Source organism: the organism of the source record quoted next, unplaced genomic scaffold (genome assembly GCF_019419815.1).
Source record: "Pyrus x bretschneideri cultivar Hongxiangsu unplaced genomic scaffold, Pyrus_bretschneideri_v1 Contig45, whole genome shotgun sequence".
NCBI classification, from domain to species: domain Eukaryota; kingdom Viridiplantae; phylum Streptophyta; class Magnoliopsida; order Rosales; family Rosaceae; genus Pyrus; species Pyrus x bretschneideri.
The window spans coordinates 222,972-295,060 of record NW_025999779.1 but is presented as its reverse complement, the minus strand read 5'-3'; the positions used below and the strand labels follow the sequence as shown (position 1 = coordinate 295,060).

General features: G+C 39.1%; 5 protein-coding genes and 1 pseudogene across 6 annotated transcripts; 3 read left to right on the top strand and 3 right to left on the bottom strand.

The window, feature by feature from the left end:
• The first annotated feature begins 5,704 nt into the window (after positions 1-5,704).
• On the top strand, positions 5,705-6,747 carry LOC103927669 (protein MIZU-KUSSEI 1). Its single transcript, XM_009336612.3, has one exon. It carries the CDS (start codon positions 5,812-5,814, stop codon positions 6,568-6,570), a length of 759 nt encoding a protein of 252 aa, XP_009334887.2. The 5' UTR covers positions 5,705-5,811; the 3' UTR covers positions 6,571-6,747.
• Positions 6,748-16,651: 9,904 nt separating this feature from the next.
• On the top strand, positions 16,652-32,541 carry LOC103927665 (disease resistance RPP13-like protein 4). The gene is made up of 4 exons (XM_048567539.1): positions 16,652-17,345; positions 17,652-17,954; positions 29,686-31,432; positions 31,734-32,541. The coding sequence occupies exons 1-4, from the start codon at positions 16,652-16,654 to the stop codon at positions 32,539-32,541; spliced, it is 3,552 nt and encodes a 1,183-aa protein (XP_048423496.1).
• Positions 32,542-32,827: 286 nt separating this feature from the next.
• On the bottom strand, positions 32,828-37,286 carry LOC103927666 (tonoplast dicarboxylate transporter). 2 transcript variants are annotated; one of them, XM_048567583.1, is made up of 6 exons: positions 36,716-37,286; positions 34,484-34,976; positions 33,953-33,996; positions 33,776-33,871; positions 33,153-33,666; positions 32,828-33,035 (listed from the first exon to the last, which is right to left on the bottom strand). In XM_048567583.1, the coding sequence occupies exons 1-6, from the start codon at positions 37,136-37,138 to the stop codon at positions 32,998-33,000; spliced, it is 1,608 nt and encodes a 535-aa protein (XP_048423540.1). In that variant the 5' UTR covers positions 37,139-37,286; the 3' UTR covers positions 32,828-32,997. The 2 variants fall into 2 exon arrangements, with proteins under 2 accessions (XP_048423540.1, XP_048423541.1); XM_048567584.1 differs by having other exon boundaries at positions 34,484-34,961; positions 36,716-37,284.
• A 3,483-nt stretch (positions 37,287-40,769) lies between these two features.
• On the bottom strand, positions 40,770-42,993 carry LOC103927667 (annotated as a pseudogene).
• Positions 42,994-51,620: 8,627 nt separating this feature from the next.
• On the bottom strand, positions 51,621-56,225 carry LOC125467961 (F-box protein PP2-A15-like). Its single transcript, XM_048567588.1, has 3 exons — positions 55,602-56,225; positions 55,348-55,466; positions 51,621-52,404 (listed from the first exon to the last, which is right to left on the bottom strand). The coding sequence occupies exons 1-3, from the start codon at positions 55,911-55,913 to the stop codon at positions 51,945-51,947; spliced, it is 891 nt and encodes a 296-aa protein (XP_048423545.1). The 5' UTR covers positions 55,914-56,225; the 3' UTR covers positions 51,621-51,944.
• A 12,177-nt stretch (positions 56,226-68,402) lies between these two features.
• Positions 68,403-70,770, top strand: LOC125469806. Its single transcript, XM_048567705.1, has 2 exons — positions 68,403-68,756; positions 69,010-70,770. The coding sequence occupies exon 2, from the start codon at positions 69,038-69,040 to the stop codon at positions 70,460-70,462; it is 1,425 nt and encodes a 474-aa protein (XP_048423662.1). The 5' UTR covers positions 68,403-68,756; positions 69,010-69,037; the 3' UTR covers positions 70,463-70,770.
• The last annotated feature ends 1,319 nt before the right edge of the window (positions 70,771-72,089 follow it).

The window sequence follows — 72,089 nt, the reverse complement described above, 5'->3', positions numbered from 1 at the left end:
GTCTATAGAACCCGAATGTTCTACATTGTATGCCTATGGATTCCCATATGACTAACTATGTTTTGTTGTATCCTTTGTTTAGGGACATGTCAAACTTGAACAAGCTCGATTTCACCGCTCTAGAAGTCTATGGAAGAAACTATCTAAAATGGGTTCAAGACGTGAAGCTCCATCTTACTGCAAAGAGTCTTACTATCAAGGAACTCATCGACGATGAACCCGCTGACAAATCTATGAATAAATTCAACTCTGAAGTTCGTAGAATCCGATCACTGCTTAAGTTCTGTAAAGAGGACTTAACTGAACGGGATCTCCTGGAGAAGACCTATTCGACCTTCAATGCCACCAATATTGTTCGGCAGCAAGAATATAGGGCACAGAAGTTCACTAAATTTTTGGATTTGATTTTTGTTCTACTTCTCACTGAAAAGCAAACCAGTTTTTGATGAAAAATCATCAAGCTCGACCTACTAGCTTGAACACTCTGCCTGAAGTGCATGCTACCAATTCTAGCAGCCACAATCGATGGAAACCTTGTCGTGGCCTTGGTAATGGGCAACAAGGCCTATCGTGGGTCCAAGGTCCACCGAACAGAGGCCCATCCAAGGGAGGACATTTGACCCAGAAACGCCAACCCCTTGCCCCAGAGGCCCCAAACTTCCAGAACAAGGGAAAAGTTATCGTTCAATCATATTCCACTGAAATGGACATGTGTTACCGCTGTGGATCAAATGATCATTGGTCACGCGTATACTGAGCTAACCCTAATGCTATTGTCAAGTATCATTCCTGTCAGTAGACTAACTTTGTGCATGTGGAACATCCCGAAATTGCTACTACAACTTTGGAGGTTTTGGATTTTAAGGAGGCATCCGCTTCTATGGAAGAATAAAGTTTTATTTTTCTAAAAACATGTTAGGGTGTTCTTATACCCTTAGTGGCCGAACCCCTCCTAAATTCTTAGGTTTATGGTTTAATTTTCGGATAATTTTTCTAAGTCTTTAGAATTATTTGTTTGGTTTTGGTTTGTTTTGAATTATGGATAGTTATTTTATGGATATTATTTCTTGAATTGATTAATTGAATGAATGGAATTATATTAATGCATGTGACTGATTCAATTAATTTATTTCTAGGTATGACTAATGGAGAAGTTAGTTGTCTGACTGATAATGTAACTATGCACACCATATTGCATGAGAAATACTATTTTACTAACTTCATACCTAAGAATGCACCTCTTACAACCCTCTTAGGCCTATCCAACCTGATAAAAGGATACAGAAAGACACGGATAATGTTGTCTAATGGTACTGAGTTAACCATTAAAGAGGCACTCTATTCTCCACGTTCTGGAAGAACGTTGCTGAGTTTTAAAGATATTCGAGATAATCAATATCATGTTGAAATCACCTAAGCGAATGGTTCTGAATTTCTTTGTATCACTTCTTACGAATATAGCTGGAAGTGTATTCATGAGAAGCTGGAACGTCTCCCAAGTGGGTTGTACATAACAACCATTCGAGCCATCGAGACACACCATGTGGTCCGGCCCTATGGCTGGGTTCCATGACACTCTCCTACTTTGACATGATTGAATGAGACACCCCTGACGAGATATGATACGCCATATCCTCAAAGTATCTCATGGGCATTACTTGAAATCTTATCCCAATATCTGCTTTGCAAAGCATGTTCCGTGGGGAAGTTGAACATTCAACCCTCAATTACAAACATTATTCACGATCCCCTTAAATTTCTTCAAAGGATTCAATGGGATATTTGTAGGACCTATCCAACTGACCATTTAGATACTTGTTGGTTGATGCATCGACATGATGGTCACATATCTACTTATTGTCCACATATAATGCTGCATTTGCAAAACTCCTAGCACAAATTATTAAGCTTAGGGCTCACCACCCTAATTATTCGATTAAGTCGATTCGACTAGATAATGCTGGAAAGTTTATGTCACAAACCTTTGACGATTATGCATACCTGTTGGGATTAATGTTAAACATCTTGTACCCACTGTTATCACCCAAAACATCCTGGCAGAAGCTTTCATAAAACACCTTCAAATGATAGCTCAAACTTTGGTTATGAGAACCAACTTGCCGGTATCTGTCTGGGGCCATGCAATATTGTACATATCTATGTTGGTCTGCTTGAGGCTCACCGCTACCCAACATCATTCAGCGTTACAGTTGGTTACTAGATACGAGCCTGATGTTTCACATTTACGTGTGTTTGTGTGCGCAGTCAAAATGCCAATAGCGTCCCCACTACGTAACAAAATGGGTCCTCAAAGAAAAATGGAAATTTATGTCGATTATGATTCGCCATCCATTATTTGCTACTTAGAGCCCTTGACAGAAGATCTCTTTACCGCACATTTTATGGATTGTCACTTCGATGAGATAGTTTTCCCGTCATTAGGGGAGATAAGATCACTAACATTCCTGTAGAATGCCACGAATTGTCATGGATTACTCCCTCTATGTCTCATTTAAATCCCCGCACCCCTTAGTCTAAAACTGAAGTGTGATGCATTCTAGATCTTTAGAGCATTGCTCAAAGCATACCGGATGCTTTTACTAATCTAGAAAAGGTGATGAGATTACATATACCCCTGCAAACGCACATGCAAGGATGAACATACTTAACGTACGTTGTAACACCACCTTGGAAGGCCAAACCGTCCCTGAGGGTGGGGTGGCCGCACCTCCCACACTGTAAGGTACACTAGTGGCTAGCCAATTACCTGCTCCTACCCTAAAGCATAGTAGGCTCTTGGTTCAAATGATTCATAACCCCAAAAGAGTAAACTGGCACAAACTAGTGACCCTAGCTTGAATCTGACCATTACTTACTCATCGGTTCCAACGTATGAGGTTATTCTAGATTATGGTGATATTTTAGATGAGACATACCCACCTTCCCGAGAATCGTGAGATTTCGGTCCATTACACAGTATTGGATGACGTTTGGAATCAGAGTGAGATAATTGTTGATGATGCATTCACGTATACCGTTGCTTCAGACATCATGCTTAGCGATGGCATTGAACCACATTCCGTTGATGAATGTCAACGTAGAACGAATTGGTCAAACTGGAAATAAGCAATCCAGGTCGAACTCGATTCGCTCGCGAAACAGTAAGGTATTTGGGCCTGTAGCTCCTACTCCACCACATGTGAAGCAATGGGCTACAAGTGGGTTTTCATGAGGAAGCATAATGAGAAAAATGAAATAGTGCCATACAAAGCACGCCTTGTAGCACAAAGCTTCTCTCAGTGCCTTAGGATTGGTTACGAAGAAACGTATTCCCCAGTAATGAACATCATTACATTCCACTACCTTATCAGTTTGGTAGTTTCCCAAAAACTGAATATGCAGCTTATGGACGTGGTAACTGCGTATCTCTATGCGGATCTAGATATGGAAATATACATGAAAGTTCCAAAAGGACTTCCATTGATTGGTTCAAATAGTTCTAGACCACGGAACACTCTCTCAATTAGATTGAGGAGATTACTCTACGGATTGAAGCAATCCGTACATATGTGGTATAACCATCTGAATGAATATTTGACAAGTCAGGGTTATGTGAACAATGAACTATGCCCATGTGTGTTCATTAAGAAGTCACCTTGCAGTTAATGTTGACGACATGAACCTCATCGGAACTCCCGCAGAGCTTGAGGAAATTGCCGTTCACTTGAAATCAGAAGTTGAGATGAAAGATCTTGGGAAAACTCGATATTGTCTCAGCCTGAGATCGAGCATTGTTTGGATGGAATCCTAGTACATTAATCAAACTACACCCAAAAGGTATTGCGAGGTTTTAATGAGGATAAAGTGAAGCCTTCGATTACTCTTATATTTGTTCGAACTCTAGATGCTAAACAAGATCCTTTCTGTCCAAATGAGGATGAGGAAGAGATTTTGGAGCTTGAAGTTCCATACCTAAGTGCAATTGGTGCTTTATTGTACTTGGCTCAATGCATTAGACCTGACATCTCCTTCGATGTTAATCTTTTAGCTAGATACAACAACGCACTTACACAGACACTGGAATTGTGTTAAAGACATTTTTCACTACCTCAAAGGTACGACGGATTTGGGCTTGTTCTACACCCATGAATCCTCAAAAAGAGCCACTGCCCTTCTTGATCCTCGGGTTGATTCTCATCTTGTTGGTTACGCAGATGTTGGTTATCTGTCTAACCCACATAGGGCACGTTCTCAAACAAGCTATGTCTTTACCGTTGGAGACACCACTATATCTTGGAGGTCTACCAAGCAAACGCTAGTTGCGACTTCTTCGAACCATAATGAGACTCTTGCCTTGCATGAAGCCTCGCAATAGTGTTTTTGGTTGAAAGCAACTATGGAACATATTCGAAGCACTAATGGCCTTACTTCCATCGTTAACCTTCTTACAATGATCTTTGAAGACAATGTAGCATGTATCGAGCAGTTAAAGAAGGGATACATCAAGAGAGACAACACAAAGCACATAGCACCGAAGTTCTTTTATTCTCACTAGCAACAACAGCATCAAAACATTGAAGTCAAGCAAATCCGTTCCCATGACAACCTGGCCAATCTCTTCACCAAGTCATTGCCTAAGTCTACTTTTCAGAAGCTCGTCCAAGGAATCGGTATGCATAAATTATCTGAGTTGAATTGCTTGTAGTTCTCTTATTTGGAAGTTATGTCTAACTTAGGGGGAGTATCCTAAAGCATACTCGCTACGATTAGGAGCATTTTTCCTACTGGGTTTTTGCTACCTAACGAGGTTTTGATGAGGCACCCATCCTGGGATGATCATACTCTGTTGAGTTCACTACTTTCGTCCTGTTTGACGTTTGTTTTAGACATTATGCATACTTCTCACTTTCCTCCTTAGTCTATGGGTTTTCCCTATGCCTTGGGTTTTACCATAGCAAGGTTTTGTGAGCTTTACTACCCATGCATACTTACCTTCTTATATTTGAGACTCACATTCATCTGTTGTGCCGACGACTTCATTAACAATTCTACCTCATCTGCTGAAGATCTGATGCGACGTTTTGTTTGAGTATTTACACACTCAAGGGGGAGTGTTGCAGTCCCATTGGATTTGTTTGAGTATTTACACACTCAAAGGGGAGTGTTGCAGTCCTATTGGATTAAGAATGTGATTGTGTTTATCCTAGTGTATCTAGGAGTATCTTGTATATTCCCTTTAGTAGTTTAATTCCTATTAGAGATGTAATCCTATTAGGGTAAGGATTCTACCTATTCTACTACTATAAATAAAGGGATAAGGAAGTGATACAACACACACCTCAGAATTACATATCTCTATTTTCTCTCTGTTGCCGCCAGCCCCTCTCCCCTCTCTGTCCTTTATACAGTTCAATCAAATAAGCTTACAACAGAATTATATAAAAGGAGAAGTGATAAGAATTGATCGAAGGAAGTAAAATAAAAGTAGCGTTACTCATAGATTAAATGAAACTTGATGTACACGTTTATAAGGTCCTCCTCGAGAGTATTACAAGGTATAATACCAAATAGTAAAGGCTAAATAGAGATGTGGTCAACGGCCGGAATTTAGGCTTAGCAAACACAACCAAAACCACAAATCCCATAACAACCATAATGACTAGACTCAGCCTCTCTCTCTCTACTCTCCTCACCCCCGCCCTCTCTCTCTCCTCCCCGTCTAATCTAGCTAGTACGCTTTGTTTCTCTCTCTCTTCTGTGTGCTCTCTCTCATGGCATTCTCCCATTCCTGGTTCGTCAGCAAAGCCATTAATGGGGGAGCCGAAATCTCCAATATCACAAGACGATCAGACGACGGCAGCAGCCACAACAATATCCTCGTCATCTACAGTCCCGCCACCACCGCCACTTCCCCGCCAGCAATCCTCCCTTCTCGAACCATGTCATAAAAAGAAAAGCAAAACCAAAGTCTTCCGCGTCTTTCGCTCTGTATTCCGATCCTTCCCCATCATCACCCCCACCTGCAAGATGCCATCACTCCCGATGGGCAGGCTCGACTCTAGCCGGGCCATCTCCTCCGGCACTCGGGTCAGCGGCACGCTGTTTGGGTACCGAAAGGGACGCGTGTCTCTTTCGGTACAAGAAACCCCTAGGTGTCTTCCGAGCCTTGTGGTGGAGCTGGCCATGCAGACAAATGTGCTACAGAAGGAGATGGGGTCAGGGATGGTTAGAATCGCGTTGGAATGCGAGAAGAGAGCGGACAAGGAGAAGACGAGGCTTATTGACGAGCCGGTGTGGACTATATACTGCAATGGGAAGAAGACAGGGTATGGAGTGAAGAGGGAGGCCACAGAGGAGGACTTGAACGTCATGGAACTTCTCAAGGCAGTGACTATGGGCGCAGGTGTGTTGCCCGGGAAGTCCGAGGTAGAGGGTCCGGATGGCGAAATGGTGTATATGCGGGCCCTCTTTGAGCGTGTTGTTGGCTCAAAAGACTCAGAAACTTTGTACATGTTGAGTCCTGAAGGGAATAATGGGCCTGAGCTCAGTATTTTCTTTGTAAGGATATGACGATATGATTCACCTGCATGCATGTACACTACTGGTACACTAGGGAAGAGGAGGGTAGACTTCTTGGGAAATTTCTTCTGTGAATTAGGGTAGAAACAAGAATTATTACCTGACATAAGGCGATCGATTAGATTGACGAAGTGAATATGAAGGCTGTCTTAATACAATTCTTTTCTTCATTAAGAAAGCTGCATAATTCTTAATTTGTTCGTCAATCGTTAACAATTTGCATTCTCTGCATTTCGTCTTCTGTCGGATTGAAGCACAAAATATCATCCAAGGGCGTCGTTGTGGAATTCTAAAAACCTGAAAAAGAGAATTCAGAAATCACAAATTAAACTTGCAAGCATATAAATCAATAGTAGTATAGATATACATGTAAGAATCCTATGTGGACTCAGCTAGTTGTGATAAAGTAGAAGTAATATGTTGGTAATGCAAATCATTAGAGTTTGAATACGTGTAAAACCAACATCCTATAATTGAGGTAATAGATCCCACGTGCTTCTAAAGCCACTTCATACACGATTGGGATTTGGTGCAACGGGTGAACAACCAACCCTCCACGATAGATGGAAGTTGGCTATCATTGCATCGTATAAATGAATTCCCTGCTCATAGAGAAAGTGTTCTATGTTCGGGGTCTATCACCATTAGAATATAAAGGTCTCTAAATGAGTAGTAGAGTTCTTTTACAACCACCATGTCTTCAACAGGTAAGTCTTCTACTCATATAGATTAACATGTGATTAGGGTTCATGTTAAGTTAAATTTTTGCTCCAACAATACAAGAACGAGATCGTATCCACAAGATTTATCTATATCCAAGTATCCAATATTTCAGCTTCAAGTTCTAAATTCTGTGGTCCATTTGATATGAGAAAATTGGTTCAGTGACAGTGGCTAAACTCCACTCGGTGTTTTCATGTTTTCTCATTAAAAAGGTGTTTGGAATCCTCGTGTATCTCCTTCCTCTCCCTCTTCTCATAACTGAACAAAGCAACAAGGTCTTTCGCCGTCTTTGTTTTCTTTGGTCGAGAACTCGTATAATTGGTGGCCGGAAAATTGCAAGAATAGCAATTGTACTTATTTTGTGCATGTATATCTAGCCGGAGATACAAATACAAATTAATAGGAATTTATTTCAAGTTAACATGAACCTTCTCTTTGGATACAATTCCAAGTTGTTTGATTTATTGCTTGTATTTTTTAGTATATTGGATGGAGGAGATAGTTTTTTTTTTTTTTTCTTTTTTTTTTGTCAATGGTTTGTTAAAAGAAGTCCAAATGTACGTGTTGACCCTAAAAACTACCAAGCCTACATGATGCGCAGGCCGAGTAACTAAGGAGCTAACTACGTCCTTCGGTTGATGCGGGGCGTGCCAACACGTCGGCCGAGCTTGGTCGAGGAGTACAATTTGTTGATGTTGCGTTGAGCGCATTGCTGACTTCTTGATCTTGCGATTGTGGCCAAGGAATGAACAAGTCTCAACCTTCGGGTTCTCGATCCTAACAACAAGGTTGCTAGTTCTGCGAAGTTCATGAATCGTCGGCGCCGGATTCGGTCACAATGATTATATTCATAAGAGTATAAGCACGTTGAATCGACACAAGACTATATGGACACAAGTACTCAAAGGAGATGTATGTCTTGATGGTAAATGTGGTTCGGCCGTCAGAATGCCGAACTCTGAAACTCACTTATGAGTATCCAATAATAAAATCCCTCGACGTTCAATGTGCCAAATGTTGTAACTTGTAACACTTTACCTCGCCGAGAAGGCTAATAAGATAACCTTTGCCAATAAGGATTCGGAAACCCTTCTTGACCGAGACTTGGATAGGTAACCAGTCTGCCTCGACGCAGTGTTGTTTATCCAAACTAAAGGTGCTCCTCGGTCGGCTGATTCTACAGCAACAATGTTGTTTATCCAAACTGAAGATGTTCGCCGGTTGCCTTCACAGTGCTGTTTATCTAAACTGAAGATGTGTCGGCGGAAAAAGAAAATAAAAAATCTCAAGATGTTTGAGAGGTTTGCACAAGGCAATTGTGTGTTGAATTGGAGGGGGTTTGAATGATGTACTTTGCTTTCTATTTATAGCAACAAATCCTCCTTAAGATCGAGTTGAAACCATTTTCGGACTAGGACTTCTTATTCTGATCCAACCTTATCTCGACCAATCCTACTCCTATTAGGAATTTGAACTTACCCCCCCCCTTTTTCAGGCCTTATTCATTTCTGGCCAAGAATCCTCATTGTATTAGGACCCCTTATCGTACTAGGACTTCGACCCTTCCGCTCTTATCCAAATCACTCATTCTTGCAATAGGACTCGACCACCCTAACTGAGCGGCTTAGGACCACCAAACAGCCCATAGTACATTTAAAAACACTTTGGGCAGAACACAAACCTACGCTCGGCCCAATAATATTATTTTGGGCCCAAACACATTCTTATGTTGTTAAAGAAAATTGTGACTAAATTGGAAGGCAAAATGAGAACCAACTGGTTGTAAATTGACTGAATGACTTCTTTACACAACTTTTCACATACACTCATAGACCTACGCTAGAACGTTATTTGTCAGTCAATTCCATCCAGTTTTTTTTGGTGTAGCATTTAATCACTTTACATGATTGCCTATAAGAATAAGCTAGGGCAACTGAGACAGATACATTGGAAGAAACTTGTTCCAAATCCCACCAAAAAGTCAATTGTTCAAAAAAAAAATAAAAAAATAAAAAAATCATCCAGCATGCCCTTACCACCATGGCAAGCTCAAATGTCATGTGATTCCGGACGTGATTGTGATTTTGATGATCCGTCGATAAAATTGCCAAAGCGAAGAACAAAATTTGGGCTAACTCAAGTACCGTAACTGTTTTGCAACAAAAATGCATGGAAGAATAGTCCACATTGGTTGCGTTAAACCAAAAGTTGATAAAAGCATTGTACAAATCAACCAATTGGTTCTAAAAAGAAGAGGAAGTTCTCAATCAAGTTATAGGTGACAAAGAAGCTCCAAGAAGGCTATGACTAGGCTTTCCATTATGGCTTTGAGAAATACGTTCGTTTCTCCATGGTAACAACAGGGCTGTGATTGGAACAACATTTTTCCCTCATAAGTGGATGACATCATCATAAATGGTAGTAAGTATGATGAGAACGAGCACCTAAAGGCTGTTCACAAGGCCATCCAAGATCTTTAGGATAGAACCTGCCTTCTAATTATGGTGGTCGAAGTTGTCTATTTAATTTGTACATTTTATAATCCGGCTAAGTATATTGTAATCTATTTGTTGACCCTAAAAACTACCAAGCCTACGTGGCGCGCAGGCTGAGTAATTAATAACCTAACTACGTCCTTCGGTTGTGTGCAGGGCGTGCCAACTCGTCATCCGAGCTCGACAGGGGAGTAAAATGCATTGCTGACTTCTTAGTCTTTCGACTATGGCCGAGGAAGGAACACGCCTCGGCCTTCAGGTGCTAGAGCCTGAAGACAAGGCTGCTAGTTTTGCGAAGTTCAATATTAGATTCAACTTTCAATGTGCCAAATGTAGTAACTTGGTAACACCTCACTTCGCCGAGAAGGCTGATGAGATGACATCTACCAACAAGGACTCAAAAATCATTGTCGACCGAGACTTGGATAGGTAATCAGTCGGGCGAGAAGCAGTGTTGTTTATCCAAACTGAAGGTGCTCCTTGATCGGCTGATTCTACGACTCCAGTGCTATTTATCCAAACTGAAGATGGGTCGGCGAGAAAAAGAAATAAAAATCTCAAGGTTGTTGGGAGGTTTCACGTACAACGAGAGTTTACGCAGGGAAGTTTGTGTGTTGAATTGGAAGGGGCTTTTTCTGTTGCAGAGCACTTGTATTTATAACATCATATTTTCTGCTTGGCACAGCCTGATAATTTTGTAAAGTCCAACTGTAACTCAAACTCGCAGAAAGAAAATTTATCTTTATCAGAGGGCTATCCTTCAGACTATTATCTATGCCTTCTCAAACAAAACAAAAGTCTATCAAGGCTTATCACATCATCATCAGAACTCCATCAGTAACCTTGCTTTATCCCATTAAGACTCCCAATGCGACTATAAAGCCTTCTTTTTCCATGACATATGTCCAGGTGTAGCCATACATGCAAAGGAAATTACAATTTGATTGCAATATCAGCTTATCACTCGAGATACCATCTTCCACCAAATACCACTTTGTATCAAGAGTCCTAATGATGCATGATTCACGTGGCCAAAGCAACACCACAAAAGAAAAACATATTCTCCAGTATCCTATTTTGCATGCCTACCTGATGTGCTCTAGATAACTATATAGATAATTTTAATATATCATTTAAGAGATAAATATATGTTTAAAAAAATCATAATGTTATCCTTTAAATAATAATTAAAAAATTAGCTTAGTAAATCCAACAGTTTAGAATTCGCTTATTTAACAGCCTCGATCACTCAGGCCGATTCTGTAATTTTGAGTCCAAACATTGCCCCCCCAGTTTCCTTGAACTTTGGCTCGTAAGCCGAATGGTTAAGGAAATTAATTGTTTGTTAGCTAGTAAACCTCGTTGTATCGCCGAAAAAGAAATTTTGTTTCCTAAGCAATGATACCCTTGTTCGACAATAATATTAATACCCCTGTTCTGCCATTGTGGTCTTTCTCGTCTACCAACGTTCTCTTATACAAGCTCGGCAGAAACTGAGAATCCGTAGTTTGGCCTGCCATCAATCATAAATGTTGTAATCACTTTTTCCCTCGGCCAGACAACGATTGGAGGTCTTTAACCCACTTCTCATGGCGCTTAAGGGAGATAATGGGAACACCACCATCCATGGTGAACATTAAGATCGGCACCGATGCCGCCAAATGGGTTGATGATATCGCCGAACTTGCAACATAGCCCAGCAAACCTAGAAAAGAATCGATACCGCCGAGCTCGAGTTATAGGCTGAGGTGTGCTACCATTAAGGACATTTGACATCCTCTCCAAACAATCTGGGCTGCTTCCAACTGGAAATTGGCACGCCTGCCAGGCCACAATTTTGTAAAACTAGAAGAATGTCCGAATAGGTTAGTACTGCTCGACTTGTCCTATAGTGCAACCAAGTTCGGAAATAGACTAATGCACCAAACAATTGACTAGGTGTCTTAAGCAGATTTTCGATGGACCAATCGAATTCGCAGAGACTCGGGGATTTAGTTGTCCTCTCGGTGCGGTGCTGTGTATTCTCTCTTTGAACTGCTAACTGTCGCGATGAGACCTTCTTCCTTGCCGAGCTCGGCTTACTATATGGTTAAACTCGGCAACGAATTAACACCGCCAACCAAGTCTACTCATCTTACGACGGCCGAGTATAAGATTTAAGTCAAGGGTCGGAGTTCGTCGAAATGGCAAGGTGTCGGCAGTTGTGGGATTCGGTCGAATGCAGTTTATCTAAAATTCTGAATGATCAGACCACCAATAATCGAGGATCGAGTAACCACCAAGATTGGGTCGGAAGTGAGATTCGATCGAGCTATATGGCTGAGGACAATCAAACCGAGAAATCACTGCTACTATTAGCCACCAATACAGACCACCCATATCAACTCTTTTATCGACTAAAGCCACCAATATTAACTTGGTTTTGTTTCTGGCTGTTGCTTGCGTCTATACCCAATATGCATTCCACCAGGTGTAACCAACTAAGCCACCAAAAATGGGGTAATGGTTTTAAAGCCCTTTTTACTAAAATTTGACGCCAACCGACTATTTGCTCACCGAGTACATACGTAACTCGGCAAAAACAACTCGTCAAATGAATCCTTCACTACGTTAGTAAACATGTTGTTTGTTATTCTTTTGACGCCGTCTTTCGGCATCGATATTTAATCACATGGAAGCCACTCATTATAGCTGCTGAATTCAAGTTACTCACTTGAGCTACTGTTTGGGCCCAAAATAATATTGTTGGGCCGAGTGTAGGTTTGTGCTCGGCCCAAAGCTGTGTCAAAATACTATGGGCGGCCTGATGGTCTCGAGCCATTTAGCAAGGATGGTCAAGTCCCATCGCAAAAAGGAGTAGTCCAGATAAACAAAGAGGGTCGAGGAAGTCCTGGTACAATTAGGATTCTTGACCAGCAATGAATAAAGCCCCGAAAGGGGGTGAGTTCAAAGTGAGTAAGGTTGTTTGAAGCAAAGCTGGAACGGGGCAAGGACTCCCAATCCAGATAGGGGTTTAATTCGATCTCAAAGAGCTGGTGCTATAAATAAAAGAAGTCATGCAATAATTAAGGACCTTCAATTCAACATACAATTGCCCTGCGCAAAGCTTCTCAAATACCTTAAGATTTTTCTTTTTCTTTTTCTGCCGACACACCTTTAGTTTGGATAAACAGCACTGTAAAGGCAACCAGCGAACACCTTCAGTTTGGATAAACAGCACTGTTGCCGTAGAATTAGCCGACCGAGGAACACCTTCAGTTTGGATAAACAGCACTGCGTCGAGGCCGACTGGTTACCTATCCAAGTCTCGGCCGAGAAGGGTTTTCAAATCCTTGTTGGCAGAGGTCACCTTATTAGCCATCTCGGCGTAGTAAGGTGTTACGAGTTACGTCATTCGACGTACTAGACGCCGAGTGATTTTATGATTGGATACTCACAAATGAGTTTCAGAGTTCGGCATTCTGACGGCCGAACTACATTCACCATCAAGACATACATCACATTTGAATACTTGTGTCCGTATAGTCTGGTGTCGATTCGACGTGCTTATACTCTTATGAATATAATCACAATGACTGAATCGGGCGCCGCCGATTTGTGAACTTCGCAAAACTAGCAACCTTGTCTTCAGGCTCTAGAACCCAAAGACCGAGAGTGTTCCTTCCTCGGTCGTAGTTGCAAAATAATGAAGTCAACAACGCGCTCAACGCGACATCAACGAATTTTATTCCTCGGCTGACGAGTTGGCACGCCCCGCATTCAACCGAAGGACGTAGTTAGCTTATTAGTTACTCGACCTGCGCACCTGTTTGGGCCCAAAATAATATTGTTGGGCTGAGCAGCAGGTTGTGCTTGGCCCAAGGCTGTGTCAAATGCTATGGGCCGAGTGATAAATCCCGGGCCAGTTGGTAGGGTCGGTCGAGTCCTATCCTAAGAAGTAGTCCAGATAAACAGAAAGGATCGAGGAAGTCCTGGTGAGACAAGGATTCCTGGCCGGCAAAGAATAAAGCCTCGGAAAAGGGGAAAGTTCAAAGTCCTAGTGGGAGTAGGTTTGTTCGAGATAGAGTTGAAACGGGACAAGGACTCCCAATCCAGATAAGGATGCAATTCGGTCTCAAGGAATGAGGTGCTATAAATACAAGAAATCATGCAACAAAAAAGGGACCTTCGATCCAGCATACAATTGCCCTGCGCAAAACCTCTCAACTACCTTGAGATTTTTTTCCTTTTCCTTTTCTGCCGACATAACTTCAGTTTGGATAAACAGCACTGTGGAGGCACCTGGCGAACACCTTCAGTTTGGATAAACATCACTGTTGCCGCAGAATCAGCCGACCGAGAGGCACCTTCAGTTTGGATAAGCAGTACTGTTGCCGCAGAATCAGCCGACCGAGAGGCACCTTCAGTTTGGATAAACAGCACTGCGTCGAGGCCGACCGGTTACCTATCCAAGTCTCGGCCGAGAAGGGTTTTCGAACCTTTGTTAGTAGAGGTCACCTTGCTAGTCTTCTCGACATAGTCAGGTGTTAAGAATTGTGTTATTCGGCGTACTGGACACCGAATGATTTTATGATTGGATACTCGCAAGTAAGTTTCAGAGTTCGGCATTCCGACGGCCGAACTACATTTACCATCAAGACATACATCACATTTGAGTACCTGTGTCCATATAGTTTGGTCTCGATTCGACGTGCTTATACTCTTACGAATATAATCACAGTGACCGAATCGGGCTCCAACGATTTGTGAACTTCGCAGAATTAGTAGCCTTGCCTTCAGGCTATAGAGCCCAGAGATCGAGAGGGTTCCTTCCTTGGTCGCAATCGCAAGATAGAGAAGTCAACGACGCGCTCAACACGACATCAACGAATTTTACTCCTCGGCTGAGCTCGGCCGACGAGTTGGCACGCCCCACATTCAACCGAAGGACGTAGTTAGCTTATTAGTTACTCGGCCTGTGCGCCACGTAGGTTTTGTAATTTTTAGAGTTAACATTTTGGCACGCCCGGTGGGACCATTGTGCTAAACCTTCGGAGTTCATGACCATTGAGATACGGTTTGTAAAGAAGAAAACAATCATGGGAAATCAACAGCTGACTTACCAGTGCAAGGCCTTGGGCAGGATTTGCACCCTGCAAAAAATCCGATCATTATTGCACCGCCCGAGGCCACAAGCGCGACACGCCGAGAGAATGAAATCTGCCTTGGCGGACAACCCCACAACTCAGAAGTCCCTAACCTAACAGCAGGCATGTTCGTTGAAGGAATAGTGGAAGATTGCGACGACGATGGTGGGGAGGGTTCTAATCCACCAACTAGGTCGTTTCTTCAGAGACGACTTGATGAACAGTATCGACAGGTTGAGCAGTCGATTGGTCAAAAGATGAATGATTTACTGGATGCAATACGAAGTAACAACGACACACAAACCAATCACCTTAGTAAAGCCTTCGAAGATGGCCAGGTCGGCCAGCCTCGGCAGCTTTCTACATATGTTCCAATACAAGCCGAGAAAGGGTCCGCCCGGCCACAACCAATCACCTTAGATAAAAGAGGTGGACCGGGCAATAGATCCGAGGGACCAAGCCAGGGAGAAGAAGCCGCCTCCGTAAACATGACCGAAGTCCAGAGAATGATTGACTTGGCCCTAAAGAAGGGGCCGAAGTTTCCAAAATTCATTCATCCATACCCGGCTTATGTAGAAAGGTTTGAATACCCGCGAGGTTTTAAGATCCCTAATTTCAGTCTCTTCACCGGGGAATCGTCTTTATCCTCATTAGAACATATGGCTTAGTTCACAGCACAGTGTGGAGACGTGAATAGCGACTTCTATAAATTATGGCTGTTTAATTTTTCACTAAAAGGCTCAGCTTTCGCTTGGTACATTAATCTCCCACCCAACTCCGTGCAGAGTTGCGAAGAGTTAGTCGAGAAATTCCATGAACAATTCTATCGGCTAGGGATGGAAATGTTCGTATCATCGTTGGCCAGGATGGCTCAAGCGTCCGACGAATCTCCAATGGAATACCTAAAGAGGTTTAAGTCGGCCAGGAATTGGTGCCGAGTACCTCTCCCCGAAGTGGAATTCGTCAGGATCGCCCTTAACGGATTGGACGTGGAATACAAAAAGAAGTTTCTGAGGGCAAACATTCGAGATATGTACGAACTTGCTCAACACGTTGAGCAGTATGATTATTTGCTCCGAGAATAAAAGATATCAAAGTCACCATCCCGGGGAATGTTGTATAAGAATCCCACGGTTAGCTATGCATTGGCCTAAAGCGAGGACCCTCAGTATGCTAGTGTGGACGCGGCCGAGATAGTAATAGAGAAACCTTATGTCTGCAAGGCCTTAACTCAAGTGAGTTCCAAAGACGCCAAGACCCGTTTGGTCGCCGAGGAAATGAGCAAAACATCAAAAGTATACACTTTCGATATCACCAAAGCCGATGCAATTTTTGATCAATTAATAGCAGCAAAAATCATCAAGCTTCAGCCAGGGCACGTTATCCCTAAGGCCGACGAATTGAAGGGCAAGATATACTGCAAGTATCATAATTCTAATAAGCATGCAACCAATAATTGTGTTGTATTCCGAGACACAATTCAAAGTTAGATCAAGAAAGGAAAGTTAAAATTCTCGGAGAAGCAGATGGCAGTCGACGTCAATCCCTTCCCTTCAACAACAATTGGTATGGTGGATGCTCATCTTCCTAAAAACAAAGAAAAAGGGAAGACCGAATACGTCCCGGTGCAGCATATCCGTAAACGGAATGGTCAAACAAGACTAAAGATTGATTTATTTTCAAATGCACCACCTACAGAACGCTTGGGGCCACACCATCGATGAGCCTATGACGGGGTCGACTTCCGACGAAACTCATGAATCAAGGGTTTTATGCGACCATTGTAAAACACCAGTCGAACCTGGGAAGCAGACATCTTCGACACCATCCACGGCCCCTACAACATCACCAAGGGAACTTGGTAATGGTCCCCGACGCCAAGTGTTTGAGAGACTTGGCCCACAGGTACGACCAAAAGACCAGGCCTCAGTCAGGCGGCGTCTTGACTTCGACGTACCTTTCTATAATGAGGATTATTACTCGCGTAATACCAGCAGTTTGGGCTCCCCAGCCGATCGAAAAACTTTCAAACCACCTAAGACATCGGATCAACGCTGGTATAGTTACAATTCTCCGACTGGCTTATATACGGTGTTGTCTAAATCTCAAAAACGTCGTCGCCAACAGATAGATTGCATGGCTCAACGACGAGAAGTGCAGACCAGCCATGCCAACCGGTGGCAACCAAAAAAGGATGTGGAAAGCATTAGTGAACGGCCAACCCCGACTTTCATGACCGAGTTAGTCGAAGGGAGAAAAGTAGCGGCTCCCGGCTTTGAAATCACTATTGAAGAGTCTGAGAAACGTATCAAGCTTCTTCTCCGGCCTGGGGAGATGAGAGCTCGTCTCGAGCATTTTAGACAAGAGGCCGAAAGCAAACTTTCTCCGTTACCACCGCGCAAGCCGTTCATCAAAATACGACGTAATTTACACCCTCCATTCCTCGGTGAATCCCTGGAGTACATGCGAGAGTTTCATAAGAAATATTCCGCCAATGACCTGTACGAACTACTCAGGGCGTGTCAGGAAGCCCTCGACCTAGCTCTAACTTGCCCTGATGCCGAGCAAATTATTCAGAAAACTTCCGACCCAGCAATCAAAGCTAGATTCCAACATATACGGGAGGCTCGGGTCCTTGGTTTTGAGGTCGATCCTTACACAGATATTGACGATGCCGAATTACCCTTTTCACTCGAAGACCTTCAGCATTTACGCTATCATTTTGAAGTTTTCTCGGCTGTATCTCTCTTCGGCCTCACAGCCGACGAGGAAAAAAGGATAGCACTATTGGATACATATTTAGACACGAGGAACGCCCGTATCGCCTATGAAGAACGAGCTCGTAAAACACTGGACCACAATAAATCTTCGGCAATAAACATAGTCGAGGAAAATAGCCAAAACAAACTCGACTCGGTCAACACGCCTCAGTTGCCGGTCCACACCAAGGCACTCAAAAGTTCGATTAAGGATGTTCCGCCAACTGCTACTATGGTTACTTCTGTGAAAGACGACGACCACGATCCGATGGGTCCCTCGGTCCTTGAACATATGGAGATCAGTATGGTCCACGTCCTACCAACTGAGTTCCAACCAAGTACCCACCAGTCAAATTTCTTGGACAGGGACGTGGTTGCTGAAGAAGCAACACAAGTAGATTTCGTCGCAAACGACGACGATAAGGAAGTCCGAAACGAGGACAACCTTAAGGCAGCTTTGGCCGAATTATTTCCCTGTTCCTCCTCGGTTAATCTCCAACACCTCAAGCCGTTATACGTCACGGCTCACATCGAAGGATTTCCCATTTCTAAAGTGTTTGTCGACTGTAGAGCCACAGTCAACATTATGCCGATGTCCGTCATGAAGGCTCTACGCCGTTCTGATAATGAACTCATCCCGTCAAGTATCACTATGAGCAGCTTCGTTGGTGACAAGTCTCAGACCAAATGAGTGCTCCCGTTGGAAGTCAGCATTGCGGGTCGTCACCACATGACGGCATTCTTTATAATTGACTCCAAAACCGACTATAACACATTACTTGGCCGCGATTGGATCCACCAAACCAGTTGCATTCCTTCATCACTATACCAAGTTCTCATCTTTTGGGATGGCAAATCGGTCGTAGTATACCCAGCCGATAATCAACCATTTGAAACCAACATGATTCAGGCTCGCTATTACGATGATCACGTCGACTACATCACCCTCCAAGGCCTTAACGAGGATGGGCGGCTGACGAGAATTTTGGTACAGAAAGTTATTGAGGTCGGCGCCGAGACTGTCCAACAGGATTCGGCGAGACTTGGCTTGGCAGATTTAGTCACCAATGCCGATGATTGATAACACCAAGCAAGAACGGCGTCAGGCTGTGGTTTCATCGACAATGGAACGTCTGCTGGCCCATTGGTACGCCATTACCAAGCAACCAAATTCCGGCATCAATTTAATCGAATTTTTGGCCGAAGTGGATAACGGCCCCGTTCTATCTTTTGATAAAGGTCAGGCCGCACCAGCCGAACTCGAAGACAATCGGCCCCAAGTTAAGGACCCATTAGAAGAAGTTAATGTAGGCACGGCCGATGATCCTCGAACATTGTTTATCAGCGCGTTACTCCCACCGTCTATGAAGGTCGAACTCCATAAATTACTCCAGCAATTTAGAGATTGCTTCGCGTGGAACTACCATGAAATGCCAGGCCTCGATCGAAACCTTGTAGAGCATGAGCTACGCATCAAGGATGGGTGTAAGCCTTTTCGACAACCCCCTCGCCGATTTTCGATCGAGGTACAACTTGGCATCAAAGAGGAATTAGTTCGGCTTCTAAAAATCGGGTTTATTAGGACAGCTTGGTACGTCGAATGGTTGGCCAATATCGTCCCAGTGTTAAAGAAAAACGGAGCCCTTCGCATTTGCATCGATTTCCGTAATCTAAATCTGGCCACTCCCAAGGATGAATATACAATGCCAATCTCAGACTTGCTAATTGATGCCGCAGCTAATCATGAATTGCTATCTTTTATAGACGGCCATGCGGGTTACAACCAAATTTTCATCGCCGAAGCCGACGTCCACAAGACGACTTTCCGTTGCCCGGGGGCACTCGGTACTTACGAATGGGTGATCATGCCATTCGGCCTCAAGAATGCCGGCGCCACATACCAACGAGCCATGAATATGATATTCCACGACTTAATCGGTACAATCGTCGAAGTTTATATCGATGATGTGGTGGTAAAGTCTAAACGCCGCCAAACGCACTTGGATGATCTGCGGCAAGCGTTCCTTCACATGCGCAAGAATAATCTCAAAATGAACCCGGCCAAGCGTGCCTTTGGTGTTTCGACCGGTAATTTCTTAGGATTTTTGGTGCACCATCGCGGCATTGAAGTCGATGAAAATAAAGCTCGCGCAATCATTAGCGCCCCACCTCCGACAACAAAGAAACAGCTCCAGTCATTACTCGGGCAGATAAATTTCCTTCGCCACTTCATCGCCAATTCGGCCGGTAAGATGAAGGCATTCTCTACGCTCCTTAAACTTAAGGATACCGACAAATTTAAATGGCGCGAAAAGCATCAAAATGCATTTAAGCAAATCAAGGTGGCCCTTTCCACCCCACCCGTGCTAATTCCGCCTTGTCGCGGCAAACCCCTTAAATTATACATTTCGGCAGCCGCTGAATCCATTGGTTGTCTCCTCGCGCAAGATAACAATGTAGGGCGTGAACAAGCTGTCTTTTATCTCAGCCATAATCTGAATCCACCAGAACTCAATTATTCACTTGTCGAAAAACTTTGCTTAGCTTTGTTTTTTGCCGCATCTAAGCTTCGGCACTACATGCTCCCATCAGTTACGCAGGTCATCGCCCAAACAGACGTAATTCGTTACATGCTCACTCGACCCATCGTCAAAGGTCGAATCGGGAAATGGACGCTCGCCTAATCCGAGTTCAGCCTTCAGTACGTACCCCAAAAGGCCGTCAAGGGGCAAGCCCTCGCCGACTTCTTGGCCCAACACCCTTCCCCTTATGGTTTTGGGGGAGACGACGTCGACATCGGTTTGGTCCCAACACGTGATAACCATTGGACTATGCATTTTAATGGTTCCAATACTTCGACCTCGGCGGGTGTTGGTATTGTAATTTAGTCACCCGACCACTACCGAATATGAAGCCCTCATCATCGGCCTCCACGTTTTACACGATCTACGGGCCTCCCACGTTCTCGTCCTCGGTGATTCTGAACTTATGATTAACCAACTAAATGGCATGTTTCGTTGCATGAGTTATACTTTAGCGCCCTATCACATGGTCGCCACCTACCTGGCCGAGTCGTTTGAACGAATTACATTTGAACATATTTCATGTATTCACAACACGGACGCCGACGAACTCGCCCAGATCGCCTCCGGAGCACAACTCACGGGGGGCAAGCTAGGCCGAATAGCAGCCACAAGTCTGCGGTCGTACCCAGCCTTGATCAATCGGCAAACTCTCCAGCACGCACACGTAATACGCACAAGGGTGATGTCGCTCCCATCCCTACTAGAACGAGGAGACCCCGTAGAAGTATGTGTCGTCGAGATGGAACCAGACAATTGGAGAAAGACGATGCTACGATACCTCGACAACCCCAATGGGAAACACGACCGGAGAATGAAGGTCCTCGCCATGAATTACGTGTCATACCAAAATGAATTATACCGCAAGGGTGAGGACGGGTTACTACTATTGTGCCTCGGCCCACACGAGGCTGCCCAAGCAATGGCTGAGGTACATGAAGGAATTTGTGGGGCACACCAATCTGGACGAAAGATGTGTTGGTTGCTTCGATGACACGGTTATTTTTGGCCCAGTATATTAAAGGATTGCATCGAATATGCCCGAAGATGCGTACCATGCCAAATTCATGGACCCGTGCAGAGAGCCCTGGCCGAATTACTTCACTCGGTCACTAAGCCATGGCCGTTCAAGGGATGGGCAATGGATGTAATTGGCAAAATCACACCATTGTCGGGGGTGGCAAAACACGAGTGGATAATTGTAGCGACTGACTATTTCACTAAATGGGTCGAGGCAAGATCATACGCCGAATTAACGGCCAAAGAGGTATGCAATTTCGTAGAGGAAAATATTGTGACCAGATTCGGCATGCCAGAAACGATCATAACGGACAATGGCACCATATTCACGGCCGATAGGTTTAAGGAATACGCGGCAAGTCTGAATATCCGACTTGAGCAATCTACACCGTACTACCTTCAGGCAAACGGATAGGTCGAGGCAAGCAATAAAGTGTTGATCGGCATCCTCGAAAAAACAGTAAGAGAAAGGCCTGGGTTGTGGCATTTGAAGTTAAATGAAATGTTATGGGCATACCGAACTTCACCCCGATCAGCCACTGGAACCACTCTGTACGCGTTAACTTATGGACACGACGCTATGTTACCGGTCGAGTTGAGTATAAATTCGTTACGAGTAATCGAGCAGAGTAGTTTGTTCAGTGTCGAATATAGTCAAGCGATGCGACAAGAATTAGAAGACTTGGAAGAAAATCGAATCGACGCGGGTAACTTATTGATAGCACAAAAGAAAATTGCCGAGCGAGCGTATAACCAGCGTGTAAGGTAAAAAACGTTCGGCGAAGGAGAATTAGTTTGGCAAACGGTGTTGCCCATCGGGATTAAAGACTCCCGGTTTGGTAAATGGTCGCCGAATTGGGAAGGGCCATTCATTATTCACAAAGTTCTTGGCAATGGGGCATATCATCTCAGAGATCGGACCAGTTCAATTCATAAATTGCCAATTAATGGAAAGTTTTTAAAAAAGTACTATCCAATCACATGGGAAATGCAAGAATAAAAGACCATTGTATTGATAACAAAAGAACAAATACAAAGATAATTTTCTAGGGGGTCGAGGGGAGGAAAGTCTTGAGGGCAGCTTTTAACTCCAGCCACTTCGCTTCGCTCAAAATTATCTCAGCCTGCCTCGTCTTTTTGTTGAACTGCAGTTGCTGGATGTGCCGTGTGCTAGCAGCGAAGGCCGTCAGCCGAGCCCTGTTGGCCTCAAAGTCCTTCTCAAGCTCTGAAGCGGTTGATTATGTGTCAAAATGGGTAGAAGCCAAGGCCACCCGGACTAATGATTCTAAAGTGGTTGCAGATTTTATTAGAACTAACATTTTTGCAAGGTTTGGAATGCCACGAGTGATCATTAGTGATGGAGGGTCACACTTTTGCAATCGGACCACTGAAGCGTTATTGAGGAAATACCATGTCACCCATAAGGTTTCTACACCTTACCATCCTCAAACGAATGGCCAAGCCGAGGTTTCCAACCGAGAGATCAAGCAAATACTTGAGAAGACCGTTGGGCCAACAAGGAAGGATTGGAGCTTACGGTTAGATGATGCACTTTGGGCGTATCGTACGGCGTACAAAACCCCCATTGGGATGTCCCCCTTTCGACTTGTCTATGGCAAGGCGTGCCATCTTCCCGTTGAATTAGAGCACAAAGCACTTTGGGCCATCAAGAAGTTTAACATGAACCTCGATGAAGCGGGAAGTCAAAGGAGATTGCAATTAAATGAGCTTCATGAGATAAGGCACGAGGCGTACGATAATGCAAGCATTTACAAGCAAAAGACCAAAGCTTTCCATGACAACATGATTCGTGGGAAATCATTCTCAATTGGGCAGAAAGTGTTATTATTCAATTCCCGTTTACGTTTATTTCCTGGTAAGTTACGTTCTAAGTGGATTGGACCATTTGTTATTACTAATGTTTTTGTTCATGGTGCAGTCCAAATCCAAAGCCTGAAAACAGGACACGAATTCAAGGGGAACGGGCATCGTTTGAAGCCCTATTATGACACCTTTGTGGAGCATGCCGTGGATGACATACCCTTGGAAGCCGTGGGCTCCAATCTGGAGTGATTGGGTTCTTCGTCCGGCTGCAAGACGTAAAAGAAAGCGCTACTTGGGAGGCAACCCAATACACTGAATAAAACAAAGCATGTTCATTAATTTCCGAGAAATTACAAGTGAAAAAAAAAAAATAACAAAGAGAAGATGGAGCCTTCACAAAGGTTGTTTACGTGAAGCCCCACTACGGGGCAAAACTCTCGGAGCGGGAGGCATAGGAGTGGGAGGCATCGAAGATAGATCATTCAAGGCCTCAATACTTGGTGGAATGCTAGATGACGCAGGAAACATGTGCCTCTGGAAGAAAGCCGCAAACCTTTGACGGTCACTTTGAATTCGACCTTCAGATTCTTGCAACTCATCAAGCTTCCTCTTCAAGCCTGTCGAATAATTATTTGCAAGCACGTGCAAACTTCTATTCTCGTGCTTAAGCTGTTTGATCTCTTGCTTGAGATTTTCCACCTCTGCCATCAATGATTCAACTTGACGGGATCGAGCAAGTAGGCGTTGACCCATGTTGGACACAGAGCTCGCACACTGAACATTGAGAGCTAGGGACTCTTGAACGGCCAACTCATCGGACCGTCCTGAAAGCAGCTGACTATCTTTAGGAGTGAGAAGGTTCCTAGCTACTATCGTAGCTGTTGTTGCATCCGTCATCACGGAGTCTTCACCTGTAAGAGAGCCATTAGAAGATAAGAAAGACGAGCACCATACATTACCCTGACGCGGCACAACCGGATCACTGCTGAGACTCAAATCTAAGCAAATGTTAGATGGGTTAGCCATTTTCAAAGATGTTAAAAGAGAAGGGTTGGATGGAGTAAAATCTCAAAGGGCTGGAGACGATTTTCACGAATGGGCAATATTCAAAGTGTGCATGTGAGAGGTGATCGATCACCTCTATAAAGGGAGAGACGACACAATCGCCGATTCAAATTGAAGAGACACCACTCTTCAAAGCCGGATTTTCTTGCGGAAATTTCGCCAACTCTTCAGACGCAATCCCGACTTTTCAGATAAAGCGTGCAACTTTGTCAAAAGATCTCTGACAAAGTTGAAGACGCGTGGAGGCCGAGAATGCAGCTACACACTTTTGCCGACAAGCGTGGGTGACAAAGCCGCAATCCCGACTTTTCAGATAACGCGTGCAACTTTGTCAAAAGATCTCTGACAAAGTTGAAGACGCGTGGAGGTCATTGCCGCATCCGCACTACTACTTGCCATTACAATTCCTATATACATCAACATTCATGGCAAGGCATACACCCAAAAACGCATGACTTTTCTTCTCGGCCGAGAATGTAGCTGCAACCAAACCTCTCAACATGCTCGGTTTTCTTCTTCTCTTGAGAATACCTATTCAACCATTGATGTACCCCCAAAGAAGATACCAGATGCCTGGAGTACAGATGAGGCAAGAGGAAACGGTGGATCGAAGCATGTGGAGACAAGCGCAACAAATATATGTGCTGATTCATTCGCTGCTTCTGCAAAAGCAAAAGTATCTCATATCATCAAAGGCGAAAGCAAAGGTATCTCATATCATGATCTTTCCCTGTCTTTTCCTTTGTCCTTGTTATTACTCGCATGGCAAAGTGAAGTGAGCAATCAGCCGACACTTGGAGTCAGTCTTCCGATCTGGAACCGACTACCTGGAATCTATTCCCTGGTTGCTTACCTAGCGTTGCTCTCGAGTAGTCATCTTCAAAGGTTGATACACTTCCAGAGAAGAGACCACATCTGCTTGGAGAACAGCTAAGACGAGTCACAAGGAAACATCAATCTTGTGGATAGTCAACAAACGCAACAACTGCATATGCTGAGTTATCCTCTAACCCTCTTCAATACGAATTGGAAAGATTGAACAAAGAAACAGGTCATCACCTCCACCTCGTGCTTGCCTGCCATGTGTCAGAATCCTCCAGCTCAGTTCAAGATTAGCCTGTGGAAAAACTCAAGATCAAGCCTCAATGCAATCACCAAGGAGAAGAAGGAATTTACACTCCATAACCAGATTTGCGTCCCTAAACCTCTTCTCTTTGTTATTTACATTCTGCCCTGTTTAATGAGTTTAGTTGCTGTTTTGTGTTTGCTTGTGTTTAGTGTGGTTTTTAAGCTTAAAACATTGAGGACAATGTTTGATTGAAGTGTGGGGGGTAACTAAGTATGTTGATGCAAATTCGTTGGATTTTATCACCCATAACTTCAAGTGTTGTTCCTTGCTGTTTTAAAATGTTTTTAAGCTGATTTGGAGTGTTTTAGTGTGTTTTGTTTTATAACTCCGAAAATCACATAAAAATTTGAAAAACATGTTTTGAAAAGCCTAAAAAGAGTGTTTTGAGTCGTTTTTGTGTGTTTGTGTCTTAGGGTACCTTCCAACACAATGATGAGGATTTGGTTTTTAATTGCATGACTGTTAAGAAGAGTTATAAACGTGGAGAAAAGTTTGATATACTCTTGGTATATGCTTGGTTATGGTTATAATGTATGACTTCACATGCAATCCTAAAAGAAAAATTAGTTTTTGTAACATGCTTGAAGGAAGGAACTCAAACAAACGCTACAACCTTGTGAGACTTGAGCCTAAACGTTATTTGGAGAGTTAAAATATGTGCATTATTGTTTCTAAAGTCGTTGCATGATCTCATTATTCTTTGCTTGGTTACTACTTAGAAGGCGTTTCATCATATAGTTCCAAATGCTAGAACTCATGCCCATTTCATTCAAAGCATGTTATTGATTTGCATAACACATATTCAAGAAGAAGTTGTGTAGTGACCACCACCAAAGCCAAATTGCCGTGTATCCTACTTCATTTTTTGTTAAGTTAACCCCGTTGAGCCTTGTTAAGCCTTTATTCCTTGTTAACCCACATTATCCTCACTAGCCTAGTTTAGGACAGTCCACACCCTTGTTCTTAAAAGATAGTGAGCATGACTTAAATGAATTCCTTTTGAGTTACATTATGCAAGAAAATGAGTGTGGGAGGGAATGTTTGTTCTTAAGTTTATATGTATGTTTTGAGATTCAAAAGAAAAGAAAAAAAGAAAGAAAGAAAAAAAAAAAAAAAAAAAAAAAAGCTTGACAAGATGTAAGAATGAGTGATTAAGTGTTGAATGTTGAAGAAAGGGTCCAAAACACCAAATCTGGCCCTAAATTGTCTAAATTTTCCCTTTTTGTTCAAAAGTTGAGTTTTCATTCAAAAGTGAATTCTAAAGTTGATTCGAATGCTTTGCTCACTATTTCTTTAAGAACCTTTGTTTTCCATATCCCTTCTTTGTTAGCCAAACACCCCAAGCCCCATTACAACCCTTGACTTCTATCTTGAGTGTTGTGCATTTCAATTTGTAGAGTTTGAATTGGGTATGAGCATATGGTGTCACTGGTTCTCGCGTCTAAGTAGTAGCATTCCATTCATGAGATCATATCTAAACATGCTTATTAACTCCAGAAATTGTTTTCTTTGTGATACATATATGTGAGTGTTCGTTTTCATGTTTACATCAATCTTCTCACATATGACTAGATTAGGGTGTGTAGTTAGAAAATCTGAGTGAAAATTGAGTGCATATCTTGTAAGGAATTGAGCAAATTCTCTAAGGCATGTTACTACATTCAAAACATGGTTTTAAATGCTTAATTGTGAACTAGTATGTGGTGACTATGATTAAGAATGTACTTAAGTGTGAAGATGACTAAAATCTGTGGAGATAATGAATTTTGAACATGTCATGTGCATTGGAAATCCCTGAGGCAACGTTGGAAGGGGTAGGTTGTGTTTTGTTCATTTTTGTCTAGTTTCGTGTTCTTTTGTTGTTTTCTTTTGCTCGAGGACTAGCAAAAGCTAAGTGTGGGGGAATTTGATAGGAGCATATTTAGGCAACTTAGTTGGCTTGTTCTTGTGCATTTACGTTGTTATTTCTTAGTTCTTTAAGTCTTTTAAGTTATTTTCGTATGTTTTCAGGTTCTCAGGGCTAAAGGAGCAAAGAAGTGCATTTTGGAGCCTTTTGGAGCACTTTTGGGCTAAGAATGGATAGCTTATGCTTGGAGCCAAAGTGTTGGACGAAATTGAAGGCCTTATATGCACTTTAGGACATAAAACAAAGGGCCTAGCCCAATCAAACAATCCTTTGAGCCATGCAAAACCTCTAGCCCAATCAAACAATCCATCAAAGCCATGCAAAACCACCATTCACACACACTTCACACAAACAACAATCCCTTGCCTTGCATCCTCTTCATTTCCAGCATTCCACACCATCATTGCAGCCACATTCTTCCATTCCCACTTCATCATTGCACCACATTTTCCCTCTTTAATCCACATGCATTCTTCATCATTCACCTTAGCTTTAATTCACATGCATTCACATTCAATTCCAGCACCAAACATCCCTTTGCCATATCCCCCTTTGCATTTCCAGCTTCCCACTTCATCATTGCACCACATTCTCCCTCTTTAATCCACATGCATCTTTAATCATTCACTCACATGCTTTCCCATGATGCAATTCAGCCACATGCACCCAAACAAAGCCTTTGCCGTGCATAACCCATCCCATTTCCAGCTTTCCCCCTTCATAAAACAGCCAACCAATTCAGCCACATGCATTCCCTCTTTAATCATTCCCTCCTAGCTGTCATATTCCCTCTTTTAATCATTCATCCACCTATAAATAAGCATCCATTGCAGCCACAAAGGATGATTCCATTACCACAACACAAACACAAATCCTAAAAGCTTTGCCGTGCACCCCACTTCCATTTCCAGCATCTTCTCTTCCATTTCCATCACTCCCCATCCCTCCAAAACACTACCCAACCATTCCCCACTCCATTCCACATACAAACACCAACCCAAAACCTATCCTTAGACCTTGTGCCGCAACAAAGAGGAGGAGAAGGGCCTAAACGTTCATACAATTCAAGTTTGAGTTGTTGGAATTTTTAGGTGTTTCTTTTCCTTGATTTCAATGATTAAATTTACTTATCTTTGTCTTGTACGTATGAGGAACTAAACCCCCCTTGGCTAGGGGGGGATTCGAAATACATGTTTATGCTTGCGATATGATTTGATTACTTCTAATTGCGTTTCTTAAGTTGTGAATTCAATTTACTTATCTACGTGAGTTACATTGATTTGTGTATGTTGGTTGAGAGTGCACGCTTAATTTTCATGCATAAATTGGATGCTAGGATATAAGGAAATTTCACCTAATCGTTATGGAATTATATTCACAAGTAATAAAGGTTGATGATCTCAATCGCGTTAAGTAAATTCTTGGCATAAGTTTCATGCAATCATAGTAACAAGTGCTTCGTCAATGCTTATGGTTTTCATAGAACTTAACGATTCTTGCTTGTATCCCTATTATGCAATCATGTAGGGGACTTGTGGGGAATGTTTTGGGTTGTCGTATGCAATCATCCAATTCAATAACGTTAGGAAAATCTGAGGGTTAATTAGTGCAATTCACGGTTAATCTGGGGCGTTGAGAATTCATGGTTTATTGAAAAGCAATTAGAAATCGTTTTGTGTGCAAGTATAACATGTGTGGAGATGAACCCCTTAGCTAGCTTCCCATCCATTCAATTCCATCAAATTCGTTTTTACAATCTGTTCATTTTACAAAGTTTTAAGTTTTGTATTTAATTTCGTCTAAACCTCAATCCCCCCCCATATTTTGTTTAGTCTTAGTCATTACAATCTATCTTATTTTGTGTTTTTAAGTATTTGGAGTCTTGTGGACTTGTTTTGAGTCTTTTGGTTTGTCTTAGTGTTTTTAAACTTTAGTTTTGCATTCTTTGGGTCTAGTTTGGTGTCTTATATTGTGTTTTTACGTTTTTGAGTCAAATCCAAGTGATTAACAATCCCTCCTAATCCCCGGTCCAGAACGATCCCTACTTACATACTTCACTACAACTGATAAAAAGAGGGTTAATTTGTGTGCTTATAAATCTCACATCATTTCCTTCTTCATGGCTGATTCCTTATCTTCCAAGTCTTTGATTTAATTCTTCCAGATGTTAAGCACATTCCTATCCCTTCTTGAACTTCAAATGCATCCATCCACCTTGCTCCATGCATATGCTATTCATTCCAAGCCCAAAACTGCTTCAAATAGCTCCAAATTGCACTTTCTTGCCAACTTTGCCATTTAAACCTATAAACACACGACTTAAAACACTATAATAAATGGAAATAACTATGTAAATGCAAGAAAACAAGCCAACTAATTCGCATAAATATGCTCTTATCACATCCTCCGACATCACACTTTGTCAATCAGACCTAAAGCTTTTCTTGAAAACATAGCTTTTTTTTTACACAGTACAGCGCACGAAGCTCAGTTCTGTTTTAATTTCAAAAGTGAGCTTGAGAAGATGAAGAACTGGCTTGGAAAAATGAATTGCTTAGTTGTCGACGCAGACAAGAAACTGAAACTGTCGTCTGAACAGGAAACGGTCAAGAAATATTTGGGTGAGCTAAGGGAAGTGATTTATGAAGCCGACAACGCATTGACGGATTGCCTGATCAGAGAGGAAGAAAAGAAGAAAAAGACGTTCTTCTCATGCTTGTTGCCTCTGGAGCCGGTTTTCCCGTATCAGATGGGCAGGAGGTTGACGAACATTAATTCTGATATGAAGAAGGTGCACGACGAGTTGGTCAAGTATTTGAGTGCATCAGCTGCTGCACCAGATAGTATGAGCCAACACATCATCAGCAGCAGGCCATTTGTTGGTTCACTAAACCCACATAAGACATATGGATTGGATGGGGACATAGAAGAGTTGAAAGGGTGGATACTTAAAGACGACGAGAAGGAACCAGCAATGAACTACATTGGCATTGTGGGGATGGGGGGCCTGGGCAAAACCACCCTTGCTCAACAACTCTTTAACGATTCTCAAATCTTGGATCACTTTGAAAAGACAATGTGGGTGTGTGTTTCCGGAAATTTCTGCGAGCAGTGGATCCTGAAAAGGTTACTCAGCAAAGTTAATGAAGAAACGTCTTCCTTGGATAATGATGAAATTTTGCGCAGACTCATCACTGTCCTTAATGGTAAATCCTATCTCATTGTCCTGGATGATGTGTGGCCTTACAAAAACAAATCAGATTGGTTGAAAGACCTGTGCTACAAGCTACCAACATCAGTTGGTAAATCCAGCTGCATCATTATTACCACCAGGAATGAACACGTTGCGCAAAAAATGGTTCTTAGAAACACACAAATTCATTACCATCAACCTCTGAAGAGCAAAGACAGCTGGGATTTATTCAGTGAACATGCATTTCGAAAAAGCAATGGAGAATGCCCTGGTGATCATTATAAAGATGTCTCAGTGCATATCTTGAAGAAATGTGGTGGCCTTCCTCTGGCAATAAAGACTTTAGGAAGCTTATTGTCTGAGAAGGTTGATTCTCCTTTAGAATGGACAGACATTTCGAACAAATTCCATGCACTCACAACCGAAGGAAAAACTGTAGATGTCATCGACTCTCTGCAGTTAAGCTATGATGAACTTCTACATACCAGTCTCAAGCAATGCCTATTTTGCGTCTCCATTTATCCCGAAGACTTCGAGATAGATGCCGAACAGTTGATTCACTGGTGGGTTGGGGAGGGCCTCGTCCAGCAAAAGGATTCAAAAACAGCTATAGAATTGGGATATGAATATCTCGCAGAACTAGTGAACAGATGCCTGCTGGAAGTAGTGGATAGGCGATGGTATGATGGGAAAGTTTATAAGTGCAAGATACACGATATGGTGCGGGAGGTAATTATCAAGATTGCGGGAGAGGAGGCATTTTGCATCTTCAATGAGCAGGGAAAGCTAATGCAGAAACATGAGCAAAATGAGCAAAATGAGCAAAAGCCACGATGGTTCCGTATCAGCGAAGACATGGATGATGACAAGAAGGAATTAGAAGATAATCCAAAGTTGAGGACATTTTTTCTCATGTCAAGCCCTCCTAGTAACTTTGGCAAGAATTTTGGGTTCCTGGAGTCCCTCAGGGTGTTGGACTTGTCTTACTCTAAAGTTGTCGAATATAGCATCACCCAGTCTCCAGGTAGAACGTACTTTGAATTCTTCATCATGCTTTCTAATTTTGATCTATTGAGTGTGTGCACTTGTATATGTGATGTTTGTGCATAAAAAAATGATTATCACACGCCTCTTTTTTCCTTTATGCACACTTACTTTATTCATGACCTTTGGATGGAATAAATCAAAGGAAAAAAATAAACATGAGTGTGTGTAAGAAGAAGAGACATGTAGAAATCATTTTCCACAAACAAAAACACAAAAATGAAACAAAACAAAAAATCCATCTCACATGTTTTATTTAACAGTGACAAGTGCTGAGGATCTCTTCAGCTATATCAGTTCTCTCAAACGCTTAGCATGTCTAAACTTGAGTGGAACTCAGATACGGGAAGTCCCATCTTCGATTCAGAAACTGCTTAACCTCCAGCTTTTGGTGTTGAACGGATGCAAAAAATTAGTCAAAATACACCCATCCATCAAATGTTTGAAGAGGCTCATTGTCTTGGACGTTGGAGATTGTCCCCTTGATTGCCTACCCAAGGGTCTAGGGAACCTCTGTCTTCTACAAGAACTTACCGGATTCAAGGTGGTGAATCCGGCCAAAACACAGGGTTGCGCCCTTCGTGAGCTCAGAGAACTAAAGAACCTAAGAGTTCTTCGAATTGTGCTAAGTGCTGACACTGAAATCTCTCCAGATGAAATAGGCATCCTATCAAGTCTCAGCAATCTCAAGGTCGTTACCATTGATGCTGATGAATGTAAAGAACAGGAAACTTTGGGAAAGTTAGACGGGCTTAAGATGCCTCCAAATCTCAGGGAGCTGTATGTAAGGAATTATCATTCCAACGCAATGCCCAACTGGTTTCATCCGAATGTGCTTTCTGGATTGCAGTATCTCTGTGTTGAGAATTGTGACATTGCGAAACTGACCAGTGATCAGTCCACTTGGAAACATGTTGAGGGTTTGTGTTTGAAGTTGCTGAACTATGAGGAAGATGGGGATAACTTGAGGAAAATTATGCCTGCACTCCGCTACATGGAGATTCGCCATTGTTCAAAGTTCAAAAATCTTCCCCGCGAGGTTGAAGAGGAAGGAGTTTGGAGAAAGAAAAACAGATCAGTGTATAGTGATCAATAACAGCCCAGAAAATCAGCATCTCCATGGAAGCCTCCGATCATTGATTTATCTTGGTTACTCTAGCCTTAAACTTTGTGTGCGATATGTATTGTGGTGTGCTGTTAAAACTTAAATTTGCTTGGGATGTAATGTTATTTTATTAGAGATGATGTAATGGTGTGATCTTGTATAATAAGCAAAAATATATATGCATTAGTTGTACTTTATTTATTTGTTTGGTTTAAAATTAATTTGATTTGATGTACATAATCACACATGTTTATAAGGTTGATCATCTCTGACATCATATATGAAATGTAAATTTAAAATCATGCTTCGAATTCATACAGGTATCTCACAATCACAGATAGACTCACAAATGAATGGAATCATAGGACTATCGCTAACAAAACATGTTCTGCTTTTTGTTATGCTTTGAGATTTTGTGAGACATCGTAACATTATTGAACTTTCAAGTCATTGAACTGGTTCACTTGTCCTAAATACATAAACTCCTGCAATAGCCAAAACTCAATAGTTACTTATGAACTACAACATCAAGTAGAATTAGTGAAGATGAAAATTCATCAAAATTTAAGTGAGTTAAATAATGAAGAAAAAAGGAATGTTACCAAGAGTGGGCATCAAAAGGGACAACACAGCAATCCCAACAATCTTCAATGGCAAGCCAATCTTGATCATATCTTGGATCTCAATGTGGCCAGTGGCGAATCCTACGGTATTTGAAGGAGTTGCCGTAGGAAGCAAGAAAGCAAATTGTGCCCCAATGCCACCCGGAATCATCAGAAGGAGAGGATGCACATGCATACTTTTGGCAATTTGAATTAGGAGAGGAATAATAAGCGTGGCTGTCGCATTGTTTGATGTGATCAACTCAGTGATGGAACTACTTATGAGACACACCGCAGGTGCAATGGCAACATATGGGACTGCCTCCAAAAAATCTAGGGTTTCAGATAATAAATTAGCAAGGCCACTGGATCGAACTCCGTCAGCTATGGCTAAACCAGCACCTAGTAACAATATGATATTCCAGGGTAGCTTCTTGCATTTTTCCCAGTCCATCAACTTCTCACCTTTTTGTTTTTTGCTTGGAATTATGAACAAAAAAGTTGCAATCATAACCTACAAACATTTCGAGTCACACTTGAAAATTTGATCCAACGAAAGGTCTGTGTATACGGCTATTTCGTGTTTAAAGTTAGAACACATAAGAAGAAATGTCAATACTCACACTGACAGTTCCATCTCCGGCACGTCCGTTGAAGAGGACTCCCCAGCCCGGAATATCCTCCGTTATGCTTCTTGTCATCCACAAAACAATCAGCATCTGCAGAAAATGCTAGTCATAATAACTGAAGGACACATCCATACTAAAAAACTATGCGAAACTGAGTACTTGGGGACGCACCGAAAACAAAGCCAGTACCATCTTCTCAGCAAAAGCCATTGGACCTGCCGGTTGCCGCATCAACACTTGTAAGTTGATTTGGAAATATAATTACACAAAAGGTGTTCTCTAGTGCCTAAGATCGGATACTGAACACTGGGCCAAAAGCCAAAAAGAACAGTTTCTAAAAATAAAAAAAAAACCAAAAAGAACATGACCAATACGGTGATACCATGTGTTACCTATTTTATTATGGCATTTGGGGTATTCACAACAATTGCCGTAAAAAAGAGTGGTTTTTTCGAAATTGCTTTTGTAAGAAACATTTTTTCTCATCAACGCTTTAATATCAGTACTTTCATTAGAAACACGTTGATTTTTTATTAAAAGTCCTACTCCCTCAAAAACACATTTAAATTTGTTTTGCCTAATTTAGTTAGAAGCAGTTTTAGTTGTCAAAAAATTCACACACAACAATGTATGATTGACTTAAGATACACCACAATTCGATGTTGATTGCATGTAAGTTGCTCTAAGTTTGAGGGCTCCTACCTAGCAATTCGAGTTCCTTCTTCAAATGGGCTTTGTCTAAATAAACAGAGAGAGCCTGGCCTGAACCCCTTGAGCAATACAAGCAACAAAGCAAACCCCACAAAGCCAAGAACATCAACAATGCCGAAGGGAAGGCGAAACAGAACCAGGTGCTGAAGGTGATCGGAGCTGCTTGTGGGAAATAGCTCTTCCACATTCCAACCAATATGAGATTGACACCTGTCCCCGTCAGAGTGCTCATCCCTCCTATGGTTATGGAGTACAACACCCCCAGAATCACGGCTTTGCAAAAGTTGCTCACAACCACGGATTGGTCGGGACCCGTCGGAAACCGTCGGAGAATGCCAGTGGCTACGGGCATCATCATCACCGCAGTTGCCACGTTGTGCATCCACATGCTGATGAATGCTGCGGTCCCACATATTCCCAGCAGCAGCAATGGTGGATTCAAGGGATCTCCGCAGAACACCAGGGTTATCTGTGTTCTGGAATACTAGGTAAATCAACTTGTCCAATTTGTAAATGTAAAAATAAATACGTCAATCAATATTTAAATAATAATTCAAACATCAAAAAAAATTTCAATGTGCCGTAAATACTGCCCGACTGATCAAGGGTAATAATACATTTTGTTGGAAACTTGAAAAGAAAATCCAACCAATTTTATTATGACACTTGATGTACCGAGTCCTATTTTCGGCACATTAAAAAATTTCTCTCAATCATCAACAACCACATCATATAGTTTCCAAAATTTAGTTTAAATAGATAGTCTCTTTAGCATTACCATAAATTATTCTTGTACATGAAGTCCAAAGTTTGTTTCTCCTTCACTAGTATCGCTTGAATCCAAAAAAGAAATTATTTTGAAAACCCTAAGCGGATAGTATACGACAGGGTTCGAGCACAATGTGGTTGTCACCCTAGTAGGGTTCAGACACTAAGGCACTCAATTCTGAAGTTGTGACACATATTAATGTTGTCGAAAATATATTTATGTTTTCTTTAAACGATGTATTTATGTTTGCTTTATTGAAGCCAATAATATTATGCGGGCGATGTATCACATGAATGGGTTAATACGAGAAAACAACAATGAAAAGAGGACTCACATTCAAGGCCAATCTTTTGTGTACGTTATAATGCTCAACGGCGAGAGCCAAAATAAAGCTTCCAAGAACGAGGGCAATAACATCGTTCGTGTAAGAGTGGGCAACATCATCTGCAGAGGCAATTCCGAAGAGCGGGAAGAGGAAGAGAGGGGACATTGAGGTAACTGGCATCGGCACAGCCTCCGTGAGCCACCAAGCAAACACCCAGGCAAGCACGGCCAACATATTCCGGCTAGCGACGGCGCCATCTAAGTTGACACAGAGGCAAATAACGGTGCTCAAAAGAGGCCCCAGGAGGATGGACAAGTTCTTGGATGGTAGAATGGATTCCAGTGAAGAAGGGTAGCGGATTTGTGAGTTATGGTTTGGATTTGGATCATCAAGTGGGAGAAGTGGGATTTTGGGGTCATTGGAGGGAGGACTATCCATTTGATTCTTGTTGATTTTGGAATGAAATGTATGAGAATTCAAATTCACGTTTCCCTTCTAACGTAACATTTACCATGGATTAGTAAAGCGTTATTGACGCTCCTCTCTTGCATTTCCGTATTCTTGGACAAAAGTGCATTAATTTAGGAAGAAAAAATAGCTAAATATATTTTTTCAATATTTAAAATTTCGATAGGATATAGAAAAACTAATGAAAATGATTTGAAAACTTTGAGTTTTAACGATAAGGACAAAATAAAGGATAAGGTGAATGATACATGATTGACCTCTTAATGTAAAAATGTGATTTTTCGTTAAAGTGAAGAATACCGGAAGCTTTTCATTAAAGTTCCCTATTATATATCTATGGGATTATTCAGTGAACTAACTAGTAAATGACAGATTTCTCAAATCTAATCCAATGAATTTCCGGGCAAACCAAATTTAAAATTATCGTATGTAATAAAATATGGCTGCAATAGCTTTCTACCAAACAAGAAATGCAAAAATAACCGAGGGAAATTGTGAACGAATAGAGAAGTAAAATGTTTGCCATTTGGTCCCTTCCTTTGTTTTTCTCATGTATCTGTACGCTTGTACTAAAATAACCATTAAGCATAATAATCACAGCATAAATAACCATTAAGATGATCCATCTTAGCAGAGAAGCATGGTAGCTAGAGAAACTCACATTCAAGGCCAATCTTCTGTGGATGTTATAATGCTCAACAGCAAGAGCCAATATAAAGCTTCCAAGAAGAAGGGCAATAACATCGTCCATGTAAGATTGAGCAACATCATCAGCAGAGGATATTCCAAAGAAAGGGAAGAGAAAGAGTGGGGACATGGAGGTAATTGGCATGGGCACGGCCTCCGTGAGCCACCAAGCAAACACCCACACCAGCACTGCCAACATGTTCCAGCTGGCCACCGGGCCATCTAGCTTCACACAGAGGCATATGATGGTGCAAAGAAGAGGTCCGAGGAGGATGAAGAAGTTCTTGAGTGTTATAATGGATTTCAAGGATGAATGGAAGCTCTGCGACCGTTGGATTTGATCGTGGAGAGGGAGAAGCGGGGTTTTGGGGTCTTCGGATATTGGATGATGATCCATGTTATTGATGTTGGATTGGATTACGGAAATCACTTGGTTATATAATGCGAGGAAATGGTGCTTTTATATTCGGTTTTGTATACAAAGAAGTAAGGCTTTTCTATCTAGTTATGCATACAAGGAAGTAAGGTTCATTGGTTGGCCGGTGTAGTGTGTCCGTCTTTTTGTCTTTGAGTTTGAGGCTTTTTTATTTATTTATAGATTAATGCCATTTAGACTGACAAATTGTTCATGTTACTGATACACACTCTAATACAAATAAATTCTATAAATTAAAGTGTTTTAAAATATCGCTTATCAAAACATATACAATAGTAGACAAATTTGTCTTTCTTTTTATACATATAATGTCACACGTAGGTATTGTAGATCATATTCATGCGAGTTTTGAATAATATAACTTATATGTAAGAAGTTTTGAGTCATTCATCACTAAAGTAGTAGTAAACAAGTTTGGCTTTCATTTTGGTATTGCTAATTAAATTGGACTTTGCTACTTATTGTCATTTATTCGCTAAGAGTTAGCAAAATTTATATCCAAGAACATGGCAAAGTGTGACATTTTCTAATAGATTACCTCTCATTCAAATTTAGTGCGGGCAAAGAGGCCACGAAACAGAGCCACGTGTGCAGAAAAGGACTACAAATTGCCACAACCATTGAACTTGATAATAATGCAAGGTCCAGTCCGGCTATCATCTGAATGATTGTGCTATATTGTTTTCTTGAAGAAATTTTTAATTATGACGGGAACACAGGTGGTACATTACGTGTTTTTATGTAAGTAGTAGAAAATTATATTTTTTAAGTTATTAACTTTTTGATACACATATTTTATTATTTATATAATGACACGTGGTGTATCATCCTTTGTGACGGTCACACTAAAAAATCTCTCATTTCCTTGGCCTTGAAATGATTTGTCAGTTTACATGGCAGACCCAAATTCATTTTTTCACTGATGATTCACCTTACAGGTAGTTTTGGAGCATTTTTTTAGGATAATGTTAATATGACTATCAATTTTGAATATTGAATTATTATTAATTAACGTACTTATTTTTCTATAAGTATAATCCGATCATGTAAAAATAATACATATCAACCAATAGAAGTTGGACTCTAAACTTCAGTGTAATCTACTGCTCAAATAATAATCACAACTTAGAGGTCGATTTAGCTGGAGCAATCCTAAATCTAGGAATTTAAATGATATTATAATTTGCAGTAAGTTTAATATTTTTTGGTTTTAAAATCTCTACGTCGAGACAATCACAAAAAATAGAAATAAAAACCCATAACTGCCTTGTGGAACACACATTATAGCTATCCAACTTTGTGGTTTCTATCGATCGAGAGGACAAAATTGCCATTATAAGAGCAATAATGCCCAATCAAACACAATCACTAAGGTAGGGGTATAATTATATGTGTGGTCCTCCTCTTCTTTTGGCCTTTTTCCTTCTTTTCCTTTAGTTTTCTTAAAAATGGTAGGGGTATAATTATTGTCATGGCCCCAAGTTTGGTTTTGCCAAATCTTGTTACATGTTCAAAGTCACATGATCAATTATTCTAGCTGCCCTCAATTTCAAAAGATAACGTGTGGGATTGAAAATAAGACCATCAAAACTCATATCACTTAGTGATACGTAATTTGTTGGTGAAAATGACATAAAACACGTATTGGGCAAGGCATTGATGATTCTTCTCCAAGTATCTCACACGAGATCAGGAAATAATGTCAAAATGTGTATAAGTAGGGCATCAATCCTTCATGTGAGGCCATGTACATTTGATTTTATTTTGGAATAACTGAAGAAAGTTGGAGTTACATCATAAAATTAATTGGCAATATGATGAATAGACCAACTTACTTATAAGCTCATATGCAAGGTCCCTCATCCCTTCAATATGGGATTCATTCTCAACACGCCCCCCTCATGTGTGGTAAATTTCAAACCAAACACATGAACAAACACAAACAGGATGACATGAAACGCGTGTGGCCGTTAGGCTTCACACGTGGGACAACCTGCTCTAATATCATGAAAAGTTAAGATTCTACCATAAAAGTCTATGCAAAGTCCCTCCTCCCATCAATGTGAAATTTATTTTCAACAATAACTACTTAATTCTTTCATTTCTCTTCTTTCAAGTTTCAGCCTCACTTTCATTTCCTCTAGCCATGATCTCCACGCGTGAGTATATCTTTCGATTCATCTGTTCATTCACCGCGAGGGAAAGGTCGAGTAACACAAAAAGCTTGAAAATGAGAGTGACTAGGGAAGCTTCCTTCTCTGTTTTCTAGTATGCAGTCCCTAGTAGGTTCAGATGTTCATATTCTCATCAGTCGGACGAAGACTATTGTTGTCTGTTCTTTCGCACTTTGAGAGAGACAGTATTTGAGAAACATTTATATGCTGATCAATTATTCGTCTTTAGTTTTTGGTGGTAAGTCAACTGCATATATTTATGATCATGTGAAAGTGGTTTTATGGGTTTTGGATTGCCAGAGATAATGTGCTAGCAAATAAGAAAGTAAAATAGCACTCAAAAGGAAGTATTGGTTGCAGCTTCTCAGAAAAAAATTTGTTTGATAGTAAATGCACACCCCCGGAATAGTTCAGATGATATTTGTGTGAAAAAATTTATTTAGGTTAGAAAAGATGGGGCTTTACTTTCGGACGCCCAACACACGAATTTAATCAGGCCCGTTGCACTACAAATTTGGAGGCCCATTATTCGGTTCATAGCTAAAACTTTACAAAGTTTGACCCGTTGCGTTGAATTTGTGAATTTTTCGTCAATCTGAAAGTTATCATCATCAGCTCCCCCCTCGTTTTCTCATAGGTACCAAAGTAGTCGCCACCGAACCTTTGCATTCCTTGAACTTACTTGCACCGTGCGAAAGCGAACAAGAGAGCCTAGCATGTCCCTTCCTGACATCCTCTTGTGATATCATCAGACCAACCATCGACTAGTTGGCATCGTTAGAGGATGTTAGGTCGATCGGCACATGCTAGGGTCTCTTGCTGGTCCAGCCACGATGCAAGTAAAGGAATGCATAGGTATTTTGAGGACAATTGCCGGCGAGTACATTGGTACCTATGAGGAAACAAGGGAGTAGCTGATGATGGATATCTTGGAGTCAAAGAAATGAAGAAATGGACGTCATAAAATGGAGCCAAGGAAATGTATTTGATGTATAGAAGATACTAGAAAGTACTACCCGCCCGTTGCTACAGGATTAGAAAATGCATGAAATATCATGTTTAAAATATAAAAAAGTTTGTGCTAATAGTAAATTGTTTCAATTTAGGAACAATGAACTGAAACTTATAACAATCGTACCCAATGTTGTGAGAATAAAGGTTTTGTCTAGAATAACACTGATTGTATATGTGTTCCCCTTCTGCATTTGTTGTTCCTACTAGAATAAGAACAAATTTACAAAATAATTTGCGTATTTTGGTAAGAGATTAACAAATCAGCTATAGTTTATGAGAGTAAATGTAAGAATGGATAAAACACTTTAAATAACTATAAGTTCTATAGAAAAGCTTTTCAATCCAACATCATCCAAAACTATGAAATAGAATATATACCATGAATTAAAAAAAAAAAAATTCACAGATGAATGGAATCATAGGACTATCGCTAACAAAATATGTTCTGCTTTTTGTTATGCCTTGAGATTTTGTGAGACATCATAACATTATTGAACTTTCAAGTCACTGAACTGGTTCACTTGTCCTAAATACATAAGCTCCTGCAATAGCCAAAACTCAATAGTTACTTATGAACTACAACATCAAGTAGAACTAGTGAAGATGAAAATTGATCAAAATTTAAGTGAGCTAAATAATGAAGAGAAAAGGAATGTTACCAAGAGTGGGCATCAAAAGGGACAACACAGCAATCCCAACAATCTTCAATGGCAAGCCAATCTTGATCATATCTTGGATCTCAATGTGGCCAGTGGCGAATCCTACGGTATTTGAAAGAGTTGCCGTAGGAAGCAAGAAAGCAAATTGTGCCCCAATGCCACCCGGAAACATCAGAAGGAGAGGATGCACATGCATACGTTTGGCAATTTGAATTAGGAGAGGAATAATAAGCGTGGTTGTTGCGTTGTTTGATATGATCAACTCAGTGATGGAACTACTTATGAGACACACAGCAGGTGCAATGGCAACATATGGGACTGCCCCCAAAAAATCTAGGGTTTCCGATAATATATTAGCAAGGCCACTGGATCAAACTCCGTCAGTTATGGCTAAACCAGCACCTAGTAACAATATGATATTCCAGGGTAGCTTCTTGCATTTTTCCCAGTCCATCAACTTCTCACCCTTTTGCTTTTTGCTTGGAATTGTGAACAAAAAAGTTGCAATCATAACCTACAAACATTTCAAGTCACACTTGAAAATTTGATCCAACGAAAGGTCTGTTTATAAGGCTATTTCGTGTTTAAAGTTAGAACACATAAGAAGAAATGTCAACACACACACTGACAGTTCCATCTCCGGCATGCCCGTTGAAGAGGACTGTCCAGCCCGGAATATCCTCCGTTATGCTTCTTGTCATCCACAAAACAATCAGCATCTGCAGAAAATGCTAGTCATAATAACTGGAGGACACATCCATACTCAAAAACTATGCGAAACTAAGTACTTGGGGACGCACCGAAAACAAAGCCAGTACCATCTTCTCAGCAAAAGCCATTGGACCTGCCGGTTGCCGCATCAACAATTGTAAGTTGATTTGGAAATACAATTACACAGAAGGTGTTCTCTAGTGCCTAAGATTGGATACTGAACATTGGGCCAAAAGAAAAAAAGAACATGACCAGTATGGTGATACCAAGTGTTAACTATTTTATTATGGCATTTGGGGCATCCACAACAATTGCTATAAAAAAGAGTGGTTCTTTCGAAATTGCTTTTGTAAGAAACACTTTTTCTCATCAACGTTTTAATATCAGTATTTTCATTATAAACAAGTTGATTTTTTATTAAAAGTCATACTCCCTCAAAGACACATTTGAACTTTTTTTGCCTAATTTATTTAGAAGCAGTTTTAGTCGTCAAAAAATTCACACACGACAATGCGTGATTGATTTAGGATACACCACAATTCGATGCTGATTGCATGTAAGTTGCTCTAAGTTTGAGAGATCCTACCTAGCAATTCGAGCTCCTCCTTCAAATGGGCTTTGTCTAAATAAACAGAGAGAGCCTGGCCTGAACTCCTTGAGCAATACCAGCAGCAAAGCAAACCCCACAAAGCCAAGAACATCAACAATGCCGAAGGGAAGGCGAAACAGAACCAGGTGCTGAAGGTGATCGGAGCTGCTTGCGGGAAATAGGTCTTCCACATTCCAACCAATATGAGATTGACATCGGTCCCCATCAGAGTGCTCATCCCTCCTATGGTTATGGAGTACAACACACCCAGAATCACGACTTTGCAAAAGTTGCTCACAACCATGGACTGGTCGGGACCCGTCGGAAACCGCCGGAGAATGCTGGTGGCTAAGGGCATCATCATCACCGCAGTTGCCACGTTGTGCATCCACATGCTGATGAATGCTGCGGTCCCACATATTCCCAGCAGCAGCAATGGCGGATTCAAGGGATATCCATAGAACACCAGGGTTATCTGTGTTCGGAAAAAAAAAAAAGGAAAAAAAAAGGGTTAACTCGTAATACTAAGCAAATCAACTTATCCAATTTGTAAATGTGTAACCAATAAAAAATAAGTGTCATTAAGCTTATCCCAATATCTTATCTTGTCACCCACTTTGAAATAATACTTTTATTGACAAATTTGTCCTTGTATAAAATCACTTTACTTAAAAACCAATCAATCATATACACAACCCCCTTCACCTGCACAATTAGGATAAATTATTGAGTAATGCTAAAGTGACTAAATTAGCAAACTAAAATTATTGAGTAATGCTAAAGAGACTAAATTAGCAAACTAAATGATGTGTCACCAATATAAATGAGCACGTCTATCAACGTTTAGGTAATAAATCAATCATAAACTTACATGTCATTTTATTTTCAAAATTTAGTCTACAAATTTAGTCTCCCTAGCATATTACTCTAAATTATTGGAAAATGATCCTCACCGGATGCTTTTCTTGGATATCCGGTGATCGTAATCATTTATCGTACATCGTGCGATCAATTTTTGTTAAGTACTATTTTATATTTAATTTTAAATTTTAAATTTCAAAATAATTTCTAATCGCATAATGTACGATGCATGATCACGATCACGGAATTCCCAAAAAAAAGATCCGGCAATGATACTTTTACTAAATTATTAAAGAAAGGCGGTAATACAGTATTACCACATACATAACCTCCACCCAAAATTTAACACATGTACAATTATTATACAGCTGAACTTAAAGCTTATTTTAACATAAAAAAAATGAAATGTAAGAAAAAAGATAAAACTTTAAGAACCTCATAACCACCACCCTCCCCGATAGGGATGGGCAACGGTTATGGCGGACTGGTAACCGCGGTTATTTAACCATAACTATTTATGTTCATACCCGCATAACTGTTTACCCGTTGGGTTTATAAACGGTTATACATATACCCATAACCGTTTATAAACGGTTAACCATACTCATAACCGTGTACCTTTTTTACCATAACCGTTTACCCGTTTTTGAACTCATTTATCCTTTTTTTACCCATTTACCTATTTTTCACCCGTCACATGTGTTTTTTTAACAACTTGAAAATTACAAAATAACAATTTGTCATAATTTTCGTTTTCTAACAATTAAACACCGTTATAAATACATTTTAGCATGCATTTCCTTATTTTAATTATTTAAGCCCTCATACAATTCCAATAATTGAAATAATAGTTTACGAACGATATTTTTCTGATACACCCAAGCAAGTCTTTAATTATAATCCATATGATTACAAAGTAAATTTTCTAAAAACAAGAAGTAGTTATTATCTTGAATACTGAATGATTCAAAGCTCAAAAATATTCCAAAACTAAATACTTTCGAACACTAATGCTTTCAGAAGAGGTTAATTAATTATGTGGCTTTGTGCTTAGGTGCAATGTGTCCCTTAATTTACGTGACTTTATGGAGCAACTGCATGGGAAATGTGCATGCTGCTCCCAAAAAAAAAAATGTGTATATTGATATCAAAATGGGATCTGCTTGCACGATGTGGTCACGTCATGGGTACATAATCTTCTTGCTATGGTTTTGTTGTCAATCAAACTTTATGATGTAATTTTAAAATAATGAATCGCATGAGTGTTCACACACAAAAGTATTCATCCTTTATTAAATTAAATGGAGGGAGAGATGAGCAGGGACAGACGTTTGAGACTTTGAGTTTGATGGAGAGATTGAAAATTTAGAGTTTTTAATTTTTTTTTAATTTTACATATATTAAATTAAATGGATAAATGAATACTCAAAACAAGCTAAATAGACTCAAAACACACAAACTAAGTTAAATTGACTCGAAATGGACTCTAAGAAGTTATTTGGATGAATTTTAGACTAGTAAGACTCAAAACACTAAAAGAAGCAAACTAAAACAGATTCTAACTAATTTGACACAACAAACTAAAGGGGGATTGGATTTTGGATGAAATTAAGGTAAAGACAAGTAAATTAAAGACTCTAAACAATTTGGACGAAATTGGGTGAAATATGGGTGAATGGCTAGCTAGAGGGTCCTTCTCCACACATGACACACTTGCATACAAATTGATTTCCAGTTACTTTTCCAATAAACCATGAACCTCAACACCCCAGATGAACCGTGAACAGCACTAATTAACCCTCAGATTTTCCTTAAGTCATTGAATTGGATGGAATACGCATCGGCAACCAAATTATTCTTCAATAGTTCCCTACATGAACAACATAATAGAGATACAATCAAAGATCATTAAGCTTTGCGAAAATCATAAGCATTGACAAGGCATTCGTAACTATGAACAACATGATACTCCTACCAAGAATTTACTTAACACGATTGTGACTAGCAACCTCCACTACTTATGAATATAAGTTCATAACGATTAGGTGAAACTCCCTTGTATTCTAGCATCAAATTTATGCATGCAAACTAAGCGGGCCCTCTTAATCAACACACAAGAATAAGTTCTTAATCAAGCAGTTAAGTAAATTGTATTCACGATTTATGAAACCACAACTGAAAGCAATCAATTCATATTGCAAATATAATCATGGTTTCAAAGTCTCCTCTAGCTAAAACAAGTTTAGCTCCTCATGTTCGCAAGACAAGGATAATTAAACTTAAACATTGAAAACAAAGATAGAATACACCTAGAAACACTCCAAGTGGCTCCTCCTTCCTTCCTTGCTACGGCACAATGGGGATTTTCTGAATTTAGGCTCTTGAGGTGTGGTGGATGGTGTGGTGTGAAATTGTGGTAAAGGGTAGTGTTTATAAGTGTTTTGGCATCATGTATTTATACGGTGAAGGGAAGGCACGAAATTGTCATGATTGGAGAGGGATTAATATGATACAAATTCATGTAGAAAAAGGATTACACAACCCACTCCAACAAGGATGCAACCTGCGACAGATTCTAGAGCTTCTAGAAGGGTTGTTGCGGCATAAACTTAGGGATAAGGCTTTGGCTTCTAGAAACCTGATGTTTAGGTGTCCTAATGTCATTTGGATGTCCTCCTTGTAGCAAGAATTAAGGTAGCAAAAGATTAGGATAGGATAAGATAAGATAAGGTTAGATAAGGTTTGGATAAGATAAGGCTATTTGGATAATGCTTCCTTCTTCATGGCTGATTCCTTATCTTCCAAGTCTTTGATTTAATTCTTCCAGATGTTAAGCACATTCCTAGCCCTTCTTGAACTTCAAATTTGCATCCATCCACCTTGCTCCATGCATATGCTATCCATTCCAAGCCCAAAACTGCTCTAAATAGCTCCAAATTGCACTTTCTTGCCAACTTTGCCATTTAAACCTACAAACACACGAAAATAGCTTAAAACACTATAATAAATGGAAACTAACTATGTAAATGCAAGAAAACAAGCCAACTAAGTCGCATAAATATGCTCCTATCACATCCTCCGACATCACACTTTGTCAATCAGACCTGAAGCTTTTCTTGAAAACATAGCTTTTTTTTTTACACAGTAGAATTGTTGGCTTCTTTAGGGATTTCTTTGCATTCACTGGCCAAAACAATATCGGACTTGGCAGTTTGAAGTCACCCTTTTAGTATGTACTGTTAAGGTAGAAACGTTATTTGTTTCAATCTCAAATAGACCAATATGTTTCGACAAAAAACTCCCCTAAAATCCAGCTCTTCTATAGCTGCATTTAGCACAATCTGATACTGTATCGATCACCAACCTCTTCATCTTGTCACCCCTGCAGCCTTGTCAAGTACTTCATACACTTCTTCATTGCCACCCGTTAACTTATCCCTTAAGAAACATGTAACACTCTCCAATTTCTCCATTTGAAACCTTTCAAACATAAACTGAGTGTAAAATATGGTCATTTGAGCTCCCAATGGGGTGCGAAGCTAAATACGAAGGGTTAAGTTTTCGTCATTATGGCAACCAACCACCTCTTTCTGATGGTGTCATCCAAGTGCTAGATTAAAAAAATGATAAATTCAAAGAGTGCTTCGAATGCACTGTCACGCCCCAACCCGCAAATAAAGATTATTCATGAGATAGGGTGTGAGCCATATCTTAACAATAGAAATAAATTCTATAACCAAGATATGGTGCAAAATTAAATTAAATTACAACGATTACACTGTATAACAAATTTTTCAGAATAAAAGCTTGAGTTTACTACATATAATTTATTGAGTACACAGCGGAAATAAAATATTAGTATACAAAATTAATTCATAACAAAAGTACCAACTAAATTGAAATGAGTAGCTCTTGCAAATGTATGCAATGCGATGCATGAATGTACTCACTCCCTTCTAATACCAGTCAACACATACCTAAGGCACCCAAGCCTTCACCTCCCATACCATGCTTATACCACTTGGCTCTGAATATCTTAGAATATGAGTTAACTCCCGTTCATCCCTTAACCCCAATTTTTGTAATTAAACTATCAGTTTCCACTGTGTCATATAGGCACTTCCCCCGACGTCCAATTGTACATTCAAGCCCTTCCCCCGATGCTTAACATATACAAGATTCATTATTTTTATAATCAACCAGTTTGTATACTCAAGCCCTGCACCCTATGCCTGACATATACAAGGTTCATTATTTTTATATTCAAGGCAAACTTCAGCCCTTAAATATTCTCACAACTCAAACACTTTACACAAGTGAGTACTAGACACAACACAACTTTTTTTCTTGCTTTGCAATGCATATGTATATGTCATGTGCACATAGATATCAATACTCACATTTTATCTAACAAGCATGCAAGCTTCAATATTGATTAGTAACAAGAGTAATATAATTATAATATTAACAAAATAATACTCTTTAATGTAAATGATAAGCAATATGTTACCATTTCCTCGTTTTTTTTATTATTATTATTATTGTTTCAATTTCATTTCCTCCCTCTTGTTCTCTTTCTTCCTTCACCACTTCCCCTTCCTCTTCTTTAATATAGGTGAAATTCTACATATGTAATAAGTTGGATTGTAGAAAAACTTTCATGAAAGGGCAAGAAAGAAACTGGAGATGTTGACCATGCAAAGAGGTTGGCAGAGAAGGCTAGCTCAACCAAATATCAGCTATTCGAATTGGGGTACAAGTCATCACATAGATTGGAATATTATGGTTTTTGGATATGTTATATATGAGATGATAAGGAACAACTTTTGTGAAGGAAGTGTTTTGATCGGAGCTCTAAAAAATGGGGTTTTGGTGCTCATAACATGGGTGTCCAGTTTTCTACTGGATTAGAGACTAAGTTGGTATTTTAAACATACTGGACAATCGCACGGTTGGATTTTCCTGAAATTTGGATATATCATGGTAGAGAGACAGACAAACAACTCTCATGAAGAAAGTACTATGATATAATCTATGGATGATGGTCATCTGGTCTGTTAAATAGGCTGGACGAATTTCTAGTTTTTTTGGATATCTTTCTTTTGATAGATGAAAATGACAGTGAGTTTGGTGGAGATTTGTCGGGTAAGGTCTCATGTATTTTTCTGGGATTTATCTCACACTTCTTGTACATCATTCTCAAGGGAAATAAATAGAGATTTTTGATAGTTTGGTGGAAGTGCTTCTTATGGCAATGATCTCCAAATGTAAATGCATAAACAACACAAGATTTAAGTGGTTCGCCAAATCGACTACATCCACTAGGGTTTTCTTTCATTGTATTTCACTATATATATGAGGGACTTACAAATACAATGAAAGACGGCTTAAAGCCCTAAGAACATGTAAAAGAAAAATAAGGAGGTAATATGAAAGGGAGAATGACTTTCTTTTTGGAGTGGTTCTTTCTTCCTTTTTTTTTTTTCCTTCTTCTTCCTCTCTCTTTTTCTCCATGTCCTCCGTTGGTTCTTTGCTCTTCCTTTATAAAGATTGCATGACATCTTCATCTCCAAAATATCTCCCAAGTGTGTCAATAGAAAGAAATCAAGTGTGCTTCAATCATTAGACAAAAAATGTGTTCCAATACCAAGGCAACAAGTGTTGTCCTAATGATTAAGAATGATAAGTGTTCAAGTGGTAAGCAACAAGTGTCTAGCTAATTATGAACAAATGAATATCATGCAAGATGCTCCTTGCATCAAAGGCCATGTCCAAACTCTAAGAAATATGAATCTCACCCGTTCTCACCTCATTGGAAGATTTGGAACAAAATTGAATAGAGAATATTGTAGCCAAATGATTAAGATTCCTCTTAGCCTTGTGAAACATCCTCTAAAACCACAAAATATTGCCAATTCACCCTTAAGTAGACTTCCACCTCTTCACCCTAATCATTAACTTCTATTAATTTCCAACTTCCACCTCAACCTATCTAGAGTAATGACTAACTCCTCCTCTTTATTCTCTAATGGTTGTCAAACACCACTTGGCCTTTGTGAGAAAAGTAAAGCCAAACTCATCATAATCCCCTTCTCCAACTCAAACTAAAAATATCTCTAATTACATATGAACATGAAATACTACTAGCTAGTTTTTGAAATAATTTATAGCAAAAATGATTTTACATTGAAACTATTTTACATACGAAAGTAGGTTCTTGCATAAAATAAATCTAATAAAATCATTACGCAAAAATAATTACCCAACGTACACCCATATATATATATATATATAACCATTTTTTTTTTTAAATATGGGGTATTACATGCACATACCGCTTGAAAAAGGAATGAGCACTCTCCGTACCTTGACTGCTGGACATTCTAGCAGAAAAAACGTGCTTACAAAATGTGGGAACCCAATTGGCACGCAATCCATAAATGTCTTCAAGCCAAAGTTTATGTTCTTATACCAACGTCTTCCACCTCACCTCAAAATCTTTCTTGTTTCGATATCATGCAAATTCTTGAAAATGCGCTCAACCCAACATTTTTCCTTGAATTCGTTAATAATATACCATATGCAGCACCGATGAAAGGTTTACTGCCAATCACCTTTTCTGTAGCACCATCTTGTTCCATAGCTATCACTTTCAGCGGCTCACCAACATAGCTCTAAGGAATTCTTCAAACTAAACCTGTCAAAGCTCTTGGTCTTTTCATTTTTTAGGAACCCAATACCGTGGTTCGGCCATGGTTATTCACTCTTAATGTAGGAGCAAATATTATCCCGTACACATTGAGTTTGAACGTAGTATCAAACATAATCATATCACCAAAAATAGCCATAACCACGTACTTAGCATCACCCAAAAGAAATTGCCAATTATTCCGGCTTCGTCAATCTCTAACTTGCTTTTCTCTTTCTCATCCTCAAAATGCTTAAGAGCATTTTTGCATCATGCCTGCTTAGATGAGCTCACAATTGTTGTTCGGAATTATACATATCCTTAGGGGTGCATCCAATATTTCTGATTCCTCCACTTTTCACCTCCAATAAACTCACTTGTTTACTTATGGAAATATTTGCATGCATACATTGTTCAATCATCGCCTTCTTTACCTTGTTTAACTTGACGATGAGATCTGCACGGCATTTGTCATAAGGCTGGTTGTGTTCGTCACTGAAAACTAATGCGACAAACTTATCACGACCAATTGGCTTCAACAGCGCAACTTTTAGATTGCAAGTCACTTCTACTATCGCCCAGCTTACCTTTCCGATTTGGTTTGGGATTAGCATCCACCTTGTTTTTGCCTTGTTTGCAACAAACAAAATCCTTCATACCAAATAATCACCATCACTGTCATTTTTATTATTATGTTCATGAACCCGAAAACCAGATGCTAGTGCATAATTATTGTTAAAAAAATGTACCATTAATCCAACAAATCAAACTTCACATTCAATTTGAGTTTCAACTCATCGTCTATATTTGGAACCACAAATTCAGCCTCCCTGCACTAAATCTATCTCCTACATCTACATCCTCACTTTCTTCTATTTCTAACTTATCCACCATTGAAATCGTATTCAATAACTTGCTGCTTCAAAGGTATACAAATGCAACAACTTATCAGAACCCAGTACAAGTTTTACCTGTATATATCCAAAATTGAACTCGAGGACTTTTACGATATCCAGTTGTAACCACTTTGGAATAAAATTTTCCAAAATAGAAAGCATCTTACAAACGCACCCGAAAAAGATTTTCAGAACAACAAACTTGGATCTTAATCTCAAAGGGAACAGAAAGGTAGAGGCTGCAAAACTTCAACCAAATGATTGAATCAGTCGAGCGATATGAACCGCCACGCTCCACATCTGGATAGCGGCTGCAACGACAAAGACGAGCGACGGCAACAACGGTCTAAGCGCGGTGTCTTCCCAGAAGGTGTCATAGTAGTGGGATATGAATGAACTCACCCTCAGCACCAGAATCGAGATTCAAAGGTTGTGGAGGAACGACCTTCATGAACTCCAATCAAAACTGACCTTTATGAAAATTCCCACATATTGATCGAGATGGCGAGGTGTTTCAACTGTGGTGTCTTCTAGTTGGAGCTTCAATCCACCTGAAATCGCCTCCTCTCACCCTACAATCGCCTTCTTCACCAGCTCTTTCTCTTTCCCCCTCTAAGGCGCGCAGACCCCCTTCTGAACGCTTCATGTCTCTGACAAAAAAAAATAAAAAAAGTGTATCGAATAACACCGGTCCTAAAGACTCGGTTCTACGCGTGTGCTCGCCTTTTCTTAGCGGCAAATCATGGTCTGCACGGATGGTCTGCGCTAATGGACAGCAGGTTTAACACGGCCAACAGGTTTTAACCCAAAACAAAAAACAAAATGATTTTCCAAGAATCTAGCATGATCTATGAAACCAATGCAAACAGTGTTATTAGACATCACATATATATCTAGGTTACAAAATGCTTTACAGTGAGCAACCGACAAACACACCCAAGTGTATTTACTTAATCTAATCTGCAAAGGTATATAATGGAACCAAACTTGGATCAAATACATGAACTCAAGTTACAGAAACCATAGAGGACACACCTACTGCAAAAACCAAATAAGTTGACATCCTCCAAAACACCTTACGCCTTTTTCAAAGTATAAGCTGTATTACAAATCCCAGCTTCAATCTTGTGGGATCACTGTTGCGAATGATCAACTTCCCTGTTTTAGGGCTCGGCTTACTTGTAGACCCCTCTTCTACGTTCTTTCAAATCACTGGGCACGATAGACACAGAATCCACGCATAGCCCACCTTTCGAATGTGTGCAATCTATCTGTTTCATGGAAAACTTAACTTCTGTTACTGGATCTGTATCGGTGACAGTAAATTCACCAACCTTGTACTCAACCCAGCATCCGCGCTTATGGTTTCCATATGCATCCTCATGTTCAATTTCATCCAAGCAGCATTCATACGATGCTTGCTGTCCATCTGAAGTCGACAACTCATATCGCACAGGCTTTAAATCCCAACCGTGGGTGTGCTCAAAATTGCAGACACGTCGTCCCAATCTTTTTGAGAATCTTCCAATGTGAAGCCTGAAAGACAAAGTGTAGATATCAGCAGGAAACGGGAACTTCACCACCCCATCTACTTCAAACCACCATATTTGCTGTAAATACGCCACGACCTGAAACCTGCAAATAAAGAACAGCGCATGCAGATCATCAACATCTATAAAATATAATACATCCTAATGCTGAGAAAAAATGAAGAAATAATGAATTGACAGCAAGCTGGCACAACTTGCAATCAATGTTTTAATTATGATAACTGACCCAAAAGAGATTTATGAACATACATTGCTGTAAAAGTATTAAAACACAATAGTTAGTCGATGTAATGAGATCAAAGGTGGCAGCCCCAGTCACAGAAAAGCATAAGCTAAACTCTCTGATCGAGTGGGGCGTTGAAAATCAGAAATGACCTTTAGCAATGACTACTGACGAATGACATGTGAGAACTACATTGGCAATTCTGATTCCACACAAGAAACTAGTCAAGGAGAAACAAACCACTGCAGAAAGAAACGCACTAATTACTTAGTGCATTCCATGGTGACAAAGTGGTTCACCCTTTTCAGTTTGACATAGGCCAACCAAGATTCTCCACCAACCTTGAGGAGTTTCTAATTGTCCGTATAGAGTGTAGACCCTTTGTAAACATTATTATACATAGATAAGATGGAATTTGAGTGAATAAGCGGAACATTCTACTGCCATGATTAACCTTGATTTCTTGAAGACCCTGACTTAGAACAATTCTGTCAAGTCCAACTAAAATTTCATTGATGTTTTGTAGTTTAGACTTTTAGGCTCTGAACTTTTATACCTCCAGTTTTACCTAGATTACATTCCTTGTTTGGTAGTGCACTATCCAGTGAACTATATATTAGAACATACACATTATATCTAATATTAAGTAAGGTAGCGAGAGGCAAGTGTGTTTCTAGTAAAGCAGAACTCAGTTACTAGCTATTTGTACCATACTTGACCAATCTTGAAACTACCGAGCACCAGTCAACGGCATACCTTCAAGGACTCATTGAGGGGTTCATGCTGAGGCACCCATGCCGAAGCACAAGAGTTTCCCTCCAACCAGAAGGTCAATCACAACGCGACACATGTCAACATCAAAATAAAGCTCATCGAGTCCCACATTGGCCGCGGACAAAAGCTAAAGACTCTCCTCAACTATAAAAGGAGACCATTCTCCTACAATTAATCCCTAATGTCATTATTATACTTAAACTAGTCATTAGAACCCACTAATGATAATTATGCTTAAACCTATGTATTTGTGTAAACCCTTCACTATTAAAGAGAACTCTTCTACTCCATGGACGTAGCCAGACTTAGGGCAAACCACGTACATCTTGTGTTTGCTTCCCTATCTCTACGTCTTTACACATCATCATCACAAAGTGACCGGAGCAACCGAGCGAAGGTCACAAACTTGACACTTTACGTTGTTCCAAGTCTTCACCGATTTTGTGCATCAACACTAGCAATTATAGGAAATATTGTACATTAGTTGACAACAAAACTTAATTTCCAACTGCAACTTAATTTCCAACTGCAACTTAACAATTGCATTTGTTCTCTCCTCGATTGAAACTATAGCCAGTCATTTTCATAAAGATAAACAGTTTCATTTTTGAGAAAATAAAGATTATAACATACAGGTCTTGAAATTAGGTTCTCCAACCAGCTGAAAACAAAGATAGGAATTTATTTTGGGTTCAGTGATGTACAAATGTATGCAAATCAGAAATTCGCTACAAAAACCATGAAATGAAACATATACCCCACAAAAAAATACAATAACTCCTTAGCAGTTGGGCACGATAAAATCAGTTACAGAACGTGTTGAATACAGAACAACATGAAAAAAATGGCATCACCTGCTTATCTGACTTTTTATACATGTATTTTTCTAAAGGATAAACAGTGCAGGTTTTAGGCATAAATTCATTCGACTTTGAGAATTCAAAGCTAGAAAGACATCTTAGACCCCCAGTGTAGTAATTAGAATAATGACGTTGAGTAACCCTCACAATGTACAGAACTACAATGATAGAGAGGTGGACCATAGTATTCAACCTGACATGCCATGCACTATGTAATTATATCAGATGACCAATTAACTAACAGCACCAAGCCAGTCACAAAAAAGATAATATAGAGAAGCATGTTCAAGTATAAAACAACCAAGCAAGGATATATTTTGCTACAACAACAAAGAGAATTAACCAACAATACAGACTTCTATAAAGATAAAACTTTTATTCTTTCATGCATCCTCAACATTTGCATCAAATATATGTCAAACCCGATAATGACATAGTTCACCAGACTCCAGTCCACAAAATTAGCACATGCACTAATTACAGAATGGATTGCACCTATTGAAGCCTAATCTTAACCTGTGAGTGATCTGCCCTCACATAAGAAAAGCGTCCACAGTACCATAAGATACTACCATATCTTCCCTTCCCATATGCATAAAATTTTCTTCACCTCCTTGATAAATGTAGTACCATTTCATAACATGTGGGAGACAAATTAGCATGCAACTGGCATAGAATACGATGTTAGTAGGAAAACCTACAAGACCATACTCATGTGAGCCAAAATTCTGTTTAGCACTCAACTGATGTTCACCATGTGTTCAGTCATTTGAGATGGATGCTATCACTGTCTATTCAGATTAAATTTTGTGCGACTAGGACATCACCTAGTTGCCAACCATTTACAAATAGATGCCTCAATCCCTCCTCGCCAAATTTTCTAACAAGTTATTAAAGAATGAAAAAAGAACCTAAAAGACAAGTAAGTGTCCTGATGAAACAAAAGGTATAAACATCTTTCAAGCACGAATATCAGTTCCTTAAAAATTTCTGATTTCTCCTCTTATTTGGTTAATATAACTACTTAATTATCACTAAACAAAAAAAACTTTACTGAATTAGCATAAGCTCAATTAAATTTGCAAAGCCTAAAAAGTACTCCCAAACAAAGAAAGGAAAAAACTACGTATATCAAAAGCACGAACTAGTAGATGATAGATAATTAGCTAACCTAGATTCTTCAGTAGGAATCCAGTTCCAGTATCGCCTATCTTCGATCCCAGTTATCGCCATCCCCTTGGCAGAAACCGACATGCAAACCCTCCCTGTGACCCTGTCTATCCACACTACCTGCAAAACATACCAAACACATCCAAAAAAATGAACAAATTCAGATATCACCAAACCCAAAACCCTAAATGGAAAAATTACCCCAAGACAATCAACCCAAAACCCTAATTCCCAATCAAAAAACAAAAGGTAGACCTTATTGCCATCGTCGAAGGGTATAGGGCGGGAGAGCATAGCAAAGATGTCCTTTTTAGAGAGGTTTTGGTACCTCTGAGGAGGCACCAAATCGAGTAGATCATGGTAATTTGGGGGCAACTTGGATTCCCAAACCGAATCAGACGACGCCGCACCGCGAAACGCCCTGTTGAGCCTCGCAAGATTGCAAATCTCAGGCGGAGTCAGGTACATGAAGACGCAGGCCACACAGCTCTCCGGTATGTCACCAAGACCCGGTCCATGATCCGACCCGTTCGCCCCCTCCGTCAGGTTCGAGAGCGAAGCCCCCATATCCTCTCCTCCTAGATTTCACTGTATTTACAGAGACTGCTGTGCTCCAATCAGGTCATGGCGTCCGACGCAGATATGTTTGTAAGGCGGAGAATCGAAGAAATGGATGGGTGGGTTTTTTTAGGGTTTTGAGGAAGATGGTGGGGGTTGTGTGGGGATTTGGAGTGTTTGGTTAGTGAGAAAGTGTAGTGGGAAATTCTAGCATGGGTTTTTGGGTTTGTGATGGGTTTTTCTCGTCAATCATATTTGCCGGGAAAATTTTGCAAGGGGGGGAAGTCAGGGAAAGTTGGAAGGGACGGATCCGAGGGGAGGGACCGAGGATGCAATTTCGCTCCCCACCATTAGTTACTTACCGTGTGGTGTATTACAACCCATATTTTTTTTATTACGTTATATTTAGATGGATATTGTTTTTATTCTTGTATATTGCTGGAGGATGACATCTCTGCTTAGTTGTGTTTCTCTATATATATATATATATATGTGTGTGTGTGTGTGTGTGTGTGTGTATTTTTTTTTTTTTTTTTTTTTGTTCAATTGGATTATTAGTCTATGTAGTGATAGAGCAGTTACAAGATAGCTTCTGTGATTTAAAAAAACTATGATTTAAAACCCTATGGTGGAATCTCTTAGTATTTAGTTCCAAAATTAAAAAATTTGTCAACTCTCCGTTAGCCACACACATTAGGCTAAAACGGAACTCTCCGTTAATTGTTAGCACGTGAAGCTTATATGTGAGGCTAATTTTATCTTTTTAGTCTCACATGTGAGACTCATGTACTAATAATTAACAAAGACTAGATGGAATTTATAATTTTGGGCCTAAATCCTAATAGACCACATGGTCTTAAATCCTAATTTTTTTTTTTTTACCACACAATCTAACTTCGAAGGGTTAGCTAGCATTGCTGTGTTTAAAAAAAATTAAAAAAAAAAGTTGTTTCTGATGTGTTGTGAGAATAACTAGCTATAAAATAAAGTTGTTGAGTGTTTGGTAAACTTTATCCAAGTATTTGGTAAACTTTTATATAAATTGCTATAAATATGTTAAATAACTAAAAATAATATGTTATTTATTTGAGTAAATAATTGTCAAAGAGAATAATGTAAGGGCAAAAATTGTAATTTTGTAAAATATGTGGAAGTGTACTTATCATTTGAAAATTTCATTAAATGAGTACTGATTACTATGCTTTGAAAAAAAAAAACACTTTTTTAAAAGCATGTTAAACTCTATTTCTGCTTTTCTATGTTTTTCTATTGTCATTCATATTAGTTTTAAAAAATAATAATAAAAAAATAAAAAAGAACGCATTTGATGTTCCAAATTTTTTAATAAGCTGTTTTATTTAAATGCAGCACAATTCCGAATAAACCTTTAACTACCCTATCACCACGAGAGTTATTAATCCAATAAAGCCTTTTTTCTAACATGTTCTCTCAAAGTGAGGAGAAGTTTCAAATTGCTATTTTATAAGAAAAAAAACTCACAACATTACTCTATACTAAAAGCCAGCTGAAAAACACTATTCATTGGCAATATTTTGACAAAATTGCCCTTATTTTTCTTTTTTTCTTTCTTCTTTATTTATTTTTTTATTTTTTTTTTAGGAAAACCAACCAAAAATCTTCAAATACTTCCTTTTAACCATTAGGACATAGAATTTTTAGAAACCCTAAAATATCTATCACGCTCAAATAAGACCATAAAGGCACCAAACAAAAGCATTCCCTACACTGTTGAAAGTGGTCTAGGAAAATATAGCAAAATGCAGAACATGCATTAAGTTCATGTGGCCATTATCCAAACAAAAGCAAAAGGAGACAAAGCAAAAATAAGACCAATAATTTAGTCCTTGTTTCAAAAACAGTGCATACACTTTTAGGAGATTCAGAAAAAGTGGAAGCAAAAAGTGAAAAATCATCAAGAAAAAATTGACAAGTACCCTAGGAGACATCCATACCATTCATTTGTAAAGATTTTTTGTACAATAGTATCTTCATTCGTATATATAAGAGAGGTCTTCCTTCATTGTAAACACATACCTACCTACGACTATGACACATAGACCTAAGCAGCAAAACACGTAGCCTTCTGAGCATCATTTACATCATTTGTAAACTTTTCCTATAAGCACTTCCTTTGTAATTATCTTCTGTATACCAATAAAAATTTAAGTGTACATATTCAAACAATCTCCAATCTTAAGTAAGTTTTCTTGTTTTTTCTTTTTAGTGTATTTGTTTAATTAGACTTCTAGTCCAAAACAGAGAAATATTATTGTAGTTATGTTATTATCTCGTTAAACTGACGATTATATTTTGCTCAAGCACTCTGTTATAGTTGTGTTATACAAATAACTAGACATTAACGAGGGTACCTTTGAGTTTAGCTTCTAAGCAGTGGCGGATCCAGGATTTTAAACTCGGGGGGTCCCAATAATAAAGGTTAAAAAATTTATAGACAAAAAATAACATTGAAAAGTTAAATATAATACATTTTATTCAAAAATCATTTGCATAACAATATTACAAGCTATAAAATCCTAATTCAAGCGTCCACGACGAGGTTTCATGGTCTGAAAATGTTCCATGATAGCTTCATTACTAATACATGAAAAAACATCTTTCTCAATGTAAACAACTAAGCTGTCACTCAACCATTGATCTCCCATTTTGTTGCGAAGTGGACTCTTAATGATATTCATAGCGGAAAATGCCCTCTCTCAAGATTATTAAAATCAATGTCACACTCATTTTGTCTTGAGCTCGAACTACCCGAACAAGTAGATGGTGCTATTGGCTTTGGCTTGAAAAATCTTTCCATATTTCTTATTTCTAAACTACACATTTAACCAAAAACACAAAACATATACCAATCAACCAATAAACAAAAATTCCATCTAAATTTCAATTATAAAATGAGTATACAAACATAAAACATATCAACAATCATATCAATAATAGACTAAAAATCTCCACCAATATATAATATAATTTAATTGAGATTAGATTAGAATACCAAAAAACTTACTTGAATTTGGAACCAAATAGTGGTGGCTTGGAGAATTGAAACAAGTGGAGGTATAATATTGGAGTAATGTAATTATAATATGGGATTGGGTGGGATTAGAAATTTAGGGTTTTGGGTGAATATAAGAAAGATGGGGGGATTAGGGGAAAAAGCAGTGGAATAGGGAAAGTAGAACTGGAGAAGTGAAAGGGACTCTCGGGACATTCATGTGGGGCTAGACTTTCAAAAAGATTATGTAATTATGTTGCAAATGGTGGACCAATTGCAAACGTTTGTCTCATTGGTTTAACAAAAAAAAAAAAAAAAGGAAAAAAAAAGGGCCAAAACACTGCGTTTTGGACCAATTTTTTTAAATGCCCTGTTTTCTTTCTTCTCCCCTGTTGTCTTCTTCTCCGTTGCAACCTGCAACCTACTGCTGCAGCAACAGACAGTCTGCACAGCAGCACAAGCCTCGTGTTCGAGTACAAGGGGTCCTCCGGAAAATTTCTAGCAGCATTTTAGGATGGCCGAGGGGTCCTGGGACCTCCCAGGTCCCTCTGTAGATCTGTCTCTGCTTCTAAGGCCTTATACATGAATTGTGAGTAGCCATCATGCTGAAACATGTTGAGTTTCATGTGCAAGATTTTATGTCTAATTGTTATAATGGTCATCCTACTATTTAACTGGCATTGCTCTTCGAATTTGGTATCAGAGCCAAGTTTAACATTTTAATAGTATAATTATAATAATAAAGTACCTTGAGGATGAAAGTCATCAACGCAACTAATATCACACACTTGTCTATTTTGTATGAGCACTATATATTGTTGTCCTTGTAGATCCTACCAACCACAGCTAACATGAATATATTGTCCTAAACACCCAACTATAACTAGCATAAAGAGAATATTAGCACATATTTTCAAAATAATTAACAAGACTAAAGACTTCAAAGAAACAGAGGTTTTATCTTGATTGTTTTAAACATCCTTCATTGATTAGTAAATATAAAACACTGGAAGTGCAGTATAACGTATTAGTAGCAAAAAGAACAAAATATCATACTTTAGAGACTCTAAGATAAGAAAGAGAATTTTTAAGAAATCAATTAGCTATATCCTTAGAGAAAGTTAGATTGTTGTAGTTTATGATAGATTATCTAAATTTAGAAATTAGTGAACCACAAAAAAAGAAAAATCACTTTATACCAAAAAAGTTTAGTTTTTTATTTTTCCATTAATAAAGCATAACCATATTTTACATAGTGAGGAAAATTCACAAGAAAATAGTATGAGATCTTATCATTAGTCAAGCAGAAAACATAAAGTTAGAAAATAATAAGTATAATTATTTATTAAACCAGTTGTTAGACTATTTTCAGAAAAATTCCATAAAGACTATTAGACAGAATTTAGATTATATTACATCACAACTAGAGGATAATAATCAAAATATTCAAAGATTTCCTAGTAAGAAAGAGATAAAAAAGCTTATTAACCTTATAGATAGTAAGCCTAAGCAAGTAGAACTTAAATAATTACAAATAGTTGAGCAATTAAAATTAGAAGTTCAAAAAGCTCAATTAGTACAAAAGAGTTAAATGAGCTAGTAGGTAAGTTACATAACAAAATAGATAGATTATTATTAGTTTAATGACTGATTCTAGAACAAATAGAAAATATATTCAAGATTTAAAAGAAACTAACAAGTTAGACAAAGAATCAGTAGGTTTAACATATTGGTCAATACAAGTAGCTAATGGTAATATACTTGTTAGACCAAATAATTTAATCATCCAATTAATTTTAAATTTAGCTGAAAATTATATCAAGTTGAAAAACAAATAGCAGAAATAAATCAAGTTTTACATAACACATCTTCATCACTTTCATCATCTTTGTTACAAAAATTAGAAAATTTAACTTTAAGTAAAAAAAATCATTGTAGAAGACCTAAGATAAATCATTTCGATAATAAAAAATGGAACTCCTTAGAAGAAGAAGAGGAAAATAAATAGTTCGAGCTAAAGACATTTATCGCATGAAGAATAAGCACAAAAGTTTATTAGAAGAGGTTTTGAAAGAACCTAGTCAACATGAAGTTAATTGCATTGATAAAGAACTAACACTTAATACTTAGTAAAGAAGCAATTTATCATTTGAGAAAATCACATTTTAACCAAATTCACATGGGTACAATTTTAATTGGAATTGCATGATTAACTAGAGCACAAGTAAGCACAAAACCATTAATCTACATATATGGTGATAGATGAGATAATCACCAACAAGCATCAATAGCAACAGCTGAAGTATATTTAAGTTCAAATTTATAAGTCATAGGTTGTTTTCCTAATTATGTTATGACAATTAATGAATTTAGTGAATTATTAAAGTAAGCATAAGAACAAAAAATTATAATATGAAAAGAGAATATAAAAATTTATATATTAGCTTAATGTACATAGAAAAAGTGTCTGATAAATATAATCCTAAGTTTAATTTAGAGTTTCAAAATTTAGTTCAAACATTTGATAGTAAACATGTAAATATGTAAAAGCAAAACATGTAGATAAGAGATTTTTGGAAGAAACTCAGTGGACATAACCTAATTTACATGTAGCAAGAAATAGATAGGTAGATAGTGTGCAAATATATGAAACTAGTATAGGAGAGACAACAATTAGATTTAGTAATTACAAGCAATTAGAAAATTTAGAAGAGGATGATAGTGAAATTGAAAGTATTCGTGAAAGTATTCATTAGACTTTTGATAATTTAGATGTTAATTTAGTTGAACAAATTTTGATCATATTGTAGATAAACTCATAGAAAATATTGACAATTTAGATGAAGAATAGTATTTAGATAAATATAAGACATAATTTAGGTGTGACATCCCACATCGCCCAGGGGAGTGATCCTTATATGTATATTCTCATCCCTACCTAGCACGAGGCTTTTTGGGAGCTCACTGGCTTCGGGTTCCGTAGGAACTCTGAAGTTAAGAAGGGGGCTAGAGCAATCTCATGATGGGTGACCCACTGGAAGGTTGCTCGTGAGTTCCCAAAAACAAAAACCGTGAGGACGTGGTCGGGGCCCAAAGCGGACAATATCATGCTACGGTTGTGGAGCGGGCCCGGGAAGTGGTCCCCCCCCCCCGGGCGGGGATGTGACAAATTAGTATCAGAAACTAACCCTGGTCGCGTGTGTTCCGAAAAACAAAATCGTGGGGGAATGGTAATCCCAAAGTGGACAATATCGTGCTACCGTGGTGGAGTGAGCCCGGGAAGTGATCCGTCCCGAGCCGAGATGTGACATTTGGAATCAAAGCCTAACCCTGGTCGCGTGTGTGCCGACAAGGACGTCGGGCCCCTAAGGGGGGTGGATTGTGACATCCCACATCGCCTATGGGAGTGATCATTTTATGTATATTCTCATCTCTACCTAGCACGATGCCTTTTGGGAGCTCACTGGCTTCGGGTTTTGTAGGAACTCTAAAGTTAAGCGAGAATGGGGCTAGAGCAATCTCATGATGGGTGACCCACTAGGAAGTTGCTCGTGAGTTCCCAAAAACAAAATCGTGAGGGAATGGTAAGCCCAAAGCGGACAATATCGTGCTACGGTGGTGGAGCGAGCCTGAGAAGTGATCCGCCTCGGGCGGGGATGTGACATTAGGACTACGTAAAATTTTAGATGAAAAAATAAAATTTAGACATAGGTGTAGAACATATTTTAGGAGCAAAAGAGTACAATAATTTATTAGAATTAAAATTTCAATATAATCCAGGAGAAGAAAGTAGTACATCAGGAATAGAAAATAATCCAAGATATACTACCAAGACTGATCAAGGATAAGCTAATATTTATACATATTTTACATCAAGTTTACTTGTCTTTTCTTAGTTAGTTCCTTATATTTTTAAGCTATTGACTTTGTTTTTGTGTTTTGTAGGATTTTTCAAGCATAAAAGAGAAAATGAGCACAAGTAGGAATTTAAATATCAAATTCGTCAAAAACTGCTTGTGCAAATCAACTAACTTTGGCAGTGATTTACAAACAACTTAAAATGGATTACAAATGTTTATTTTATGGAGCATTTTACGGCTAGTTAATGTCATTTTTCTAGAAGAAGTTATGTCCATTTTAACATTGAAAGGTTCTCAAGAAGCTGAGCATTTTGTAACTGACAATGAAAGCAATAAACACAAGTAATCCTAGCAGCCACAATTGATGCATCCAAGAAAACCACAAGTCTCAATACTAATTAGGATTGAATTCTCATGATGGTGGGAACCATAACACATTTGGAAGGTTATGAAAAGGAAAGAAAAGAAGTGAAGTGTGGAGAGGAGGAAAGAAGGCAGCAAGAAGGTGGAGAAGGCAAGTCAACAGGGGGTAGAATCAAAGGAGAAAAGACTTCACTCTATTCTTTTGGTTTTATATTCTCAAACTCATGAATTTCTTTTGGTTTAATTTAAGAATTATGTGTAACTAAGCCTCTAGAAGTTAGGGGCTGTTTTGAAACCCCAAATATGATTGCAAGTTAGTAATGACATTTTGTTTGAATTTCTTTTATGAAGAATGAAAATTGGTTCACTACTTATGCCAGTGATGAGTTCTTTATATGTTTTCTATGAATGCGTACTTAGTAAACATATCTAGAATTCTAATGTTATGAATATGTGTGTGTCTGCCCTTACCGAATGAGGACCTACTTATGTTCTAGAGTAGTACTTGTTAATTGTGATTAGCATGTGAACCAATAACTAGGATAAGTAAGACAACACTAGTACTTCTGATGTCTTGTGATGACTTAAACTCTTTTTGTTCTTAATGATTTCTACTTGTTAAATCTATAAACACGTCATTCTAGATTGCATGTTAGAAACTAAATTAAGTTGAAAACATCATTCTCTTAACATACTATAAGAGAAAGTAATAAGTTTGAGTTCTAATAGCCAGCCTAACACTTCCCCTAATTTGTTTTCTTAATTTGTAAACTAAATCTGTTTTTGTTGGATTTAATTAACAGAGCAAATCAACTCCAAAAATCTTAAATATTTGTGTGAATGTACCTCTGTGTGTCTAGTGTCTGCATATAAAATTTCGTTGAATTTAAATAAGTGTAAGCTAGTCTAATAATTATTTTTGGGTGGTTGGTCAGTAGAAACAGCATCCCAGTTTTTGTGAAATTTTAAGTAGTTAGGTAAAACAATCTTTTGCGGGAAAGATCCTTATTTTCATATGTTACAATTGACAAAGGAAAATCAATAAGACATTTGTGTGCTATTCTATGGTGTGCCTATGTGTGCTACTCCATAACACCATGCGAAGTAGATCTAGCAAATCAAATAGCTTGACCCCTTTACACATAGATCTAAAAGAGATCTATCATACCAAGATGAAAAAGAAAATGAAAGAACTCTCTTAAAGAAAAAACAAACATACAAGAACACTCCTAGTAAGTTTCTGAAAATTAATATGCACAATCAAAACTAGAAGAACAAAACTATGCCTCGACTCCACATCCTCTTTGCATCTCAAAAAGACGCATAGCATCGTACCGCCAGACACAATCCGACAACTTCAACGTCCTTGGAGCTCCAAACCCCAAATCGAAAGTGACAGCTAGAGTGAGAACATGTGTCGGTTGTGTAATGGGCCAAAAAATGGTGATTATCCTGACGCGTACAAGTTTCACAATGACGACTCTACACCAAAAAAAATATATAAACAAGTGGATAGAGAGAATAAACAAAGGAGTGCCGCTAGTTCTATGGCCAAAGGCATGGCTGCATATAAAAGAGAGATTTTTAACTATTTTGTCCTTAAAAAAGAGAGATTTTCAATTATTTTGATTGAATAATTTTTGTGGATTTCTCATTACGTGAAAATACATTAGAAAAATAACTACAAAGGAATATACAATCAATTACAAGATACATCTCTACTTTTCTAATAAACCACCATTGGATTGTATTAAAAGATAATGTTGAAAACATGGTTAGTAAAGTATAAAAAGCAGTGGTGGGCCCATCCTGAAAACTTGCTAATATATAGATATAACGTCCGCTTTGAAAGAAGAAGTGTATGCGGTCCATTGGTGATTAGAGTTCCACAATACTAAATGTGATGGGGGTCGAAACTTGCTAGACCCAACAACCTTCTCTTTCTTGTAAAACCAACCTTACCTCCCCCTTTTTTTTTTTTTTTTTTTTTCTTATAATCCAACCTTTTAACCGAACCTTACCTTTTGTTTTTTCAAAACCCATCTTTTTAACTAGCCTTCTATCTTACCATATAAAATCTTTTTTTTTTTTTTTGTTAGTTCATATAAAATAAGGTCTATACAATTTAGAAGACCCAACCTAACGTTTTTTTTCTTATAATCCAACCTTTTAACCTAACCTTACCTTCTGTTTTTTCAAAACCCATATTTTTAACGGGAAGTGTTATTGGCACTGTAAAAATCTCATTCTACACTCCTTACAAGTATATTTTTTTTTCCAAATATAGAAAGTTTAGAGTGCAGAATGAGATTTTTGGAGTGCTAATAACAATTCCCTTTTTAACTAGCCTTCTATCTTACCATATAAAATCTAACTTTTTTTTTTTTTGTTAGTTCATATAAAATAAGGTCTATACAATTTAGAAGACCCAACCTGTCACATCCCGGCCCGGGCGGAACCACTTCCCGGGCTCGCTCCACCACCGTAGCACGATATTGTCCGCTTTGGGCTTACCATTCCCTCACGGTTTTGTTTTTGGGAACTCACGAGCAACTTCCCAGTGGGTCACCCATCATGGGATTGCTCTCGCGCGCTACTCGCTTAACCTCGGAGTTCCCATGGAACCCGAAGCCAGTGAGCTCCCCAAAGGCCTTGTGCTAGGTAGGGATGGGAATATACATTTAAGGATCACTCCCCTGGGTGATGTGGGATGTCACACAACCTTCCGTTTTTTTTTTCTTATAATCCAACCTTTTAACCGAACCTTACCTTCTGTTTTTTCAAAACCCATATTTTTAACGGGAAGTGTTATTGGCACTCTAAAAATCTCATTCTACAATTTAAAAGAAGATCCAATTATGTTGAAAAGAAAATCTCGTACGAATAATTTTGACATGACCTTAAATTTTTGTTCTAGCCTTAATCCTTTTTTTATCAAAACTCGTAAAAAAGTTATTTTCTTATGATATAATCTTCTCAATACCGAATTTTTCATACAAATTTAAAAACCCCATCACATTTGTTTGATTAAAATTTTCATACCAATAAATTTCTTTTATTTTTTTCTCCAAATAATTATATTGCTATATTTTTTTCTAATTGTTTTTATATGGTTTAAAGGCCCCCCCCTAAGGTGGATTTCTAGCTCCGCCACTGATAGAACAAGTATAATACGTGAAAATATGTACGTGTATTATTTGGCAAATTAACTCAAAATTTACTTCGAAAAATTCAGCCACTTTTTTTAAATTAATATTTATTTATTTCAATTAATTAATTATATTTCTTAAAAATGCTTAAAATACATGTAGATTACGTGAATTTTGAATGTATTCTTGAAAACACTGTTCTAAAAATCTCCACCTAGGTGCTAGGCGGCTGACCACCTCTCTGATTAATACCTAAGTGTTTGGAAATTAAGAAAGGGTGCCTAGACTTGTTGAGGCGCTCGCTCAGACCTGCCTAGGTTATGACTCACTTAGATAGAAAATAGATAACTTTCATTTTGCATTTTATTTTTTTTCAATAAATTGTAAGAGACTTGTTGAATACTTAAATGAACATACATTATATGCTTATTCCCCATATTTTCATTAATACTTCATACTATTTATGTCATGGTATTTTATAATTTATAATGTAATTATATATAATTTAAGTATAAAGATACACTTATTTACACGAAATGTAACAGATAGATTTACTTAAATCCGCCTAATCTGCCTAGGCCCGGCTAGCAGTCTAGGCGGTAGGCCCCAACCCATTGCTTGACTAGCGCCTAACGTCTTTTAGAACCTTGTTGAAAAATATGTGAAATAACGTGTATTAAATGTGAAAAGTATGTAAGTATGTGTTTAATACATGTAGTAGACGTTGGAGTTTGAAAATGTGTAATTTAACGAATAATTAAAACATGTATAGAAAATGGAAGTATTTTTGAAAAATGCATAAGTTGTTGGAATGTGCCCTAAGGTCAATCATGAGATGATACTTTACAAACATTTGAAATTATTAAATTAATCTAGTTTAAGCTAAGGGAAAATAAAATGGTTTAAAGTTGTCTCATTAAATGTTATACTCCTAAACGATACGTCTAAGAAATATGTAATAAAGAGAATGTGATCTAAAAATGTTAGATTCATAAGACTTATTTCTTTCATACACATATCCTAAAAGTTCATGATCATAGGATTACTAATTTAGCGTTAACAATCTGGATTAATCGGTACATACTATGTCTTCTCTCTAGAAAGTGAATGGTCTCTAGTCTCGAGTAATTGGTGTATGGATGACGCCAAGACAAGTATGTAGGTGCTTAATAGAGAGTGAATACACTAAACGCGATCAACCAAGAGTTCTCATACTCATGTCACATGAAAACTTACTAGTTGGGATAATGCAAAATAATCATTTGACCTAATACATCATAGTTACCTTCTGATTAGGACTTTAATCTTTGACTATGTTAAAGACACTTCAATGCAAAAGTGCGCCCACGCCATTATTGGGGTTTACATGCACATTCAATAACTAAGTTCTAATTAAATTAATTAATTGCAACTTCATAATAAAGTAATATACCACCTTTTAGTGTACGTGGCATGCCCATATCTAATTAAGTCATATATATCAATGTTCTAAAAAAGGACCTAGGCGCGCTGGGTGGTGGTGAGCCGATGCATTTTCTTACAAATTGGTGGGAAAAATCGGATGGGCTTTAGGCGGCCTAGGTGACTAGGTGGGCTAGGCGGGGCTAGGCAGTGCTAGGCGGAGCTAGGCAGAGCTAGCGGTTTTTTTTAATGAAATTAAAAAATAAAATAAAAAATCCTATCTAAGTCTCAGTGGTTTAAAATTGTGAACTTATTGTACATATGTCATCCTACAATACTCCTCACTATGGTTATATGACATATATGCTTAATGTGTTTTTAAATTTTAGATTTGTTGGATACTCTTTTTGCATTTTATTATTCTTTTATTATCTTATCTATGGATTTCATACAAGTATAATTTTTTGTAAGTGTCAATATGCACTTATTTACAAGATATACAATAAATTTACTCAAATCCGCCTACGCACCCACCTAACCGCCTAAGCGCTAAGCACCAACCTACTGCTCAACTAACGCCTAACGTTTTTTTAGATCCTTGATATATATAGCGCAAACGTAATTTGGTAGTGGATCGGTGATCCTCTCTCCCACTCTGTAGATTTAAACGGACAGACCTAGTTTTGGCAAAAACAAACGGAACTTGTGGGCTTTACATTCGAAAGCAGACAGAGGCAAAACCATGGGCGGTTTTCTGCTGTCTTCTGCACAAACAAAACCTGCCAACCCAAAACTGGCTGCTCCGCCCTCTCTATATAGCTCATACCGCTTCTCCACTGAATCTGTCACACAATCTAGTCCACCAGCACCAGCACCAGCACCAGCACCAGCACCAACCTCTCTCTCTCTCTCTCTCTCTCTGTCTCACACCTCTGTCTGTCTCTCTACATTATCTTCTGCTTTTGCCACACATTTCTGCAAAATGCTGACCAATTACTCTCATTCTTTTCCATCCGTGGAGGTGCCTCTGGACATGTTGATGTAACGGGTCGGTTCCAATCTCTCAGTTTCTGGTACTTTTGGGCTGTTTTATTTTCTGGGTTTTTGTCCAAATTTCATTTCATTTATTGGCTATTTTCATTTTTCTTTTTTGTTTCTGAGTTTTGTTCAGTGGATGTATCCTTATAAAATCGTTGGATTGAGAGATAAATTTAGTATGTGGGAAGATTAAATCGTGACATTTTTTTCAATTGGGTTTTTGGGTTTTATCTCAAAGTTTTCTTCTTTTGTGAAATTGGTAGAATAAGAGCAGTTTTGTAAGAGTTTGGGATGGAAGCCAATGGGTTGTTTTCTGGAATGCTTGGCCTGGAAATGCCTTTGCACCAAAATACCCAAAACCCCCAAAACCCTCACCACCATATGCACCAACCCCAAATGGTTGCCTATGCCCCCCACCATGACCCCGACAACCACCAAAACCCTCACCAATCTGTGAAACAGGGGCACCCATTTGCCCCCAAATCCAAACAAATTGCCCTCAGTGATGATGACGAACCCGGTTTCGGTGCTGATGACAACAGCAATGGGGATAACAAGAAGAAGATATCGCCATGGCAGAGAATGAAGTGGACCGACACCATGGTGAGGCTCCTGATCATGGCTGTGTTTTACATTGGTGACGACGCTTCTGATGGCCCTGATCCTACAGGCAAGAAGAAGCCTGCTGGTGGGTTGCTGCAGAAGAAAGGGAAGTGGAAATCGGTGTCCCGAGCTATGATGGAGAAGGGTTTCTACGTGTCGCCGCAGCAATGTGAGGACAAGTTCAACGATTTGAATAAGAGGTATAAGAGGGTTAATGATATTCTTGGGAAGGGGACAGCTTGCCGGGTTGTGGAGAATCAGGGCTTGTTGGAAAAGATGGATTTGGCACCAAAGATGAAGGAAGAAGTTCGTAAATTGATGAATTCGAAGCACCTGTTTTTCAGAGAAATGTGTGCTTATCATAATAGTTGTGGTCATGGAACTGTTAGTGGTGGGTCTAATGGCGCGCATAACTCCCCGCCAGAGGTGGCCACAGAGCCGTCTGAGATTCCAGTGTGGCCGCAGCCGCACGAGCAGCTCCAGCAGCGGAGATGCTTTCATTCGTCAGAAAATGCTCAAGCGGTTGCCAATTCAGGAAGGTCAGAGACCGAGGGATCCAAGGTAATAAAAGGAGGAAGCGAGGACGAAGATGAAGACTACGAGGATGATGATTCGGATGACGAGGTGGTTCGAGGTGGTTCTAAAGGTCACATGGGGCATGGAAATCACGAAGACAACGATGACAACGATGAAAGAGCTCCCCAAAAAGTGCCAAGAAAGGAAGGCTGTTTTTCGGGGTCGTCCTCATCCACCCAATTAATGCAGCAATTGAACTGTGAGGTGAGGGTTGTGCTGCAAGATGTGTCAAAGACCGCGTGGGAGAAGAAGCAGTGGTTGAAAACAAGGATGATACAATTGGAGGAACAGCAAGTGAGCTACCAACACCGAGCTTTCGAGCTCGAGAAGCAGAGGCTCATGTGGATCAAGTACAGTGGGAAGAAGGAAAGGTACATGGAGAGAGGCAAGCTTGAGAACGAGCGAAGGCGACTTGAGAACGAGAGGATGCTATTGGTCGTCCGCGGGAATGAGCTCGAGTTACTGGAGCTTCATCACCAGCAGCAGCAACAGAATTCTTCAAACAAAAGAAGTGATCCATCTTCCCACACTGGATAGTTGTACATTCTATAGGTTGAGGTCAGATAGATGATATTCTCATTTTTGTTCTAAAGTTCTTTTTTTTTTTTTTTTTTAATTTTGTTTTTTTATCTATTTTAGATATCCGGGTTATTTTTAATTTTTTGTTAAATGATAAATGTTAGATTAGTCGTCGACGAAGTTCGAATCCATGCAGGAATATGTTGCGATGGGTTAATAATAGTGGAATGGCCAAAATCTACGAAAGGCTTGATTCAATTAGATGATTTATTGTTATAACAATTTGGATTTAAGTGGTCCTCAATAAATTTTGTCATTCATATTCATATGTTTCCTAATAAATAAATCACATTTAGTCCATCGGATTGGTATTAAATAGTCTTTCTAATGTCTTTCTAATGTCTAATACGACATGTCAAATGATACTTGAGTTTTGGCCTTAGGGCAGACAACATTTAGCTCTCGGGCAGACTAAGTTTGGTCTCCAAAAGTAATAAATATAAAGGAAAATAAAATATAGCCCTGCACAGTTGAAGGAAAAATTTATCTCGAAGCAGTCTTTAAAATATTAACTTTTGGAGGGCTAAAACATAGCTGAGGGCTACGTTTAGCCTTGCACTGGAAATGACTTCATTTATTTGGGTTTTTATAAAAAATAATCCTTGAAATTGACCATCATCATCAAAATAGTCCTTAAAATTGAAAATCAATCAATGTAGTTCATGAAAATAGGTGTTGCAAATCAATGTGGTCATTTCATTATAATTCTGATAAAATTTTTGTTAAGTGCTGATGTGGCACATAAATAGACTCGTAAGTTCTTTTTTTTCTCACAAATGATCATTGGAATTGATCCATAATATCAAAATGGTTCTTGAAATTGACCCTCAACATCAGAATGGTCCTTGAAATTACAAATTGATCAATGTAGTCCCGAAAGTAAGTGTCTCAAATCAATGTAGTCCTTTCGTCTTAATTGTGTCAAAATTTTTGTTATGTGCTGATGTGACACATAAATGGGCCACACAAATCTAATTAAATTTAAAAAATTACAAATAGGCTTATAATTTAATAGTTAATAAAAAAAGTGTCAACCCAAAAACCTAGTCTTGCAATCACCTCCGATCACAGTCCATATTTCTCTACCTCTTTCGCTCTCTATTCTCTAAAAAAAAATGTCAATACACCCATATTTATACACTTCAACACCTCTTTACCGAATTAAACCTAGATCGAGATCACCTTTGGTGACAGATTGGCCCTTTGGCAACAACTACTGGGATATCACCGTTAACATTTAGGAGATTAACATCCTCACAACCTTAATCTTGGAGAGCTTGTTTGGCGCTTCCTTGGTGGTTTAGTGATGCAAAGAACAACGAGGTCTGCCTTGAGATAATTAGGTTATAACCGAGGTGCGTCCATTGTTGGTTGACAACTATTTCCACACCCCCTCTTATGCCTTGCTTAAGCCTTGTGCATTTAAGAATTTATGGAAGGGATCTCTATTTGGAGTAGGCCCTACTATAAAAAAAAAATAAAAAAATAAAAAAAATCTACTATGCAAAAAGGTACTTAGATAACTTTTTTAATTAATTATTAAACCCACGTCAACACATAACAAATCTTTTTACAGAATTGTGGC

Bases quoted from the DNA above. Each gene is read 5' to 3' on its own strand.
- LOC103927669 (XM_009336612.3), top strand. From the start codon at position 5,812: ATGGGGGAGCCGAAATCTCCAATATCACAAGACGATCAGACGACGGCA.
- LOC103927665 (XM_048567539.1), top strand. From the start codon at position 16,652: ATGACGGGGTCGACTTCCGACGAAACTCATGAATCAAGGGTTTTATGC. The intron at 17,955-29,685 runs GTCCCTCGGTCC...TACACAGTACAG, and splicing joins CGACGACCACGATCCGATGG to CGCACGAAGCTCAGTTCTGT. The intron at 31,433-31,733 runs GTACTTTGAATT...GGATCTCTTCAG, and splicing joins ACCCAGTCTCCAGGTAGAAC to CTATATCAGTTCTCTCAAAC.
- LOC103927666 (XM_048567583.1), bottom strand. From the start codon at position 37,138: ATGGATCATCATCCAATATCCGAAGACCCCAAAACCCCGCTTCTCCCT. The intron at 34,977-36,715 runs GTGAGTTTCTCT...TGATTTACCTAG, and splicing joins ACAGAAGATTGGCCTTGAAT to TATTCCAGAACACAGATAAC. The intron at 33,997-34,483 runs GTAGGAGCCCTC...GGCAACCGGCAG, and splicing joins GAAGGAACTCGAATTGCTAG to GTCCAATGGCTTTTGCTGAG.
- LOC125467961 (XM_048567588.1), bottom strand. From the start codon at position 55,913: ATGGGGGCTTCGCTCTCGAACCTGACGGAGGGGGCGAACGGGTCGGAT. The intron at 55,467-55,601 runs GTCTACCTTTTG...TATGTTTTGCAG, and splicing joins CCTTCGACGATGGCAATAAG to GTAGTGTGGATAGACAGGGT. The intron at 52,405-55,347 runs GTTAGCTAATTA...CTTTATTTGCAG, and splicing joins ATTCCTACTGAAGAATCTAG to GTTTCAGGTCGTGGCGTATT.
- LOC125469806 (XM_048567705.1), top strand. From the start codon at position 69,038: ATGGAAGCCAATGGGTTGTTTTCTGGAATGCTTGGCCTGGAAATGCCT.